We start from the raw sequence: 72,089 nt of genomic DNA, 5'->3' as shown, positions 1-72,089 counted from the left end.
CATTCCCCTTTGTCTAATCCAATGAACTTCTATTCTTCCCTATCCTGCCCCCTTATTGTGTGTTAGCATTCACATATCAGAGAGAACATTTGGCCTTTGGTTTTGTGGAACTGGCTTATTTCACTTAACATGATAATCTCTAGTTCTATTCATTTACTGGTAAATTCCATAATTTCATTTTCCTTTATGGCTAAGTAATATGCCATTGTGTGTATATACCACATTTTTTTATTCATTCATCTCTTGAAGGGCACCTAGGTTGGTTCCACAGTTAGCTATTGTGAGTTGAGCTGTGGCTATGTCACTATAGTATGCTGATTTTAAATCCTTTGGGTATATTCTGAGGAGTGGGATAACTGCATCAAATGGTGGTTCCATTCCAAGTTTCCTGAGGAATCTCCATACTGGGGAGAGTCTATATCATAGTCTCATGCCTGTGTGAGGACTCTTCCAACTTACCAGAAAATGCTACTTTGTGGAAATATATCTCAGGCAAGAGATATATCTCTTGTTTACATCATCCTATGTCATATATATATTCCACAGGAAACCTCAGGGCAAGAGAGGTGGATGAAGATGATGGTGGTGAGGATATGGGGCAATGCTTACTAGACCAAGGCAAAACTTGGACTTTCCTTCATCATCCTGGCTATACTGCCATCTTACTATCTCATCTCAATTTCTTTTTTTTAAGGTATATTAGTGATAGTGTCTCTTTTTATGTTTGCTTGTGTGAAGTTTTATTCAAATTTTTACTTAACAATTAATAATTGGATGTATTTATGGAGTAATATGATGTTTCTTTACAAATATAGAGTGTGAAATAATAAAATGATGCTAATTAACCTATTCATCGCTTCACATATTTATCATTTATTTGTAATGACAACGTTTAAAATTCTCTTTTAGCTATTTTGAAGTATATAGTACATAATTATTAACTATAGTCACCATGCTTTGTTATTGAAAAGACATATTTCCTCCTATCCAACTGAAACGTTCAATGTTTGACCAAGGTTTCTCATCCTCTCCCCAAGCCACAGTCTCTGTTCCCTACCATGCCACTCTACTTTTATATAATTTTGACATTTTTGATTACACATATAAGATCATATAGTATCTGTGCCTGGCTTCATATGATCACTTAATATGATCCCCTCTTGGTTTATCTATATTGTTGCAAAAAATATTTACTCTCTTTTAGGACCAAATAATATTCCACAATGTGTACATAAACATTTTTCTTTTATTAGTGCATTGTAGCTGTACATAATAGTCAGATTAATTTTGGTATCATCATACATCAAATTTACCCCATTTCAGTCCTAGGTGCCCTCTCTTTCCCTCTCCTCTTCCTTCTCCCTTTCTCCTTCTATTCTACTGATTTACCTCCCATTCATTTATTTAGTTATTTTAATTGGTGCTTTATGGATACATAATGGTGGAATCCACTGTGGTATATTTATACATGCATATAGAGTAATTTTGTCAAATTCATTCTGCATTTCCTCCCTTTTAGCACTCCTCATTCCTCCTCCTCAATCTCCTTCTTCTATTTCACAGATTTTTCCTCTATTTTTATGGTATCTGACTCCCCCACCCCTACTTTGCTCTGGCTTCAGCAAGTAAGAGAAGATATTCGACCCTTGATTTTCTGAATCTAGTTTATTTCACTTGGCATGATGTTCTCCAGTTCTATTTACTAGCAAATGCCATAATTTCATTCTTCTTAATGGTTGAATAAAATTCCATTGTGCATATATATAACATTTTATTAATTTATCCATCTATTGATGGGCCCCTGGGCTGGTTTCATATCTTGGCTATTGTGAGTTGTGTTGCTATAAATACTGATGTGACTATATCACTATAGTATGGGATTTTATTTCTTTTGGATAAATACCAAGGAGTTGGATAGCTGGGTTATACATTGATTCCATTCCTATATTTTTGAGGAGTCTCCATACTCCTTTCCAGAGTGGTTGTACTAATTGCACCAACAATGTATTTGTGTATCTTTCTCCCACATCCTCCCCAGTATTTATTATTATTGAATTCTTGATAATTATCATTCTGACTGGAGTGAGATGAAATCTCATTATAGTTTTGATTTGTATTTCCATATATTTATTAGCCATTTGTGTTTTATCTTTTGAGAAATGTCTATTTAGTTCTTTTGTCCATTTCTTGGATGGGTTTTCTCGTTTTTTGGTATTAAACTTTTTGAGTTCTTTACATATTCTGGATATTAATCTCCTGACAGAGTAATAGCTGGAAAAGATTTTCTCCCACTTTATAGGCTCATTCTTCATGTTCTTCATTTTTTCCTTTGCTGTGCAGAAAGTTTTTAATATGTTTTTTTCTTGTCTATTGATTATTCATTTTCTTTCCTTCTGTTGAGATCCTGTTAAGGAAGTCAGTGTGTGTACCAATATGTTAGTGTCTTCACCAATATATTAGTACATATTAGAATTATCTTCTAGCAGTTGCAAAGTTTCTGATCTAATTCTTGAGTCTTTGATCCACTTTAGTTTGACTTTTTGCAGCATGAGAGATAGGGATTTATTTCCTTACTATATATGAATATCCAATTTTCCCAGCACCATTTTTCAAAGAGGCTATCTTTTATCCAACATATGTTTTTGGCATATTTGTCAATTATCAGGTAACTGTAAGTGTGTGGGTTTGTCTATGTTACTTCTATTCTGTTCCATTGGTCTTACTGTCTTTTTTGATGACAATATCATGATGATTTTTTTAAACTATAGCTCTGTAATATAATTTTGGAGCAGGTTTGGGATGCCTCCAGCATCACTCTTCTTAAGATTGCTTTGGCTATTCTGGGTCTCTTAGGCTTCCAAATTAAATTTTAGGACTTTTTCCCCATAGTTCTGTGAAGAAAATGACTGGTATTTTCGTAGGGATTCCACTGAATGTGTATAATGCTTTAGGTAATATGGACATTTTGACAATATTAATTCTGCCTACCCAAGAACCTTGGAGGTTTTTCCATATGTAAGATCCTCTTCAATTTCTTTCTTCAGTCTTCTATTTCATTGTTGACGTCTTCTTTTATTTCCTTGGTTGGATTAATTCCCATGTGTTTTATTATTTTGAGGTTATTGTGAGTCTGATAGTTTTACTGATTTCTTTCTTAGCAGAACCACTAATAGAGTATAGAAAAGCTATTGATTTATGAATGTTGATCTTATATCCTGATACTTTGCTAAATTGATGTATTAACTAAAGTTTGTGGGTCTTCTAGATATAGGATCATGTCATCAGAAAATAGAGATAATTTGAATTCTTCTTTTCCTGTTTGTATTCCTTTAATTTCCCTTTCTTGCCTGATTGCCCTGGCTAGAGTTTTAAGAACTATATTGAATATAAGAGGTGAGAATGAGAGTGAATATCCTTGTCTTATTACTGATTTTAGAGAAAATGCTTTCAGTTTTTCTCCATTCAGTATGATGTTAGTTTTGGCGTTGTCATAGGTAGACTTTATAATGTCGAGGTAAGTTCCTTCTATCCCTAGTTTCTCCCGTGTTTTTAGTATGTACAAGTGTTTGCTTTGTTCAAAGGTCTTTTTTTTGCATCTATTGAGATGATCATGATTCTTGTCCTTGATTCTATTTATGTGGTGAGTTACATTTATTGATTTGCCTATGTTGAACTAACTTTGCATTTCTGGGACGAAATCCACTTGATTATGGTGTACTATGTTCTTAGTGTGATTTTTGAATGCAGTTTACTAATATTTTATTGAGGATTAAAAAAAATTGATTCACTCTTTGATGGGCACTGTGGTTGTTTCCATATCTTGGCTATTGTGAATACTGCAGCAATGAATACGAGAGTTCAGATGTCTTCTTGGCATCTGAGTATATCTTTATGGTTTGGATATGAGGTGTCCCCCATGTGTGAGATAATGCAAAAAGGTTCAGAGGAGAAGTGATTGGATTGTGAGAGTCTTATGCCAATCAGTGAATTGATCCCTTGATAGGGATTAACTGAGTGGTAACTGAAGGCAGGTAGGGTGTGGCTGGAGGAGATAGGCATTGGGGGCATGGTTTTCAGTATATATTTTGTATCTGTCAAATGGAGTCTCTCTGCTTTCTGATCATCTTGTGATCTGCTTTCAGATCATGCCTCTGCCAAAATACTCTTCTTTTTTCTTCTTTCTTTTTCTTTCTTTCTTTCTTTCTTTCTTTCTTTCTTTCTTTCTTTCTTTCTTTCTTTCTTTCTTTCTTTTTTTGTTTCTTCCTTTCGTACTGGAGATTGAATTCAGGGGCACTCAATCACTGAGCCACATCCCCAGCCCTATTTTGTATTTTATTTATAGTCAGGGTTTCACTTAGTTGCTAAGCATCTTGCTTTTGCTGAGGCTGGCTTTGAACTCACAACCCTTCTGCCTCAGTTTCCAGAGCCACTGGGATTACAGGTGTGTACCACTGCACCTGGATGCCACACTATTCTGCCATGATGTTCTGCCTTACCTGGATCCCCAAGGAATGGAAACAACTGACTATGAACTGGGATGTCTAAAACCATGAGTCCCCAAATAAACTTTTCCTCCTCTACAACTGTTGTGGTGGAGTCTTTTAGTCACAGCAGGAAAAAAAAAAAAGCTGAGAAAACAATATTGAATGCCTTTGGATATTGTTAGAGTTTGGATGTGATTTATCCCCCATGGCTTAATGTGTTAGAAGCTCCATACTTACTGTGGAGGTGTTGAGGTCTTGGAAACTTTAAGAGGTGAGGCCTGGCACCATGATGGTATCTGCCATAGCGACCCTCATCAGAAGCTGAACTGGAAGGGCTGCCTGAATTTGGAATTTCATTGTTCAAAATTTTGAGCTAAATCAACTTCTTTTCTTTATAAACTACCCAGATTTTGGCATTTTCTTTTTGTAGCAAAAGAAAATTAAGACAGATATATACAGAAGTGAAATCGCTGGATTGTATGGTGATTTTAGTTTTGGTTTTTATTTATTTATTTGTTACTGGGAATTGAACCTAGGGGTGCTTAACCACTGAGCAACATCCCATTCATTTATATGTGAAATTTAGAGACAGGGTCTTGCTAAATTGCTTAGGGTCTCACTAAGTTGCCAAGGCTGGCTTTGAATTTAGGATCCTTCTGTCTCAGCCTCCCAAGCTGCTGGGATTATAGGCATGCATCATCATAATGGGCTCATTTTTAGTTTTTTGAAGATCTTCTGTACTGTTTTTCAAGCTAGTCATAATAATTTATAATACCATCAATAGTGTATAAGTGTACTTTTTTCTACATCCTCACCAATACTTGTTATCATTAATTTTGGTGATAACCAATCTAACAATGTGGGAAGTGATATCTTTTTGTTGTTTAAATTTACATTTCTCTGATGATTAGAGATATCAGACATTTTGTTCTTTTCATGTATCTTCTTTTGAGAAATGTCTGTTCAGGTCTTTTGCCAACTTTTAAATAGGGCTATTAGTTTTCTTGGCACTGGGTATTTTAAATTTCTTATATATTTGTATATTAGCCCTTTATCATGGGTATGAGCAAATTCAATCTATGGGTTGTCTGTTCACAATGTTAATTGGTTTCTTTGTTGTGCAGAATTTTTTAGTTTGATACAATCCCCCCTCCTTTTTTTCTATTTTAGCTTTCATTGCCTGTTTTGAAGTCTTATGCAAAAATTCACCAGCTGGACAAATGTCCTGGAGCTGTTTCACCAAGTTTTCTTCCAGTATTTTTAAAGCTTCAGGTCTCACGTTGAAGTCTGTAATTATTTTGAGTTGATCCTGATATAAGTGATGAGAGAAGGGTCTATTTTCATTCTTTTGTATGTGAATATCCAGTTTTCCCAACACCATTTATAAAGAGACTGTTTTTTTCATGTTGTGTGTTATTGGCATCATTTTCAAAATTCAAATGAATGCAAATGTGGGATTTTTTTCTGGAAACTCTATCCTCATTCTTTGTGTCTATTTTTATGCCAGTATCATGCTATTCAGATTACTATAGTTTGGTAATATATTTCAAAATCAAATAGTATGATGCTTTCAACTTTTTTTGTTGTTCTTTGTTCTTTTTGCTAAAGATGGCTTTGGCTAAATAGGGTCTTTTTATTTCATATGAATTTTAGAATTGTTTTTTCTGTTTCTGTGAAGAATAAAATTGGAAACTTGATAGTAATTACATTGTATCTGTAGATTGCTTGGATACTATGGACATTTTAGGGATATTAATTCTTCTAATCCATAATCATGGGATACCTTTTCATTTATTTGTACCATCTTTAGTTTCTTTCATCAGTATTTTATAGTTTTCACTATACAGATCTTTCACCTTTTTGGTTAAATTTACTCCTAAATATTTTAATATTCTGGATGCTATTATCAGTGGAATTTTTTCTTAATTACTTTTTCAGATAGTTTATTGTTAGTTTACATAAAATAATTTATATAAGTTGATTTTTTTTATCATATAACTTTGTCAATTTTTTTTTTACCAATTCAACCCTCATTTTTTGGTAGAATTTTTTTAATGTTAAGATCATATGATCAAACAGAGATAATTTCATCCTTTTCCCTATTTTGATGACTTCTTTCTTTCTTGTGTTTCCTTGTACTTTCAGTACTATGTTGAACAAAACTGTGGAGAAGATTTCATCTTGTTCTGCATTTAAAGGAAAGGCTTTCAATTTCTCACAATTGAGTATGATATTAAATTGTGGTCTTCTTATATATGCCCTCTATTGCATTGAGGAACATTCCTTCTATACTTTTTTTTTTGTCATAAAAGGATGTTAAATTCTGTCAAATTCTTTTTTTTTTTTTGCAACTAATGAGATGATCATATGGTTTTTGGCATTCATTCTGTAAATCAATTTATTGATTTTCATATGTTGAAACATCTTTGCATACCAGGGATACATACTACTTGATTATAGTGAATGATCCTTTGCACTGTTTAATTTTGGTTGGTTTTTATTTTGTTGAGGACTTTTTGCATCTATGTTTATTAGGGTTATTGGCTTCCATTGTCTGGCTTTAGTATCAGGGTTTGTAATATAATAATACTGGCTTTCCATTTGAAAGTATTCCTTCTTTTCAAAAATTTGGAAGAGTTTAAGAAGGATTTGTCTTAGTTTTTCTCTAAATGTTTGGTAAAATTCATCTGTGAAGGCATCTGGTTTGGACTTTTCTTTGATGAGAGAATTTTAATTACTAATCTAATCTCCATATTCATTATTGATCTGTCCAGATTTCCTATTTCTCCATGATTCAGTCTTATAGGTTTATATGTTTCTAGAAATTTACTCATTTCTAAGTTGTACCTTTTACTAGCATATAGTTGTTTGTAGAGGTTTTATATGATTTTTTGTTGTCCTTTATAGTTTTTATATCTGCTCTGATCTTTACTTCTTTCCTTTTTCTAACTTTAGGCTTAGTTTGGTCTTCTTCAAGTCCTTTAGAATGTAAAGTTAGATTGATTTTTTTCTTCTTTTCTGACACAATCATTTCTATGATAAATCGCCCCCTTGGGATTACTTTTGCTCCATCCTGCAAGTTTTGGTATGTTGTGTTTTCACTTTCTTTTGTCTCAAGATATTTTTAAATTTATATATTTTTTACCCAAATAGTTGTTTATGAGCATATTGTTTAATTTTAACATAGTTGTTAAATTTCCATGATTCATTTTTTTATTCCTCTCTAGTTTCATTTCACTGTGGTTGGAAAAAATATTTTGTATGATTTTGATTGTTTCATGGCCTAAGATATGGTTTGTTCTGGAGAATACTCTATTTATATTTGAGAAGAATGTGTATTCTGTTGCTTTGGGGTAGAATGTCTATAAAAACTGCTAGTTTCATTTAATCTTAAGTGTGGTTAAAATCTAGTATTTCCTCATTCATTTTCTGTCTAGATTATCTGTCCATTAGTGAAGTGGGGTATTGAAATCCCTTCCTAATATTGCATTGCTGACTATGTCTCCCTTCATATTTCTAGTTTGCTTTATATATTTAGGTACTCATCCCAATTTCTAATATGCTTCCTTTCGTTAGAGAAATGACCCCTTAGAGAGACTTGCCTATTGTAATAGAAGTTATCAGAGTGTGCGCTACAAAGGGATGCAAAATACCTAAAGAAAGGTTGACTCTTCTTCCTGCTGCATCCATAGCAGATATTTGTTTTCATGTGGCTTCACAATCTGCCTTAATAATCTTGTTGTATCAATCATTAAAAATCTATGATAGGGGCTGCGATCGTGGCTCAGCAGTAAAGCGTTCGCCTTGCAAATGTGAGGCCCTGGGTTTGATACTCAGCACCACATATACATAAATAAATAAAATAAAGATAGTAAAAAAATCGATGAGACAGCACACATTAGAACACAGTGTGGGCTTTGATAGAAAGTGGTGCTGAGTTGAAATCCCTTATCTAGTACTCCCAGGTTGTGTGACTTTATCTGGGGCTTAAGCATCCCTGTGTGTAAAAGGAGGATAATACCTACCTCATGAAGATGGGGGAGAATGAATAAAATAAGCACATCTGATTCACATATATAGATGGTGTTTAATAATGTGTTCTCTCTTTCCCTAGTTTTAGTGATGTGACAAAAGAAGTTTTGACAATTAAATCCCAAATAGATAGTGAAACATTTACTCAAAAATAATTATTTTTGTTTAATGGTTTTTTTAAGTACCTCCAAATTTTGTAAGGCAGAGTTCTATATAATCAGTCACTTTCAAAACAACTTCTCAACAATGAGAATCTCCATGAGAAAGCACATATCCAAGACTGCATATTCAGACTTCATCCATGGCAGCCATTGTTTTACCCCTCAGGTTCAGGAGTATACTTCTCAGTGGCTTATGGATGAGACTACCAAGGCGCACCTGAACATGAACTCAGAGCCATTTGGGTAGAGAATTTCAAGACACTGGATACCAGGGGCATGTCTGGAAGAATTAGGCTTTGGGGGAGCACATTTGGGGAAAAGCACATTTGGACAAAGGCCAGAGAGGATCTGAAGCATGGGGCCCGTGGCAGGTGTTTGTTTTGTCTGGATGATGCCGAAATGTTTGACCTAAAAATTCTCATGTCCTGACACTCACAAGGAAACAGGTGGGGCAATCGAAGTATTTACTTTAATTTTTTTTTCCAAAAAAAAAAAAAAAATCCAACCAACCCCACCTCCTCACCCCCCCAAAAAAAGAGAGGAAAAAAAATGATTTCAGAAGATTTCCATCTCATCAATATTAAAAGAAAAGGAATGAGATCCTTCACAAAAGAGATTTTTTTCAACTTTGTTCATTAGGAATGTTGGTCTATATATTTTTTCCCCCAGCAAACTACATTCAAAAACAAATCTAAAACTTAATACAACTTGATAAAATGGATTTTATTCAAGGTTTTCAAGGTTAGTTCATCATATGTACATCAATAAATGTAATTTATCATTTAAATAGAATTAAGGACAAAAATCATATGATCATCTCAATGAATATGGAATAGGCCTTTGATAAAATACAGTACCCATTCATGTTCAAAAACACTGTAGAAAATGGGGATCAAAGAAACTTATCTTAACATTATAAATACTATATATTACAAACCCAAAGCCAGCATCATACTATATGAAGAAAAATAGAAAATATCTCTTCTAAAATCAGAAACAAGACAAAGATATTCACACTCAGCACTTCTTTTCAATGATTCTCAAAATTCTATCAGAGCAACAAACAAAACAAACATACTTAATAGCATAAAATAAACAACCCAATCAGTAAATGGGAAAAAGAACTAAATAGATATCTCTCAAAAGAAGAAATAAGTGACCAAGAAATATATGAAAAAATGTTCAGTATCTATAGCAGTCAAGGAAATGTGAATCAAACCTACATTAAGATTTCATCTTACTTCAGTCAAAATGGCAATTATCAAGACTACAAATAATAATAAATGCTGGTGAGAATATGATGAGAAAGCTATATTGATACATTGTTGGTAAGACTTAAAATCAGTAAAACCACTCTGCAATGTGGAGATTCCTTAAAAGACTAGGAATGGAACCAATAAATGGCCCAGCTATCCCACTCCTTGGTATTTATTCAAAAGAATTAAAATCAGCATACTGTAGTGATACAGCCAATTCAATGTTTATATCAGCAAGATTCTCAAGAGCCAAATTATGAAATTATCCCTGATATCCCTCAATAGATGAACAGAAGAAAAATGTAAAATATATACTAAGTGGTGTTTTACTTGGCCATAAAGAATGGAATTATGGCATTTTGTGGTAAATGCATAGAACTAGAGTACATCATGCTAAGTGAAATGAGCAACACACAGAAAGTAAAATATTAAGTGTTTTCTCTCTCTGAGAAAAAAAAAAAAAGAAATCCTTCCCAAAAGAGAAACAACTCTTTCTTACAGAAGAATTTTAATTACCATATGTAGATATTCCTCTCTCCAGGAAGTGGAGTTTAAATCTCCTCCTACCTTGAACATGGACTAGATATGCACCCAATAATAGAGAATGGAAGGGGGGAAAATGTCTTGACAGTGGAGAAAGCTGGTAAGCATCACCTTAAACAAAGAATCAAGGTTAACCTCATCAGTGATGTCACGGTGCTATCATGTCCTCCTGATAACATTTGTGTCAATGGGGAGGGAACTGCTTCTTTAACCCACAACCCCAGTCCAACCACGAGAAAATGCTAGACAAGCCTAAAAGAAGAAGTGTCTATGAAATACCAGATCTGCTTTCTTGAACTCTGTCAAGGTCATAAGAACCAAAAAGACATAGAAGCTGTCACACTTTAGAGACTAAGAGAACAACAACAACAAAAAACTAATGCAGTATGGCACCCTAGAGTCAATCTTGGCATAGAAAAAGGACACTAATGTGGAAACTTGTGAAATACGAAGAAACTAAGTTTAGTTAATGGTATTGTAATGATGTCAGTTTGTTAGTTTTGACAAATTAACTAGGGTAATGGAAGATGTTAACAATGTTGAAGTCTGGATGAGCAGACTATTTTCTGGGAACTCTGTTCTCTCTGCAGCTTTTTAAAAATTGTAAATCAAATATTTATTCAAAATAAAAATTTATTTAAAAGAGTGTTCATTCACCTCTAAGAATTATAGTATACAGTATCCATCATTCTGCTTCATCCCAGCCCACATTCACCTGGTGGAATAACGGTGTTATGGTTTGGATCTAGAATGTCCTTCAAAGACTCATGTGTTAAGAACTTGGTTCCCAACAGAGCAATGTCCAGAGGTGGGGCTTTTGGGAGTGATTGGATCTTGAGGACTCTGATCTCATCCATGGACTACTCTGTTGACAGATTAGGTAATTTGATGGCATTATTGGGAGATGGTGGAAAATGTAAGGGGGGGGCATAGTTGAAGGAAGTAGGTCACCAGGGGCATAACACAGAGGGTGTATTTTGTCCATCTTCCTTCCTTGTTCTCTGTGCTTCCTGGCTGCCATGAGGTACACAGCATTCTTCTGCCAGGCCCTTCTTCCGTGATATTCTACCTCAACTTCTGACCCAGAAACATTGGAGCCAGCTGACCATGAACTGAAGCCTGAACCCAAATAAATCTTTCCTCTTTTAAGATTTTTTTTCCTCAGGCATTTTGTTACTGAAACTGAACACTGGCAAACACCAATGGGATGGCGATGTCCAAGTCTGGAATGCTGATTTGGGGCTCTTTTCCATGAGATCCCTAAGATGCCAATTCTTACAGTCAAAAGCAATTTGATCCTAGAGGGCACATAAGTGACAATTCCTCTGAATATTAAGGTATGAATTTCAAAGAAAATAAGACTTAGAGGAAGAGACAGGGAAATTACTTATGGCATGTTTATAACCTGAAAGAGCATGAAATAAAAAAAACAAATGACATATAGAAAATGCCTACAATATATTTAAGGAAGTATTCTTAAACAGATCTTGGAGACTATCATACTCTGGGGTAGAACATTCATCTGTAAAACCTCCCTTTAGCCAGCACGTAGGAGGCACTTCATAAAACTGGCCCCAAATGAAATAAAATGTAAAGTGTTATCACCTGAATTTACTCTTGCAGAGAGAGCCTTGGACGTTTTCATTAAATTTGTTATGTCAACTATTTGATTTATGATGGAAAAGTAGCACAAGACATAGATCTGGCCATATGCCATGTTTCGTTCATTCAGAGGTCCAAGGAAAAGAAGAAAAATGTTGATTTTGGTACACCAGAACCTGTAGCTCCTGAAATGGTATACAAAAACATAACTGCAAGTACTTTCTACAGTTATGATTTTGCTCCAGGCAAAAACAATGAGTTCTTTCCTAATTAACTTATGTATCCTTCAGTTAGCCCCCATATATTTTTGGGAAGCAAGATGAAGGAAAGAGAACTGTACCATTGCTGTTCCAAATGAAAAGTAAAAATCAGGAAATATACTCGCACCTCTTTCAAAAGCCACAGTTCTCTGTCTCATTAGGATTCTTATTGTTGAGAAATTGTTTTGAAAGTGATTAATTACATGAAACTCTAGGTTATATAAAATCTGAGAGTAATTTAGAAATACCATTTATTTAGGATAAAGGTATAAAATAGAGTTAAATTTGGAAAGAAAAGGACCAGAATTTGGGATAGGGTTGGTCTTTTCTAGATGCCGTATTCCACATTCTGTTGCAAATTTGATTTTAGAATCTGGACCTCCAAATTATTGAAGGGTATATTTGTTAAGGTGGGAGATTAGGACATATTTTATTTAATAGTTTGCTTGCTCAATTTATAATTTAGACATATGGTGTGTGGGCTTCTATTTGTAATCTTGCCCAAGGCTCTGAAAATATTCAAGGCAGGCCTGTTTCTGTGCATAGTTAAATGGAGAACATGTTGGGCTGTTGGCCATTATCTGTCCCTCACCTGAAATGCAATATCCTCAAGATGACAGCTGTCCCTCTGCCTCTGGGGCACATAACTTCCTTAACCTCCTGAGAGTCCTGAGTAGAGGGTATCTCTGCTGCCACAGTGGAGAACTTACCTTTGGTTTTGTCTACTGAGGTTTCCCTTTGTCCCCCTTAAATCCCCTTCCCACTCCTCTCCATCTATGCATTATCCAGAATTCTACTTCTCCCATGGACCTCTCCTCATGGTTACTTGCAGTTGTGGGTTCCCATAGGTGGTTTGCCTCCTTGTAGGGACTCTTGAGTGCAATTCTGATATAATGCTGAGGGTAAACAGTGGCTCCTGAATTAAGGTCTGCATAACCCAAACTCCAGATGCTCTTTCAGTACATGCAACCTAGTATTTTTACCCTCAAATGGATAAGTAGAAATATCCTATTTTAAAATCCACTTAAATATTAGGATACTAGAGCAAGGCTGAGAGATGTGCTTAATAGGTATAAATAGATGGTTGTTCACTAATCCTTCTCTGTTCACTAATTCTATTGATTCATTAATAAAGCCATACTTCTATGCTTTTTCTTCTTCTTTTTTTTTTTGGTCCTGGAGATTGAACTTAGGGGCTCTTAACCATTGAGCCACATCCCCTGCCCTTTTTAATATTTTATTTAGAGATAGAGTCTCATTAAGTTCCTTAGGGCCTCACTAAGTTGCTGAGGCTGGTTTTGAATTCACGATCCTCTTGCCTCAGCCTCCGGAGCCACTGGGATCATGGGTGTATCCCACCATGCCTGGATTGTACTTTTTTTTCTCTAGGTTTATCTGAATGTTTTCTGTTTGTCATCTCAATCACTTGTATGCATCAAAAGCTCTTTCGGGCAAGAAAGAGTTCAAGTAACCCCATAAGGTACCCAAATCCTGTGTTCACATCCTAATCAGAGAGATTCATGGTCTCTGGAGGACCATTTTTTTCCTTTCCAGTAATGCATGAGACCCCAGATCTCCTCTTTCCCATAGTTTCTCTCAGTTTTTTGTTTTTATTTTTCAAAATCTATTAAAGAACTGGTTTTTCATTTTTCAGGCCTGAGTCAAAGTCCACAGGAAATGATGTTCATGTTAGAAAAGATTCTTTCTTTTTTCTAGTTCCTCCCAACACTGTCTTGTTTTCCTTCAGTGAAGTAATAAAGGTTTTATTGTTTCTACTAATTCTTTTTCACAAGTTTGCTTCTATAAAGATAATGTATTTCTTTTTTTAAAAAACCAGTTTTATTGGGATATAATTGATAAAAAGAATGTGTACAATTTAATGAGTTTGAACATATACACACCTGTGATACTCACCAAGATCAAGGGTAATAAACACATCAAACATTCCTCTTGGTTGGGATACACAGAGGTGTCCATGTGTATGTGTGTGAACTCTCAATATGAGATCTTCAGTCTGAACAAATTTTGAAGTTCTCAATATCGTATCAATAACTTTAGATAGTATGTTGTACAGTAGATAGCTAGAACTTATTTACCTATCATAACTGAGACATTACACCCATTGGAAAATGTGATTGTTCAATATATATATACTGTGCTTACTAATGTTTGCTTTTGAAAATAAGGTCATTTATTTTGTTGTCACAGTGGTGACTACAAGAGAACATACCCATAGGTTAGTAAAATGTATCAAAGTTTTTAAAACAGTGACCAGAAATGGGTTCATTGTAAAACTTTCCTAACAGATATTTTTGATTTCATATAATTCAATATTTATTTATATTCTCTCTTGTACTTTCTTTTACTTGACTCATTCATGGCTTCATTTATTTATTCAACAAATATATATTAAGCATCTACTATGTCAAGTTGTATTCTAGATGCTAAGGTTTAGCAGTGACTGCACAGACAATAATTATTGTCTTTTGTGAAGTTTCCATTTTAATGAATCCATACCATGAAACTAAACAGGTCAAATATGTTCTGTGTTAGATGGTGACTAGTGTAATGAAGAAAGATAAAACAGGAAACATGGCCAGGACATGCTGGAGGTAGGGTGGAAAGTTCCACTTCATATAAGATGATCAGGGAAGGCCTTACAGCAGAGGAGGTATTTGAGCAAAGATAGGTGGAGATGAAGATGCAAGGCCCTTGGAGCTAAGAAAAGGCCTAGGGCACAGTCAATGCAGAATCCTTCATGAAGCAGGCCTGGTGCATTTGTGGAGCAGGGAGGAAGCTAGAGAAGACCAGAGTGAATGAGAAGGGTCAGAGAACGATGAGGTTGCGGTGTTGGGGGGCAGCTTGTGTGGAGTCTTTGATGTTTAGCACCATCTCTGTTCCCTACCTAACAGATCCTAGAAGTAGTCCTCCACCACCTAGGAAAACCAAAAAATGTCCCCTGGGGAAAAATCACCCCCATTCGAATAACACTGCCCTAGTGCAGTAACTGTGAACTATGGTCCCTTCTAGATCCCAAATGTGCTCTTGCATCTACTCTAAGCAGTCCTTTCCTCGTGTATGTGCACATGCTTGTAAGCCCTTCTCCTACACCAGACTCACTAGCTTTGAGACCACTTCTGTTTTCCTTTCTTTCTCTTTTCGTGTCTTTCTTTTCCTTTTCTCTTGTTACTTTGTCAGTGAACCACAGAATGGTGGTAACTTTGGGAAATAAGTGTGAGAATTGAAGTGTACATAAAGTGTTTTTCAAGAAAAAAAAGAAGAAAATCAGAAGTTTTGATTATAAAGAGTCACCATGAGAAATTAATGCTATCCATTTTTAAAGCTCTTAAAAATATACAAAGCAGGGGCCGGGGCTGTAGCTCAGTGGCAGAGTGCTTGCCTTGCACAAGTGAGGCCCTGAGTTCGAACCTTAGCACCACATACAAATAAACAAAACAAATAAAATAAAGGCATTCTGTACAACTACAAAAAATTAAAAAAAAAATAGATACAAAACAGAATGTGCAGTGTCACTCATTCCTACCTAATAGTTCTGATTCAAACTTTTCCCTAAGGAGCAACATCAAGTTGAATAAAATCCCATTTGGGTAATGTGTAATTAGTATTCTTGTAAGACTATGGTCTAACCTGGGAACTGAGCTGTTGTTGAAGAAATAATTTTGGTATAATATAGTTGAAGTTTAATAAATGAGAAGTGGCTTTTAAGAAGGTGACATCATCTGCTTTTTTTATTGTCTTACAGCAGAAAAGTGGTGCACAGAAGCAGGCAGTGAGTACTGTTATTGAGGGTGCTCCAATGTGGCTTTAAAACAATTTTGTTTCTAGCTCATGAGATGGATAATTGAGATTAACAGTGCAAAGAATGATTCCTGGCACCACTCAGTAACATCCATCACACTCTTTGATAAGTGCTTCTTTGCTAGGTATTGTGAGGAGTTGAGTAACATTCTATCTACAGAATGGGCAAGGAAAATGGGAAAGTGTACAGAAAATGCTAATATGCACAGCTACATCTATGTTTCCATCATCCTGAGAGCTAAATAATTGTTGCTGGTGGGAACAGAATGAATAACGGGAGCCAAGTGGGGTCAGTCAATAACCACCCAGAATAAATTGCTAATCAGAAGCAGAGCTAGCGCCGGCTGATAAATAACAAGGTTACTTGATCTGAAGAAAGAACCTGCTTTCCCTCATGTTGGTAATTACATCAATACAGAAAAAGAGCTTGGTTTTCACTGAGTTACAGCTAGATGATGTTGTAAATCAATTACATGTTCTGAGGCACCCTCTCCTAGAGTCGCCTGGCTGGAGTATAAATAGCAACAGATCTCAGTTTGCATTGCCTGAGTAGCTTGATGACTGTCTTTGTGGCTACAGTGTGTTTGTCAAGGAAGCTTGGGTTCAAGTTCAGGTAGAGCAGTATTTTCAGAATTTATTATGCACATCAATTACCTGGGGATCTTGTTAAAATGCAAATTTTTATTCAATAAATGTAGGGAGGGGTTTGAGTTTCTGAGTTTCTAATAAGTTCCCAGGTGTTGCTGATGCTACTGATCCATAGAATATACTTGATTAGAAGAAATACTTGGTGCATGGCGAGCCTGAGGGATTGAGACCTGAAAGAAGTGGAATTAGAAGTAAGAAGTGTGTGGATTTAGGAGTGATGTGAGCAAAATGACTAACTGGAGCTGTCTGATGCTCACCCTCCACACAAAAAAAGGACCCACACAAATATGAATAACTATGTTTTGACCATAGTGATGAGAGGCAAGCAAAATGTTGTAGAGCACAGAAACACAGGATGACCATAGAGGGGAGGGAAGGAAACACCTTTTTCCATACCCCACCTCCTGAGTTGGGATCTTCTGAAATCAGAAAAGGTTTCTCTCTGCAGGAAAAACAGAGACCCATTGGCCCACAGGCCTACCTGCAGTCCTCACAGGCTCAGAGCACAGCTTGGGAGGCTGCCTGAAGTCACAGGGCACCACTATTCCAGAAAAGGAAACCAAAATGTGACCTACTTCTTGTGGCCCGTGTTGCTATTGCACTGTACCATCTTGAAACAGGAGCTACTCTAAAGTGTGTCTGGCCCATGAGCCCAGTAGCTACTATATCCCTTCATTTCTGAGGCTCTGCTGTCATTGAATCATGCTCACACACATGGTAGTGTGCCACCTTTCTGCCAAGCTACTCCTTGGGAATAAGCCATAAGTCAGCACTCCATCTTCTCACTCTGGTTCCTGCTGTGCCTCAGTTTCTTGGAGCCTGTGCTCAGGAAAGTAATCACATCCTTGGGTGCCTGGAACAGACTGATGCCCTGCTCCCAGGTACAGGAACTTTAGTCCAGGGGAGAAACTGTAGATCCTGTGGCTAAGTGCTGCTGCACACTACTCCTAGGAACTAGGAGCACTGGCGCAACAGAACTGTGTTTGACCAGGTAGAGCAGTTGTACCTCCCAGTGCATAAACCAACTCAGTGCCCCATACTCCCAGGAATTGCAGTTTTGGATTAGGGGAGGCAGACAGGACCTTAATTTCTGAGCCCACATGATATACTGCTCTCTGGATATCAGAAATGCTTGCCCAGGCACCTGAACTGATATGACAATCCTTAAGTTTAAGAAAACCATGCCTTGTCTGCCCTCTGGAATGTTTACAGAGCACTTCCTTCCTGAATATAGACCACTCCTTTGGAATCTAAGATACTGAGGTACTCTTCTTTCCTGAGGGGTTGGACCACGGTTGCAGTGTTCTCTGTGCTCCAGAGCCCAAGTCATACCGCCATGCTATCTGGCTTCACAGAACCTGGATCCTATGGCCCTCCAGAGTCCAGAGATACCACTATGTGGTATCCCTTCTCCTGATGCCAGAGCTGCCACTGTGCCCTATTGGCTCTGGAACCCTAATCACAGCTGTGCCCTGCTCTCTGGGGCCCAAGTCTCAAAACTCACCCTTTCTCCTAGGTGGGGGTGGCATGCCCTGGTTCCCAGGATGGGAGTCACAGCTATATACTTGCCTTCTAGGTCGAACAACTAGAGTGACCTCACAGTTACAGTGCTACTGTAGCTGCTTCAAGGTCATATCAACTGGCACCAAGAGGGGACCCTCAGCTAAGTCTTTGTACTGGAGATAACGAGGACAGGAGGATCCCTGAAGATCTTGCCACTAAAAAACCTAACAACCTAAACTGCCACCACAACTGCCACAAAATACTGCAGCTAAGTCACAGAGACTCTCACAATCCCCACAGTGATCACAGCATAGAAGATGCATAGAGATTACTCCACTGAGCCCATCCACACCATAACCACTGCACCCTGTCCAAATGACACTTTAGGTCATATCTACAGGTAAAAATCTTTCCCTGTAAAAGTCACTCTGTAAATTTGGAAGAGCCAATTGTTTTACCAGATATGCAGACATTAACACAGGGACTAAATAAATATGAAAAAGCAAGGGAATATGACATCACCAAAGGAACAGAATGATTCTCCTATAACTGATACCAGAGAAGTGAAAAATTGTGAACTGCCTGAACAGGAATTCAAAATAATGATCTTAAAGTAACTAAAGGAAACTCAGTAAGATAAAAGATAATACAGACAGACAGTCCATTGAAATCAAGAAAACAAGACATGACCTACATGAGAAATTCCAACAGACATAGATATGAAAAAAAGAACTAAATGGAAATATTGAATATGAAGAATTTGATGAATGAAATAAAAATATAACAGAAGAGCTTCAGTAGCAGACTAGATCAAGCAGAAAAAAATCCACTCAATTTGAAGATGTTCTTTTGAAGTAACTCAGTCTAAGAGAAAAAAGAAAAAAAAAGAAAGTGAAGAAAGCTTACAAGACTATGGGACACCAGTAAGTGAACACATTTTTGCATTATGGGATTCCAGAGGGGAAAAATGGAAAGATTATATAATGAAATACTAACTGAAAAGTCTTGGGAAAGAAATGGACACCCAGGACTGTGAAGTTCAAATGTTCCTCAAAAGGCTCCATTCTCAGAAGTCCTCACCAAAGTAAATTATAATTAAAATGCCAAAAGTCAAATACAAAGAGAGAAGTTTAAAAGCACAAGAGAAAAGTTTCAAGTCATGTATAAGGGAATCCTTGTCTGACCATCAGCATATTTCTTAGCAGATACTAAAAGGTAAGGAGAGAAAGAATGATAAATTCAAAGTGCTATGGGTAAAAAACCAAAAACACAGAGACAAAAATCATTAAATCAGAAAGCCTATCCTTCAGGAATGAAACAGAAAGAGTTTTTCCCATATAAAGAAAAGTGGAGGGAATTCATTACCACCAGACCTACCTAACAAGAAGTACTTGAGAGAGTTCTCTAACCAGAACAAAAAGGTGATGATTACTTAAAACATATGAAAGTATAAAATTAACCAGTACAAGTAAGTTTATAGTCAAATTCACAATACTCCTCTGCTGTAATGGTCATAGGTAAATCTATTGAAAAATAAATCCAATATTGTTAAAGAATGCACAGTATAAAAAGATGTGATGTGTAATAAAAATTCCATTACAGAAATGGGGGAAACATAAAATCTAGAGTATAAGCAACTAAAGTTGTTATCAGCTGAATATAGTCTACTGTGATTATAAAATGTTTTATGTAAGCCCTATGGTATCACAAAGCCAAAATCTACAACAAATAAACAACAAAGGGAAAGGAATCAAATTTTAGTACTATAGAAACTCATCAAATGACAAAGGTATGCAATCAAAGAAGAAGAAAGGAACAAAGAATCTATCAAGAAATATGCAGAAGGCAAGTAACAAAATAGCAGAAGTAAGCCCTCACCTATCAAAAATAAGCTTGAGGGCAAATAAATTAAACCCTCTAATCAAAAGACATACAGTCCACAAATGGATTAAAAAAAAACAAGCTCCATCTTCACACTTCCTACAAGAGACTCATTTTAGCATTATAAACACAATAGGATGAAGTTTAATGGATGGAAGAAGTGCAAATAGTAACCAAGAAAGAGAAAGAGTATTTATTGTATTAGACAAAAAATACATCAAGTCAAAAGCTGTTACCAGAGACAAAGAAGGCAATTATTTAATGATAAACTGGTCTAGAGGACATAACAATTACAAATATGTATCTAATATACAGTATATAAATATATAAGGTCAAATATATTGATGGTCATGAAGGAAGAAATAGATAACAACCTGATAATAACAGAGGACATCAACACTCCATCTTCACCAATGGATACATCAACCAGGCAGGAAGTTAATAAGGAAATACTGCACTTGAACTGTACCTTAAACCAAATGGACCTAATAGACCTTTATAAGTTTTCTATTCAAAGTAGAAGAATATACATTTTTCTGTAGCATATATGAAATCTTCTCTAGGATGGACCATATGTTAGGACACAAAACAATCTTTTTTTTTTAGAGAGAGAGAGAGAAAGAGAGAGAGAGAGAGAGAGAGAGAATTTTAATATTTATTTTTTAGTTTTTGGCGGACACAACATCTTTGTTTGTGTGTGGTGCTGAGAATCGAACCCAGGCCGCACGCATGCCAAGCGAGTGTGCTACCACTTGAGCCACATCCCCAGCCCAAAAAAAGAGAAAGCTCTAATAAATAAAATTATGAATGAAAATAAAGGCATGGCACTAGATGCCTCATAACTAAAAAGGATCATAAGGGAATGTTATGAATAATTATATGGCAATAATTGGTAATATGCAGGAAGTGGATAAATTTATAGAAAATATAACCTACCAAGATTGAATCAGGAAGAAATAGAAAGCTTGAATAGATAAATAGTAAATATGGAGAATCAGATCCAACATGGCGGCAGGCTCGGAGAGATCAAGTCTCTGACCTCTTCAGCTGTGCAGGCATAGGGAGTCATAAACTGTCTAAATACTGTTTGCTCAGGATCACTAGGCAATGCTGAGCTCACATAGATCTGGGGCGAACAGTCTGCGTCTCTCAGAACACACACTGAGCCCAGATCCGCTGAATTCAAGCTCCCGTTCACCTGCTTCTCGCAGACAAACTACAGTGACTCAGCACTAAATGATCCTGCTGAAACAACTGGTTGGCCCTTCTGATCCTACGGAGGTTAATGCCAACCTAGCCTTCATAGGCTGTGGCCACAGGATTGAAACGGGGCTTGGGAGAGACAGTCAGGACCCACCCGTTGCATTGGTCACCCGGCAAAGGGAACAAACTGTCACCATTTGCATGGGATACCACCATGGCAGAGAACTGATGTCACCAGAATGCAGCAGAGGAGATAACTTCATTGAAACCAGTGGTGACAGGTGTGTAATCCCCTAGCCTTCCCTCTCCACACAGTGGGGAATCCTTAAGGGCCCCTCCCAGCTCTCCCATCAGGAGATAGAGATTATAAAAAAAAATCAAACAATAATTCTAGAAATGAAGTAAACTATAAACCAAATAAAAACTCAAATGAAAGTATCACTAACAGAGTGGAGCAAGTAGAAGCCAGAACGTCAGATAATGAAGACAAAAATATATCATCTTGAAAAGAGTCTAGCCAACTCAGAAAGGCTAGTAAAAAATCACGAGAAAAACATCCAAGAGATATGGGATAACAAAAAAAAACCAATCTTAAGAGTCATCTGGATAGAGGAAAGTATAGAGATTCAAACCAAGGGAATGAATAACCTGCTGAATGAAATAATTACAGAAAACTTTTCAGAAATAAAAAAGGAAATGGATATACAAATTGTAGATGCATACAGGACACCGAGCATACAAAATCACAGTAGACCAACGCCAAGACACATTGTTATGAGGATATCCAATATACAGAACAAAGAGAAAATATTAAAAGCTACAAGAGAAAGGAGACAGATTACATTCAGGAGTAAACCAATAAGGTTCACAACGGATTTTTCATCACAGATGCTAAAAGCGAGAAGATCCTGAAACAATGTATTTCAAACACTGAAATACAATGGATGCCAACCAAGAATTCTGTATCCAGCAAAATTAAGCTTCAGGTACGACAACGAAATAAAAATCTTTCATGATAAACAAAAGTTAAAAGAATTTGCAGCCAGAAAACCAGCATTGCAGAGCATCTTGAGCAAGACACTACACGAGGAAGAAATGAAAAACAATAACCAAAACCATCAGTGGAAAGTGCCTCAGTAAAGACAGAGGGCAGGGGAAAAGATAATCATGGAGAAACAAACTAAATTAAAAAAAAAGATAAATAATCAAACATGGCTTGAAGTACAAACCATATATCAATAGTAACTCTAAACGTTAATGGCTTAAACTCTCCAATAAAGCGACATATGCTGGTAACATAGATTAAAAAAACAAATCCAACAATATGCTGCCTCCAGGAGACACATCTGATTGGAGCAGACATACACAGGCTGAAGGTGAAAGTTTGGGAAAAAATATACCATGCACACGGTCCTCATAAGCAAGCAGGGGTGGCCATCCTCATATTGAATAAAATTGACTTCAAGACTAAATTAATCAAAAGGGATAAGGAAGGACATTATATACTGTTAAAAGGAACCATTCACCAACAAGACATAACAATTATCAATATTTATGCACCAAATAATGGTGCTGTGACATTCATAAAACAAATTCTCCTCAAGTTCAAGAATCAAATAGACCACAACACAATAATTATGGGTGACTTCAACACACCTCTCTCACCATTGGACAGATTCTCCAAACAAAACTTGAATAAAGAAACTATATAACTCAATATCACAATCAATAACCTAGACTTAACTGACATATATAGAATATATCAACCATCATCAAGTGGATATACTTTTTTCTCAGCAGCACATGGATCCTTCTCAAAAATAGACCATATATTATGCCATAGGGCAACCCTCAGTAAATATAAAGGGGTGGAGATAATACCATGCATTTTATCTGATCATAATGGAATGAAACTGGAAATCAATGATAAAAGAAGGAAGGAAAAATCCTACATCACATGGAAAATGAACAATATGTTACTGAATGATCAATGGGTTACAGAAGACATAAAGGAGGAAATCAAAAAATTCTTAGAGATAAATGAAAATACAGACACTACATATCGGAATCTATGGGACACAATGAAAGCAGTTTTAAGAGGGAACTTTATCGCGTGGAGGTCATTTCTCAAAAAAAGAAAAAACCAACAAATAAATGAGCTCACACTTCATCTCAAAGCCCTAGAAAAGGAAGAGCAAAACAACAGCAAATGTAGCAGAAGGCAGGAAATAATTAAAATCAGAGTAGAAATCAATGAAATTGAAACAAAAGAAACTATTGAAAAAATTAACAAAACTAAAAGTTGGTTCTTCAAAAAAATAAATAAGATCGACAGACCTTTAGCCATGCTAACGAAAAGAAGAAGAGAGAGAACTCAAATTATTAACATATGGGATGAAAAAGGCAATATCCCAACAGATGCTACAGAAATACAGAAGACAATTAGAAATTATTTTGAAAACCTATATTCCAATAAAATAGAAGATAGTGAAAACATCGATAAATTTCTTAAGTCATATGATTTGCCCAGACTGAGTCACGAGGATACACACAATTTGAACAGACCAATATCAATGGATGAAATAGAAGAAGCAATCAAAAGACTACCAACCAAGAAAAGCCCAGGACTGGATGGGTATACAGCAGAGTTTTACAAAACCTTTAAAGAAGAATAATACCAATACTTTTCAAGTTATTTCAGGAAATAGAAAAAGAGGGAGCTCTTCCAAATTCATTTTATGAGACCAACATCACCATGATTCCGAAACCAGACAAAGACACCTCAAAGAAAGAAAACTACAGACCAATATCTCTAATGAACCTAGATGCAAAAATCCTCAATAAAATTCTGGCCAATCAGATACAAAAACACATCAAAAAAATTGTGCACCATGATCAGTAGGATTCATCCCTGGGATGCAAGGATGGTTCAATATATGTAAATCAATAAATGTTATTCACCACATCAATAGACTCAAAGATAAGAACCATATGATCATCTCGAAAGACACAGAAAAAGCATTCGACAAATTACAGCATCCCTTTATGTTCAAAACATTAGAAAAACTAGGGATAACAGGAACTTACCTCCACATTGTAAAAGCTATCTATGCTAAGCCTCAGGCTAGCATCATTCTGAATGGAGAAAAATTGAAGGCATTCCCTCTAAAATCTGGAACAAGACAGGGATGCCCTCTCTAACCACTTCTATTCAATATAGTTCTCAAAACACTGGCCAGTGCAATTAGACAGACAAAAGAAATTAAAGGCATAAAAATAGGAAAAGAAGAACTTAAATTATCACAATGTTTCGGGTGACATGATTCTATACCTAGAAGACCCAAAAGGGTCTACAAAACAACAACTAGAACTAATAAATGAATTCAGCAAAAGTGGCAGGATATAAAATCAATATGCATAAATCAAAGGCATTGCTGTATATCAGTGACAAAACTTCTGAAAAGGAAATGAGGAAAAACACTCCATTCACAATATCCTCAAAAAAAATAAAATAAAATGAAATACTTGGGAATCAACCTAACAAAACAAAAGAGGTGAAAGATTTATACAATGAAAACTACAGAACCCTAAAAAGAGAAGTAGAAGAAGATCTTAGAAGATGGAAAAATATACCCTGTTCATGGATAGGCAGAACTAACATCATCAAAATGGCGATATTACCAAAAGTTCTCTATAGTTTTAATGCAATGCCAATCAAAATCCCAATGGCATTTCTTGTAGAAATAGATAAAGCAATCATGAAATTCATATGGAAAAATAAAAGACCCAGAATAGCAAAAGCAATTCTAAGCAGGAAGTGTGAATCAGGCGGTATACGATACCAGATTTCAAACTATATTACAGAGCAATAGTAACAAAAACAGCATGGTACTGGTACCAAAACAGGCGGGTGGACCAATGGTACAGAATAGAGGACACAGAAACCAATCCACAAAACTACAACTATCTTATATTTGATAAAGGGGCTAAAAGCATGCAATGGAGGAAGGATAGCATCTTCAACAAATGGTGTTGGGAAAACTGGAAATCCATATGCAACAAAATAAAACTGAATCCCTTTCTCTTGCCATGCACAAAGGTTAACTCAAAATGCATCAAGGAGCTTGATATCAAATCAGAGACTCTGTGTCTGATAGAAGAAAAAGTTGGCTCCGATCTACATATTGTGGGGTCGGGCTCCAAATTCCTTAATAGGACACCCATAGCACAAGAGTTAATAACAAGAATCAACAAATGGGACTTACTTAAACTAAAAAGTTTTTTCTCAGCAAGAGAAACAATAAGAGAGGTAAACAGGGAGCCTACATCATGGGAACAAATCTTTACTCCTCACACTTTAGATAGAGCCCTAATATCCAGAGTATACAAAGAACTCAAAAAATTAGACAATAAGATAACAAATAACCCAATCAACAAATGGGCCAAGGACCTGAACAGACACTTCTCAGAGGAGGACATACAATCAATCAACAAGTACATGACAAAATGCTCACCATCTCTAGCAGTCAGAGAAATGCAAATCAAAACCACCCTAAGATACCATCTCACTCCAGTAAGATTGGCAGCCATTCTGAAGTCAAACAACAACAAGTGCTGGCGAGGATGTGGGGAAAAGGGTACTCTTGTACATTGCTGGTGGGACTGCAAATTGGTGCAGCCAATTTGGAAAGCAGTATGGAGATTCCTGGGAAAGCTGGGAATGGAACCACCTATTTGACCCAGGTATTGCCCTTCTCGGACTATTCTGTGAAGATCTTAAAAGAGTATACTACAGGGATACTGCCACATCGATGTTAATAGCAGCACAATTCACAATAGCTAGACTGTGGAACCAACCCAGATGCCCTTCAATAGATGAATGGATAAAAAAATGTGGCATTTATACACCATGAAGTATTAGGCAGCACTAAAAAATGACAAAATCATGGAATTTGCAGGGAAATGGATGGCACTAGAGCAGATTATGCTAAGTGAAGCTAGCCAATCCCTAATAAACAAATGCCAAATGTCTTCTTTGATATAATGAGAGCAACTAAGAACAGAGCAGGGAGGAAGAGCAGGAAGAAAAAAATAACATTAAACAGAGACATAAGGTGGGAGGGAAAGGGAGAGAAAAGGGAAATTTCATGGAAATGGAAGGAGACCCTCATTGTTATACAAAATTATATATAAGAGGTTGTGAGGGGAATGGGAAAATAAACAAGGAGAGAAATGAATTACAATAGATGGGGTAGAGAGAGAAGATGGGAGGGGAGGGGCAGGGGGATAGTTGAGGATAGGAAAGGTAGCAGAATACAACAGTTACTAATAGGGCATTATGTAAAAATGTGGATGTGTAACCGATGTGATTCTGCAATCTGTATTTGGGGTAAAAATGGGAGTTCATAACCCACTTGAATCTAATGTATGAAATATGATATGTCAAGAGCTTTGTAATGTTTTGAACAACCAATTAAAAATAGCAAATATGGAGATCAAAGAAGTTATTAAAACTTCCTAATATCCCAACAAAGAAAAGTCCCAGACCATCAGATGGCTTCATGGCTAATTCTACTAAACATTCAAAGAAGAATTATCACCAATTCTTCTTAAACACTTAAAAAATAGAGCATATGGAATACTTTCAAAAGAGTTCACAGGGTCTGTATCACCTTAAGTACCTAAGCCAGCCAAGGATAACACAAAAAAAGAAAACTACAGGCCAATATCTTTAAAGGCACTGATGTAAAAATTTTCAAATAAAATACCAGCAATACAATTCAACAACATATTAGCAAGATTATATATTATGAACAACTGAGATTTATCTCTGGCATGCAAGGCTGGTTTAATATATGCAAATCAATCAATGTGATGCATCATAGTATCAAAATGACAGATATGAACATGTGATCTGCTGAAAACACACACACACACACACACACACATGCTTGACAAAATTCTGCATTCTTTATTCACAAAAGTCTTTTTTCTTCTCTTAACAATTTTAATTGGTGCATTCTAGTTTGCATAATCTCCTGGGCATGGTGGCACATGCATGTAATCCCAATGGCTCAGAAAGCTGGAGAGGAAGATGAAGAGTTCAAAGCCAGCCTCAGCAAAGGCGAGGAGCTATTCAACTTAGTGAGGCCCTGTCTCTAAATAAAATACAAAATAGGGCTGAGAATATGACTCAGTGCCCCTGAGTTAAATCCCCTGTATCCCTGCAAAATAAATAAATAAATAAATAAATAAATAAATAAATAAATATTGCATGATCTCACTTATATGTAGAATCTGGAAAAATAACAGTTTTAAATTATATATAGAGAGAATAAAACAGTGGTCATGGCGAGGCGGTGGGAGATGTGTTCCAATGATGCTAAGTGACAGGGAGCACGAGCAAGTCCAGAGGTCAAATGCACAACATGAGGGTTATAGGTGATAAAATTGTATTTTATTAAGGAGTTTTATTAAGTGTTACCTGTTCTTGTCACAAAATGTAACCATATGAGATGATAAATATGTTAACTTGCCTCTCTATAGTAACCATTTTACTATCTATATGTAAACCTCAATTATACAGTAAAGTTGACTTAAAAAAACAAGGTGTGGATTTCACTTTTGTCTCCAGTCTGCTCGATTTTAAAACAAATGTTTATTTTCTCTTCTGCAGGGTTGCCTGTTTATTCCCTTCTACCCACACCCTTACACCCACCAGGCCAAGAGAATTCTGATCCAATTGCTCTGGGACTGGGCCCTGGTATTGATATTCTAAACTGTTCCCCAGATGATCGTGACACACAGATACTTGAGATAGATACACTGATATATCATCTTTTAAAAAAGACGTACAATTATCTTTGAAATAGCTCTAATTCAACACACAGAGTACTATATACAATTAAATTCTTAATGGTGATTTTTAAATAATAAACAACATCTAATGCATTGCCTGACTTCAGATATTCCCTAAGAAGCAGGGTAGTTGAATGTAGTATCAAGTATTACACAGGCTCCTGGGCACCTGAAATAGCTTCTTAATTGAACCCTTTCTGCAGAGACTTGCTTTACTCTGCGGTCGGTTCTGTAGGTTTTAGAGCTGGTGGCCCTGGTATCACTGGGTGCTCCTTTAAGATGCAGAATCTAGTTCTGTGACCCAGACCTGCCAAGCCAGAATCTGCATTTCCACAGGGCTCTGCTTTCACCTTTGAAGACCAAAGTTTTCAATCGCATCTTTCCATATCACTCTGAATATCGCTGCTGTAGTATTTCTTGCCTCCAGACCTTCAGCTCAGGGCTCATATGACTCTGCAGAGGACAATTCAGGGATTCTACCCAGGGCACTCTCCCTCTCTGTGTCCCTTCTGCACTTTGCAGAGGTAGGGTAACATCCTTCATCTTATGAAGTCACACACTGTTGGGTGGAAATTATTATCTTTGGAAGTCCAGTCCTGGTTTGATTAAATGGCTTTAGACTCTGTACTGACACCTGAATGGCAGGATGGGTTGTTGGGGAAGGAGTAATCCTGAAATTCTCCTTAGGTTGACTCGGTCTGTCTGACTGGTGGTGGTTCCCGTGGAGATCTTGAGTTCTCCTGGTGAGGCTCCTGCTCAGAGACAGCCTCCACATTACCACACGGGGGCCACGTGGACTTCTGCTGCACCTTTCTAGAACATCCTCTTGACAGCCCAGACTTCATAAACGTCCTTATGAATGAATGGAAGTGTCTGTATTCAAAGTGAACATGCCACAGGCAGCCCAGACCATTTTTCCCCCTTCAACTTCCTGTCATTTGTGGTGTTCTCTCTGTAAACCGCAGGGTTCGGCAGTAACTAGCGGCTGTTTACAGAGCTCTGGCTGCAATTAAGTCAAATTGGATCTGCTCTCATAGCAGGGTGAGGAAATATACTGACATCTATTATGTCCAAGCTGGAAGGGTGTGGGGTGGGGTGGGGAATAAAGTCTTTCTTGCCAGATTTGATACACGTTCAAGCTGGGGAACACATGAAGGAAGAAACTCTTTTGTTGATGAAAGCAGATTGCTAGTGAGAATCAGAGCTGCCCGAGTGTCTGGCGTGGAGGTGAGGAAGAGAGGAGCACGAGGCCAGACCTCTGTGGCTGGGAGGAGAAGGACATGTAGAAATGGAAGGGACTTGCTGGAGTGATGCGGCCGGATGGGAGGCAGAGTTAGTGGGCAGTATCAGCACTCTCTGTGTGAATGTTCCAGAAATATCCCATCCTAAGAGGTGACAGTCCCCCATCTTCCTCCCTGGTCACTATCACAGAATCCTGGTCTTGCTTCTTTTTGTAGAATAGATCATGTTCTGACATCATCATTTTTCTTTATTTAGTTGTTTGCTTACCCTTCTCCACTGTAATTCAAGTTTCTTGGGAACAGAGTTTGACTTCTCTTGCTCATTGCTAGACTCTTAGTGCTTGGTGCTATGACTAGAAAATGTGAAGAGATGCATGACTTTGCTGTGAGCTGCCATAACAAATTGTCCTAAAGCATCAGAAATTCACTGTCTCATGGTTCGGGAGGCCGCAAGTCCCCAAATCAAGAAGTCACCCGCCATGTTTTCTTCTGGAAGTTTCAAGGTGCACTCTGGCCCATGCCTCTCTTTCCATCTCTGGTAGTTCCTGGAGACTCTGGGGGTTCATTCCTTGGCTATTAGTTGTATCACTCCAACCTCTGCCTCCATTGGCATGTGGCCACATTCCCCACATGTCATCTCCTGTATGTCATCTCCTTTTCTTATAATGACATCCGTCATTGGACTTAGAATCCCCCTATTCCACTATGACCTCATCTTAACTAATTACATCTGGGGAAACCCTATTTTTAAATGAGGTCAAATTCTGAGGTGGCAGGAGGACATGGAATTTGTGAGGATGTTATGCGACCCAGTATAGATGCTCAACAAACACTGAAGAATAAATGAGTCACCAGAGGTTTCTTTTGGAAGTGGCTACCTTTGATTCTAAATCATCTAGGGGAAGCCCAACCTTGTTGGTTGAGGATAAAGCCCCATTGTTCTCAAGAATGTTCAGTAGGAAGACACTGGTGAGTAGATATTGTTCTTTACCATGGGAATCTGGGTGGATTTCTATATAGAGGCAGCTATTATTGTTAGCCACCCTACCCGTGAGCCACTGGGGTGCTGACCCTGGACCCAGCAGTGGGCTTCTTTATAAGCCGAGAGGGATGGGGGGGGGTTACCAGTAGAGAAAGATAACCAATAAAAGAAGAGCATTTGAGAAATATTTGGCTAAAATTTGTTTTGCACAAACAACCAAATCATCATCAAGGAAAAAAATGGGAATTTAGTTGAATTTATTAATACTTATATTATGGCTTAAGATGATTTTAATTTGAATTTTATATGAGCTGAGGGTACTGAAATGTTCTTAGTGCTCTCCAATGCTTTGAATATAGGTCTTACCAAATCTCAGTATTTCCGAATCAGGTGGGAGGCAGGGGAGTTAGCTGCTCTTTCTAAATTTCTGGCAGTTTCTGTTTAGTTGAAAGTGTAAGTTGATTACTCAAGTCTAAACATTGGTATGTACAAGATAAAGCTGAGTCAGGTACAGGACAATGGAGAGTCAAGGGACTCTGTCTGATGATTCGGGAGTCACCTTTCTTGAAGTCAGAGTTGCATCTCTGAGTGTTGTTGACCAGAAAGGCCAACCAACAACTTGGAACAACTAGAAAGCTGCGCTCAAGTGAAGATGCTCAAAGACCTTGGGCTCTCTGAAGTCAACATAGAGTAAAGTCAGATCACCCTTCTACCCGCAGCAACTTGGTGACCTGAGAAGATGGAGGTGCAAGCTAGTCACCTCCCTGAGGAGGGTCCTGGTCTGTGGGTCCTTGGGTGGGTAGTGTTTGGAAGCCTGTTTACGGTTTTTTTCCTATAGGGTTAGCACCTTGAATCTCTCCTTGCCTGTCTAGTCTGTATAACTTGGTCTCAGCTATTCTTGAGGATGTCAATGCTTAGGGAAAAGTAGTTTAGAAAGCAGCAACAACATCCCTGACAAATGGTTGTGAGTTGGCAAGAAATGGCTCATGAAAAGACACAAGTGACTGAGAATAAAAAAGGCTGGCTAAAGTGGTGGGGTCAGTTAGGATGATGTATAAAAATCCCCAGAGACATTCAGAGGTAATGAGGGAAGAAAATTCCCCAAGATTGAACTGGTCTCTTTGAAGTTCTGCAGAATAGGTTCTCAGAGGTTATCAAAAGCAGCAGTAACTTATGATCACTTCAGCAATGGGATATTTGGATTGTACACTTGAATTCATATTCTTCCAAAGTTGCTGGCTTTTAACTTTTGATATATTCTGATTCAAAGTGTCTGCTCTTGGTACCATTTTTTTTTTCTCTCTCACCATTTTTTCTCTCACCATTATTCACCGACCATGGCTGATTTACTTCCCCAGTTGATGTGTGTGTTACTTATAAAGTGCCGCATCAACAATCACTAAACCAGCAAAGTGCGGTTGAGCTGTGGAGGCCTGACAACCAGATGAAACAGCGCTGTGTGTGGGACTCATGTGGGACTGGGGCTTGGCCAAGTCCTGAAAGGCAGGCAATGATGTTTACTCACAGAAGTGCTGGCTGTGGTAAGGTATTGCGTGAAGAGTAATTAGCTCATGATCTTTAAAGAGTTTCTTAATTCAGAATAGACGGGTTTGTTTTTATGTAAGTAACAGACAACTGTCCTATTTTTCAGTGTTCTCTGGAAATGAATGCTTCAAAGTGTGTGTCCCCTTAGAAAATAACCGGAAGTTGCCACACTTTTGCATTGTGTGATTATCATCCTAATGAGAAAAGTGGAAACAGGGAAAAAGTAGTGTGACCAGTGGTCCCCTCCCTTAATGTGAGGAGGTTGCAAGTCGACTGAGGTCCTTGCACGTGCAGAGGCCTCTGTGGGCACCTCATAAATCCCAAGAACTTCCTCTGCTTCTAAGTCAGTGATGTCTTTGGCCCCTTAGCAGAACTTTGTGTTGAGCTTGAACTTTCTGTGGGCTCTGATAACAGCTGGGGATTCCTCTCTCCTTGTTTTCCTGCCACCCACAGCTTCCCAAGAAGCAGGATGAAAGAGAACATTGCCGCTTTGCCTTCCTTTTTTGTTTTTGATTTTTCTCCTTTTCCTTTGTTTAAAATAAGCAAACACACAAAATATAGCTCATGCCCTTCTGGACCTAGTTTTCTTACCTGGTGTTTCCCCCATTTCATTGCCCTATGCCATTTTCCTGCTGACTTTCTTCTTCTTTCTGAATTCTCTTCGATCCCCTTGTATTGGCTAGGATTTGGGTTTGAGTGTTTCAAAGTGGAACAAATAGCAGTGGCTCAAATGAATTAAAAGTTTTTTTTCTCCCTCATAAAAGAATGTGCTGCTAGGTAATCAGAGAGATGGAGCTTTTGGGTCCATGAGGGGATCCAGGGATCCATGTCCTTTCAGCTTGTCCTGCTATCCTCTAAGGTTGTTGCTTTTGTGCCTTTGGTCAATGCTAATGTACCATGACCCCTACATTGGAAGACTCTCCCAAGGGAAGGAAGGAGGAAGAAGTGGAGATAAAACACAATCTGGTGGGTCTTGGGAATGGCACTCATCACTTTCACTCATGTCCATTTGGATCAACTAGGAGCAAGAGAAGTTGTAGAAAGAAGTTTCTAGTTAGTGGTCAAGTGCTCAGCTGAAACTCAAGGGGCTCTTATCAAAGGGAGAATATGGAGAATGGTAGAGGATTGGGGTTGATGAGACTGTTAAATTGCTAGTAAGGAAGAAGAAGACAAAAGTGATAAAATTCCAGGAGTAAGTCCCATTATGTCAGTTGCTTAATACATGCCCTATAAATATAGAGACCCCAGAACTGCCACCCAGCAGATTTTGTGGGGAGCATAAGAAACTAAACTTCATGGCATCATTGACAAATAAGCTCTACCTACCTACAGAGCTCTTCATAACTAGCTGTCTGATGTTGTCACCTGATGAAACTTGCCTGAACTTGGATTTCCACTTCTCTTAGGTGGAATGATAATGATAACTACTTTGTAGGGATGAACTGATTCGTCTGATGCTCAGTGAGAGTTATGTTTTCAATAAATGTTGGCTAGTGTTATTTCCCACAGGATGGAAAAAGTTTGGAATCTGTACTGAATGTCCCTAAATGGGAAATCTGAAAAATTGAAATGGTGCCTGTTATCATGCCCATGTTGGGTTGTGGATGGTGTGGAAACAGGACCTGTATAATGGAAGCTGGGGGAGCTTCTCGTGGAGCTAGAAGGAAGGAACTCTTTTGGGAGAATGAGTGTTTCTGGGAGGAGATTTTAGGGACAAAGCCTTAAAAGCAAGTAGCCTACATGGGAGGTGGTTGCAGGAAACACTGGTAGGAAAGTGGGGTAGTGAGAGAAGCCAGCTAATGTCATCAACAAGGAACACATTACTGCTATGGGCACAGGGTCTAATACTACAGGGGAACTCAGGAAGACAGTGCAAACATGTCTCATGTTATCCCACCAGGGTAGCAAGCAATTCCCAATTTCTACCAGTCACTGGGTGAGGGCTGCTCCAGGAAATATACACATGCTGGCTCTTCTGCATCATCCACCTTCCAGCTATGGGCTAGAGAAAGCACTCCAAGAAAGAGCCCTAGGTTCATGCACTTGGAAACCACTGAGCTGGTTAGTGTTGAAGGCATGTGGATGAGGCACTAACAGGGTAGCCTCTGCTACATGGAGTGAACTTCCCCAGGTCACAGATCTTCTGCCAGTGGTCTGGGGGCAGTACCTATAAAGATGGTAGAAGATGCCACTGTGTTTAATTTTCCAGTTACCCTAGGAACCCAGGATAATTTGAGGATAATTCATTCATGTGCAGTCAAGTGCTATGATTCAGTGCCCAAACCCTTCCATATTTCCCCTAATGGAGGCTATATGGCACACCATATCATACCTTTAAATGAAGAAATTGTCTCAGTTTATCTTGTAAGCGAAAGATAAGATTCTTACTCTAACTTATCACAATCAGGATCACAATAGAGTACAGTACCAGGCACTGTGCTATGCACACGTTAATGGTGGTCTCATTTAATCATCATGACTTTCCAATGATAAATTTTATTATTCTCATTGTACAGATGAAGTAGTTGAGGCTTAAAGGTTAGGACTACATAGAAGTGGGTTGTTTCTTCAGTTTCACAAGGTGCTGAATGCTGATGCCATGAATCTTCTTAGGGGTTTAGCTGAATTTGTGTAATTTTTCCTTAGCTCCCTAGAAGGGTGTCACACCCCACCTGCAGACCTCCATCTCACTTTGCTTCCCCTCTAATTTTGCATTATCACCTTGCTATTTTCTTTCTATTTATTTCTTTGTGCCTCTCAAATACCTTTGACCTGGCAAAAGAAAGAAAATTGCTGGAGTTTAGCTTGTTAAAGTACTAGTTTCTGCAGTGGGAATGAAGATAGAAAGAAATACATGGAATGGATACTCAGTAAAGAAGCATCAATCTCACTGTGTGGCTGTCATCAGGCACTGTCTATAATTTATGTTGGGGGTGCTTGTTGCAGAAGACCAACCTATCAATTTACTTTAAATATTTTTCCTTTTTTAAAATTGATTCTTTTTATATATACATAACAGGATTCATTTTGACATAATTATAAAAGGATGGAATCTAATTTATTCTAATTTATTTATTGTACCAGGGATTGAACAAAGGAGTGCTTAGTCACGGAGCCATATCCTCAGCCCTTTAAAAAATCTTTTTAAAAATTTTGAGACAGGTTCTTACTAAGTTGCTTAGTGCCTTGCTAAATTGCAGAGTCTTGCTTTGAATTTCCAATCCTCCTACCTCAGACTCTCAAACTGCTGGGATTTTAGGTGTGTGCCACCATGACTGGCTGTTTTAATTTACTTTTAAAAATAAATGTAATGTTTCTGAGAAGTCTTCTTTTCATTGAGTAAAATCAGAGAGTAAAAATCAATACTGGCATTCTGGTCAATCTGCCTTCACCCTGTCAAGACTGAGCCCACCTAGAATACAGCTAATTAGATGTGGATATTTTTAAAACTCTTTATCCCTTTCGTAGGTCACCATTCTGAGTGCCAGTGGAGAGAGCAAGTCACGCCAATCTGTTAGCTCAAAATTTATCTCCTTTTATACAGGCTGGTAAATAGCCTTGAGATGGTAGTGAATGTAGTTAAAAAGGAGCAAAAGAAACAATGGAGTCAGATATTTAGATGGACAAAGTTCCACATCTCTTCAATCCCTGGAGCAATCTGATCCTTCAGAAGAGTCTGCCATCCAGGATGCATGATTTCTAACCTAAAGATCCAGTTGAATTTGTGCCAGGCAGTTCTGATGACTGACTGTATTGGTAAAGATCTTCTACTATTCTGGGAAATGTTTTTTTAATCACTGGTTGATCATTTATATTTCTCCCCTGTAACTTCACACGGCAGACTGAAGTGAAGATTTTTTTTTTAACGTGTGAAAATGTATTAGCGCCTGTTATTATGTTGAAGTCTCCCTGATATGAGGTCAACAATATGGAATAAATATACGCAGTAAGTCTTCACTGCTATGAACTTCTGTATCCCCTCTTTCTTTTCTTTCAATTGTTTCTTGTGAGGCTTCAAATAAAAAAATCTGTGTTAGAATATATATATATATATATATATATATATATATATATATATCTTCATATGAACATTGAAGTATTTTTGGTAGTAATATATGTCATAATAAAACATTGACGTTTTTCAAAATTATGTCAATTTATTTATGAAACATTTACCGAGCCCTAGCTTTGTACTGAGTCTTTGCTAAAGTACATAAAAAGAAATAAGAAATAGACTCTGCCCTTAAAAAACTCATAGCATTACCACTAAGATTGAGGTTACCGTATTGCATGACTTCTTGGGTGTAATAAAGAAAAAAGGGACAATTTAAAATTAATTCAACTTATCCAGATATAAATGATAACCCCTTCAAGAGCAGAAATAGTGCATAAGATCTTTTACTATCACATGTAATTGATTTGCATGAGAAAGATATTAGATACAGAATATGTTTTTATCGTAGACATCAATATCCAAACTCTGTTCTGTTCCAGGCCTACATTACAGAATTTGATTGGATTTTCATTGCAACCAAGAAAAATTCAGAAGCCTAAGTTCCTGCTGTATGTTTTTGCCACCAACACACTATCTAGCACCTCTATCATCTTTGCTCTTTCCTTTCATGTTCTTCTTTAGCAGTGAGAAAGGAGTCCTACAGTTATTTCAGTTCAAGGTTAATTCCTGTTTTCTCCAAGTCTCATCCTTTCCCACTACTCCAAAATGTCTATCTCAGTGCTTGTCCTTCCTCCTACATCTTTAGAGATTTTCTCCCCAATGGGGTAAATTCCATCAAGATGTCAATGTGCTATAAACTCTTCACCAAAAACATCTCTTGACCTTGTGCTCTGCTATAACTGTCCTGCATTTTGCCATCTCTTCACAACTGATCTTCTAGATGAGTTATTAACGCCAATTTGTTCCTGGTCTTCTCCTATTTCATTGTGACTTTCTATAAACTCAGCCCCATCTGTTCACTGAGACTTCCACTAAGTCAATGATGACCTCCTTGTTGCAAAGCTAATGAATATTTTTCATTTTGATTTTGTTTCATTTCTCTTCCTCATTGACACTGTTGGTCAAATCTTCTCTCTTTAATTAACTTAAAAGTCTAGGAGTGTAATGCACACTCAAGACAAAACATCCCATGGATGCTGGAGGTATGTTATGTGAACTTTACAGTCCCTTTCTGTCTGGGACTCTCCAGTCTTACTTTCTTCAGAATCTCTCTTTGATAACCTCTTGTGTATCCTTCCAGAAATATTCAGATTCAATATTAAGAAAACACAATGGGATCACACCATAAGCATTGTTATTAAACCTGCTTTTTTTCATAGAGCTTATTTTGAACATCTTCACATATCCTCATACACAGATTCCATTTTTGATAACTGCTGAGTATCATTATAAACTCCTCTTTCTGAAAAGATCCTGCACTCCGCACCACAGGGATTCCATTCTTTTCTCTGGAGCCGTCTTCTTAGTCTCCTCCGTAAGGCCAGTTCCTGTTCTGAATCTCAGCTCTTTTTACTCCCTCTTTCTCTGTGGTAGATGTCATCTACTCCTATGGTCCTTGCCATACATTCTTAATGTTAATCTTTGCCTTCCGTCCAAATCTCTCTGCTGAATGCCACACTTAACCATCTACTGTGCATTTCATCTAGAATACAGAGAAAAAATGGAGAATTCCACATCTTAGAAACCCAATTTCTTATCCTTCTCTGTTCTCATCCCCCAAATCTGCTTTTTTTTCTGTTTTTCTAATGCAAAGAATGTTATTCCCATCTAAAGAATTGCTAATGTCAGACACCTGGAGTCATTCTTAAATTCTTTTTCTTCTCAGTCTTTACGTGTAATTATAAATTCTTATTTTCAATTACTAAACATTTTTTGAACATACCTGTCATTAGTCCCTTAATATAAGCAATCATGATTTCTCATTTCAATTATCACAATAAACCTCCAAAGTCTCTGTAATCCATTCTCCCCACTACGGAGTAAGATTTCTAAGACACGGGACATGACAAAGCCTAAATTTTTTCTTGTGGCTAAAAAGAAACCTTCAAGGTTTTCTGGTCTCTAAAACTCATTGCTTTGTGTTTAAATTTACTTAAATTAGAATGGACTTCATTTAGAGATCTAAATGAACCAGATTGTTTCTCATCTTTGGCCTTTGCCTTTGATGTTTCTTTCTCCTGTGACCCTTCTCCCCATCCGCATTCCCTTTCTGCAAACTGACCAACTCCTAATCATCTTCTGGTTTCACCTTGGAATTTATTTCCTTCTGCAAAGTTTTCCTCACTCTTCCTTAGATCTTCTTCTCTGTCCATTTACCTGTCCACACTGAACACCTCTCTCCAGTGTCTCCTGACATGCTCATTGCTGTTCTGATGAAATTACCTTCTAAGTTCTTTTTTCTCTTGTCTTCATCTCCCTCCATGCTCTAAGGCTGCTGAAGTTAACAATCATGGTTATTTTAAGTTCTCTCTGTCCCTAAAACCTAGGCGGAGTAGATTTATTCAATGTTCATAGGGTAAATTAATTCTACAATATGATGTTTATGACAATTGGCAATCCTTTATGATTTTTTTTTCCTTTGGGAAGGCAGATGTGCCTATGCTGTATCCTCCCTTTCTTCAACCCCTACTTATTTCATCTTTTCATTTCTTCAGGAGTCTCAAGGAGGGACTATACTCCTAGATATTTGCTAGAACTAGGAAATGCCTAGCAATAGTCCCCTAGTTGAATTCAGTCTGTTCTGTAATGGTATCCTCCTGGGGCACAGACAGCCTGAGATCATGTCTGCCTCTGGCATTGGCAACTTCTGTCTGTGCAACTTATCATAGTTGTAAGGCTGCAGGCTCAACCTGACTTTCTGTGGGGCTCTTCATCATAGCAATCAGATAACTATGGCATTGGCCTAGTAAAGGCATGGGTCCTGTAATTCTGAAGAATTAACTACATGCCATAAGAGAACTGGGAGGTTGGCAAGAATGTAAAACTTCAGGAAAAATTAAAAAAAATGCTCTGCACTTTACCCTAGGTACAAATAAATTAATGAAAGAAAAAAAAATGTGTGGCCAGAAGGTTGATGGGTCTCGAGGGCTCATCTTTCAGGATGCCATCATGAGGTCCTACGTATAATGGATTTAATCCCTAAGGATATCCTGTGGCCAGATGAGTGCGGGTTTTAGATCCTTGCTGCTCTGGGTTACAGGTGTGGAGGTGTAATAGATCCAGGAAATATTGGAACATAACATTTTTGGATGTGGGGAGTGACAGGGAGAGGTTGGGGATAGGGTTTAAGCTTGCATAACTAGATAGATCGTTGCACCATGAAAAGGGTGGGAAATAGAATGAGAAGTAGGTTTGAAGTCTTTGTCCTTCCTGGGTCTAGTACCAGCTCTGAGAACTCAGCACCTTTCTTATTCACCCCTGGTCTCAGAGTCCCTGGTGCCTCTCTGTGCCTAGGGTGAAGGATGCAAGAGGGAGTGTGGGTAACACGAGAAAAGGAGAGGAGGCCTCCCCTTTCAGAGGTGGGTGGAGGCACAGGAGCTCACTGAAGAAACAGAAGGATCTTTCAGAGAAGCAGAAGGGACTCCAGGAAACATACAGGAGAGCATCAAGTAAGAGGGAGTGGTCAAAAAAAATAACACTGTTGATTTTTCTTCAGAGCTGGTAAATTCTGGCCTTCCTTAAATACATTCTCTCAGAAGACAGTGACCACCATTGCTCAATTGTTTGTTGTCTGCTATGATATTTTTCATTTAGAAAGGAGCCAGAGTAAGATTCAAGACTGGCCTTGAGGAAGCCTAAAACACAAGGGCTCAAGGATGGGATCCTATTTAGAATAAGTTATGCTCCATGTACAAGTAATATGTCAAAATATACTCTACTGCATTGTATACCAAAAAATAAAATAAAATAAAAAGTAATTTAATCTGGGTGTGGTGGCACACACCTGTAATCCTAGTAGCTGAGGAGGCTGAGGCAGTCAGCCTCCCTAAAGCAAGGAACTAAGCAACTCAGTGAGACCTTGTCTCTAAGTAAAATACAAAATAGGGCTGGGGATGGGGCTCAGTGGCCGAGTGTCCCTCAGTTCAGTACTGGTACCAAAACAATCATCATCATTATCATCATCACCATTATCATCATCATCATCATTATCATCATCATCATCACTATCATCATCACAAAGATACTGACTATTTTGGGAAACCAGTCCTACCTGTATATGGGAGGCTCAAACAGCTCACTCCAACTGCTATCCCTGTAGAGGCAATTCCATTGGCCTCCTACCTTGAGCCCGGCTGCTTCCCTAAGCTTGACTCTGTGTTTGAGATTGTTTTCCTGAATTGTCACAGAGCTTCCTTATTGACCATAAGAACAGGCAGATGCCACTTCAAGGTGGTCCTTGACCCACACATTTCAATTAGGTCACAAAAGTCAGCAGTAAATTTCCAATTTATAAAACTCCCTGAGTAATGTAGGGGGTAGATGTCCTCAACTTATCTCTTGATGAAGAGGTTCGGGGTTGAGGTGAAGTTCAGGGAGGGAATAGAAGGTTGGTGATGTCTGCTTTGTGCATCAGTCTGCAATATTTTTTTAAAAGCCATTTTTTTTGTTTAGTTCACAACTGTTTTGATGAGACTATGTTCTAATAGTCTCTACAAATTAACAATCAAGTCAGAATACCCTACTCTGGCAAAAACAATCCCAAGTACATGTCATATTGCCTTACAGATTGCAGAGGGCTTAGGAGGTGAGATTAGGACAAGACAGCAGCAGCAGCAGCAGCAGCAGCAAATTTTTCAATGTGGAACACTCATTCTAGCTACTTGAGATCATGCTAATTTTAAGGGCAATAGAGGGCATTACCGAATATCAGGAATTGTGTCAGGTGCTTCCTGCACACATATTATTGTGTAGGTATAAATATCTCCATTTTACCCAGGAGAGAACTAACAATCAGAGATAAACTTGTCCAAGTCCACAACACGTAGGTTACAAATATTCATCACTCATGAAGTCCCCAGTGTAGGCAGATTGCTACAGAAAAAGGTGAGGTGTGCAATTGATTTGGGGAACACAATGCCTTTTTCGTAGTGCTATTTTTGTTTTAGTGCCAATAACCAGAATATTTTTCCAGCGGGATACTAGTATTTTTGTCTTTTTTCTTCACTTGTTTGAATGAGTCACAGACTTTAAATATATTAAAAAGGGTAATTGAATAAACTGTTCTTGTTAAAGCATTCTGGGCTGAAGGAGATTTGACTGTTCCAGCTTATGTGAAAGATGAAGAGTTATGTTTTAACGAAAGGTACCTGTTCTTTTTGATAGAACAAAAACAGTCACAAACACAGGCTAGTTTCAAAGTGGACTGCTGAGCCCGTGAATAATGGTGATTAGCTTGGAGTAATGACTCTTCCATTTCCTGGGATGAGAGTCCTGCAATATCTCAGTGGGCAAAGAGAGAAGAAATAGGCTCAGTTGGTCCTGCTTCACATGAAACTCAGTGATGCTTTCAGATTCCAGTGCCTTAACTTAGAAGGCCGAAGTGAACACTGCAGTATGCATTGCTGACCGAGAGAGAACATACAAGAAACACCAGGAAGCTGTGTGTAACTAAAGTTTGTTATAGCTTAGATATGAGGTGTCCCCCAAAAGCTCATGTGTGAAACAACGAAAGAAACTTCAGAGTAAAATGATTAATTATGAGCACTGTAACCTAATCAGGGAATAAATTTCCTGGTATGGATTAACTAGATGGTACCCAAGGGTGTGCCTGGGGGAGATAGGTAACTGGAGGCAGGTTTTTGTGGTTTGTATTTTGTCCCTGATAAGCAGAGATCTCTCTCTCTCCTTCCTATTGCCATGTCCTGAGATGTCATACCCTTTTGCCATGATGTTCTACCTCACCTCAGGTCCAGAGGTATGCAGTTGGCCAACTGTCAACTGAACTTCTGAAATAAACTTTTCTTCCTCTAGCATGTTCTTGTCAGGTCTTTCAGTCACAATGACTAAAATGCTGACTAAAACAAGCTGCTTGCCATATGTTACTTCATCCTTCTGAGTGAAATGAATGTGTTGAACTGAAATTCCATCAATGTCTCTTTCTTTGTATCTTTTTCTGCATCTTCCAAATATCTATGCTTTAAGGGCCAGGGTCTATATCTCTCCATCTCCGTTCACTTGATGAGCTATTTTATAGATTCAGCAAGTGCCAAGTTGAAACTGGTGACTTCCCAATGTAAATCTTTGACTCAAATTCATATATAAACTTCAAATTCGTATCTAATGGCTGCCATGACATTTCTTCTTTATTTCTAATAGACCTCTTAAACTTAATATGTCCCAAATAGACTGACTCCTAATTGCAAACCTTCCACATCCTGTCAGCTCTTTCTTTCTGTAATTTAATAAAAATATATTTCCACTTTCTTAGGCTAAAGAACTTTTGAGTCATCCTTGGCTCTCCTCTTTCTCTTACACTCCACATCTAAACTATCAACAAATCCTATTGACTTTATTTCCAAATGTACCTGGATTTCAACCACTTGTATCCATGTATCTATCATTTTAGCTCAAGACACTGTCTTCTCTTACTTCCCTTGCTTCCACCATCTCTTTTCCACACAATAAAAAGGATCCTTTCACATGAGATTCAAGTGACATTGTGTTTTTCTTATTACTTAGGATATATGTCAAAATTCTTACAGTGCTCTGCAAACTCCCTGTGACATATTCTTTACCTGCTATCTCTGCTTTGACTATATCTCTTACCTCTCTCTCTCTCTCTCTCTCTCTCTCTCTCTCTTTCTTTCTCTCTCTCTCTCTCTCTCTGCTTCACTTTACTCCAACCATACTGATCTGCTAGTCACCAAACATGCCTGCATACTCTTATGAAAAGATTTTGGGTCTCTGGTCTAATTCCTTAGTCCTTGATCCACTTTAAATTGAGTTTTGTGCATGGTGAGAGATAGGGGTTTATTTTCATTTTGCTGAATATGGATTTCCAGTTCTCCCGGCACCATTTGATGAAGAGGCTATCTTTTCTCCAATGTATATTTTTGGTACCTTTGTCTAGTATGAGATAAATGTATTTATGTGGGTTTGTCTGTGTGTCTTCTGTATCATTGGTCTACATGTCTATTTTGGTGCTGATACCATGCTGTTTTTGTTACTATAGCTTTGTGGTATAGTTTAAGATCTGGTATTGTGATTCCTCCAGCTTCACTCTTCTTACTAAGGATTGCTTTGTCTATTCTGGATCTCTTATTTTTCCAAATGATTTATGATTTCTTTTTCTATTTCTATAAGGAATGATGGTGGGATTTTTTTTTTAAAGAGAGAGAATTTTTTTTAATATTTATTTTTTAGTTTTTGGTGGACACAACATCTTTGTTTGTTGAGGATTGAACCCAGGTTGCACGCATGCCAGGCAAGCACACTACTGCTTAAGCCACATCCCCAGCCCAATGGTGGGATTTTAATTGGAATCACATTGAATCTGTATAGGACTTTGGGTAGTATAGCCTTTTTTGCAGTATTAATTTTGCCTATCCAGGAGCATGGGAGATCTTTCCATCTTCTAAAGTCTTCTTTAATTTCTTTCTTTACTGTTATGTAGTTTTCACTGTAGAGGTGCTTAACCTCTTTTGTTGATTCCCAAGTAATTACTTTATTTGTTTATTTTGAGGCTATTTTTAATGGGGTAGTTTTCCTAATTTATATTCCAGAGGATTCATCTCTGATATATAGAAATGCATTTGATTTTTTTGATGGGTATTGATTTTATATCCTGCTACTTTGCTGAATTCATTAATTAATTTTAGAAGTTTTCTGGTTTTTGAATCCTCTAAGTATAGAATCATGTTGTCAGAAAATAATGATATCTCGAGTTCTTCTTTTCCTATTTGTATCCTTTTAGTTTTTTTCATCTGTCTTCATCTCATTGGGTTAGTCCCTGACTTCCTTAACAAGACTCCTAAAATGCAAGAAATAAAATCAAGAACTAATAAATGGGATGGACTCAAACTAAAAATCTTCTCAGCAAAAGAAACAATTAATGAAGTGAAGAGAGAGCCTACCTACATTTGGGGAGGAAATCTTTACCACATGCACATCAGATAGAGCACTAATTTTCAGGATATATAAAGAACTCAAAAAACTTAACACCAAAGAAACAACACCCCAATCAATAAATGGGATAAAGAGCTGAACAGACACTTCTCACAAGAAGATATACATTTGATCAACAAATATATGAAAAAAACGTTCAACATCTCTAGCAATTAAAGAAATGTAAATAAAAACCACTCTAAGATTTCATCTCACGCCTGTGAGAATGGAAGTTATCAAGAACACAGACAATAATCAATGTCGGAGAGGATGTGGGGGAAAAGGTCCACTCACACATTGCTGGGGGGACTGCAAATTGGTGCAACCAATCTGGAAAGCAGTATAAAGATTCCTTAGAAAACTTCGAATGAAACCACCATTTGACCCAGCTATCCTACTCCTCTGTCTATACCCAAAGGATTTAAAATCAGCCTACTATAGTAATGCAGCCACATCAATGTATATAGCAGCTCAATTAACAATAGCTAAACTGTGGAAGCAAATTAGATGTCCTTCAATAGATGAATGGATGAAGAAACTGTGGTATGTATACACAATGGAATATTACTCAGCATTAAAAGAGAATAAAATTATGGCATTTATAGGTAAATGGATGGAATTGGAGAATATCATGCTAAGAAAGGTAAGCCAATCCCCCCAAACGAAAGGCTGAATGTTCTTTCTGATAAGTGGATGCTGATTCATAACGGGGGAGCATGGGAAAAATGGAGGAACTTTGATTGGGCAAAGGGAAAGAAGGGGTGGGAGGGGGCATGGGGGCAAGGAAGATGGTGGATGAGATGGATATCATTACCCTAGGTACATGTATTATTACACATATGGTGTACAACTGGAGAAATTAAAAGTTGTGTGTACAATAAATCAGAATGCATTCGGCTTCAAATATACCTAATTAACATAAATTAATTAATTAAAAAAGTAAAATTGTCAAAAAAAATGATTTTGGGGCTGAGTGTGGTGGCAATGCCTGTAATCCCAGCAGCTCAGGAGGCTGAGGCAGGATGATCCCAAGTTGAAAGCCAGTGTAAGCAAAATCAAGGCGCGAAGCAACTCAGTGAGATCCTGCCTCATACAAAATAGGGCTGTGACTATGGCTCAGTGGTCAAGTGCCCCTGAGTTCAATCCCTGGTTCTCCAGCACTGCCCCCTCTAAAAAAAAATAATTTTGAGATCCTACCTCTAGAATTTCGATTCAGCAGTTCTTGGGTGTGGCTGGTTAATTTGCATTTCTAAAATGTTCCAGTGATTTTACTGAGAACATCAGGGATCACAGTTAAGAACACTTGGTGATATGCTGATCAACCAGATATCTGGGTGTTTGGGCAGAAACCTTGATTTACAATGTGCATCAATTTCTCTGATGTGAATCTAAAGCAACAAATATGACATCCACACAACTCCTGAAAATGTAATCATCAGCTCTCAGGAGCACATCATGGTAATCATTGATCTGGCATAGCTCTCCAGGTCTTGCTTGGGGCAGAGGGTTAAGGAAGGGAGTAGTTACTTATTATACACCTACTATGTGCTAGTCCGCTGTTCTGGTCTGTGACATGAAATGTTTCATATGGTCCTAATAACAAATCAAGATGATTATGACTTACATAAGTGAAATTACTTCTCTGATTATACAACTGAGATTTAAAATCAGGACTGCTGGAAATCAAAGTTCTTGCTCTCTCAAAACAAAGTGTACTTTGGGCCTCTTTGTGTGGCATTGTATAGTGACGCCATCAATGCAGGGTTGGGAGATGAAAGACATGAAAAAATGGAGGTAACCTATGGCATAAATCTGCTCTATATTAGAGGTGACTAAATTCTGTCCAAATGGGATTCTGGAAGTGAACCTTGATGAGTAATCCTATGCACCAAGTAGACAAATCATGCGGGGGCTGCAGGCCTCAGAGCTGATCACAGCCTGTGTGCCAAATGTAGCCAGAGAACATGTTCCTTCCCCCGTTACTGCCTGATAATCCAGGAACTAGTTAGTGCAGATCAAAGGAGACTGCAAAGCTCATATATTGAGAATTCTGGTGCCAGGTGTTGAAATAACTTTTCTTTGAGGGCAAGTAAATTTCCTCAATTGATGGAACAGGAGTTGCTCCAGGCAAAGGCCTCACTTGTTCCTCTGCTTAATTGCCTCACTACCCTCATTCTGGATGGAGCTTCAATCACTATACTTTCTTAGCTTGGAACCTCTGGGACAGGTTTCCACTGGCAAGCTTTGCAAGCAATGGGGGTGATTATCCAGGCATCAAAATTGCTTTCCTCAGGCCTTTTTAAAGCCAAGCTCAGGTTCTGCTTCTCTGAATTGCCTGGAATGCTGCCCCTCTGCCTTGCCATCCTGTGCTGGTAGAGATGGTTTTCAGGTTGTGCAGTTGAGCTACCTGACCTGAATAAAAATATACTGAGTCCTAAATTTTACAGAACTTATGCTGACCCTGATGCAAAGCAAAGTCCAGGGTGATGAAGATCAATTTGCACATTTTTTTGTTACTTTGTTCTTTATGGTTTTTTGTTAGGCAATTTGATGGAAAGCTTTTGAATTTTTGCTCCAGAGGCAATTCAGTGGGGCTGAAAATGGCCGATGAAAAGTAAGAGAGTTGGAAAAGCCTCCCTCTCTCGTCTACAGACCAGGAAGCAAGGAACATTCTGTTTCTTTTATGATCATTCATTCACTCATTCTAATGTCCTTAGAGCAAATATACTGGGAAAATTAGATGAGGAAGACTAGTCTGGCAACAAGGGAAGGCTTATTAGAAGATTTTGGAAGGAGTTTTGGCAATACAGTCTGTGGATCTGTCAGGTGGAAGGAAGTGGGCAGTTATATGTTCAGACTATCTAGAGAAATAAGAGGTGGTCCAGGAGTTGTGTCCTCAATAGGGGCCAGGTGAATTTCTTCCACAAAGCAGGGCCTCCAGCTGGACATTTCTTTTTTCCCTTCTGTGAGTGTAAAGATGGGAAAAACTTACCTCACAGTAACTAGTTGTGGGCAGGTGGACCCTGAGTGCATCCGGCTGTCAGTCATTTCTGGCAGTCAGGAAAAAAAAAAAAGGTAAGTGAGAAAGGGACTGAATCAGCAAGCAACAGTCCCTGGGGCCTTTCAGGCTTTGGGAAGAAAGTGGATTTAACTTGACTCTGTTTCTAGGACTTTATTAAAAGAAGAAAGCATAATGGGGATTTTGTAGGGCAAGAGTAGGAGAAGGCCAAGTCTGTGCTCTCATGCATTCAAAAGAGAAAGAAGGAAAGGACCAAATATGGAATAGGACTTCATTTCCAAGCGTGAACCTTCATCACTTTCATCAGTAGCCATCTGGCATGCAGAGCTGCGTGGCATTTCTCTAAAATGACTGGCAACTTCCAACAGTTTCCTTGGCGCAGGCACAGAGAAGACTGGGTCTTTAGCAGTGTGCCTGAAACAGTGGAAGCTCAACACAGGCAGGTAATGGTACTTATGTAATCACCACCTCATTCAGTCCGGGTACAATGAAGCCCTGGTCTCTGTGTGGTACCTCCAGATGCACATTCAGAACTTCTTTGTTTTGCCTTCTCATGATGGTTCTTGAAAGAGATGCCAGTAATGGAAAAGAATAACAATATACATATGCACGTAAAAATCCTTTCCTCCTCTGGAGTTTCCACGGCCCCGTGTTCACATATCTTTACAGAACTTCTTACATGGCACTGTAATTGTCTGTTTATATGTCTGTTGCTTCCAGTAAATTTTAGCACTTAGAGGTGAGAAAATACATCCATTTAATGTGTACCCTCCTCACTGAACACAGATGCTCAAGCGAGATTTGGATGCACAAATTGTTCAGCTTTATGCTTTTTACCTTAGTATAATTGGTTCACAACAGGTAAACCAATCACCCATTTTCTGAATACAAATTATTCTTAACTTTTTCAGAAACAGAGGATTTTTTTTTTCTTTAAGAAGTATGGACCTCTTTCAAGGTGGGAGGAGAGGAACCAAGCCAACCCCCAAGTGGGTCTGACCAATAACCCCAGGGTGCTTTTCATAAGCACAAATGTTTTTGTTCTAGTATCCCAGCCAATGTTTAGAACTGGCAATTTATTTGACTAACTTAGTCCAAGAATTTATTCAGGCTTTTAAGACCAAATTGCATCTCTTAGCATTTGGGGAAAGAAAAGAAAAAAAAAGAAAAAAGAAAGAGAGAGAGAGAGAAAAGAAAAGAAAAACAAATGCACACAAATACACATACACATGAACAAAGTCACACACACAGACACAAAGATTTATGAAGCAGATAAGAGACAGAAGATGGAAGTGAAAATAACCAACACACTTTCCGGCACCATTATGAAAACACAAATAACCAGGAAGGAAGTAGACCTCAAACACATCAGCAAGCTTCCCTTTATTCTGCAGCAACGTCTATAAGTCAGGCACTGGAGGGGTTCATTTTCTGGGTATGAAAATGGCCACAGTTACAGAAGAAGTCTGAGTTCTATAGTTTACAACAAGGATGGTTTAATTATTGGAGACTGAAGCGGGATGTGTTGGTTTGGACAGTCAGGAAAGAAGTTGTAAAAAGCCTGAAACTCATTATCACTGGGAAAAGCTCAGAACTCCATGTTCACTGCTTATCCTCTTTCTCTGGGATTCATTGTTTCCCAGAGGTTCACTATTTGCTTTTCTCCGCCCAGGACTCATGGGTAATGAGAAATGGTGAAAGTCTAGGACCCAGTGTTTCAGTATCTGCCTGCCCCCTTCAGGACCCATTGGGGTTGGGAAGGGATGAATATTTGCTTTGTTTCCCCCTTGGGGCCCATTGTTACTGGGAAAGGATTTGCTAGGAGAGGATTAATGATTGCCTTCCTCTGGGTCAGCTTGGGGGGGGTGTCATTTCCCTGTCCTGGGGGTTGTCATTTTCCATATCCTTCAGAAGATACAACATGTAGAGCCAAAATTTGGATAGAATTAAGTTCTTCGAAGAAGGAGGCCCAAAGATTGGCAAACCTCTGAAAATTTGGGGCAAAAGCAAATTCTGATTGAGCAAATCGCTTCTGTGCATTCAATTTTTATGTTCAAATAAAATTCTAAACATTTGTTGTATGTTACAGTTGATTTATAAAGCTGCTGCTCTGTGCACATATCTGTGGGTGAAATGCACACAATCTGCCAGCTAATATACAGTGGTGCCGTGCTAAACAAAATGGGTACCTAAACCTCAGGTAATGGCTAGATTGTATGCTTGGTGCAGCAAAAGTCCTGAGCAAGTAAAGAACTTGGGCTATGTCTTGAAGATAATTATCATAGTTTTTGATTTGAAATCTGATTTTCTTAAAAATTTTCCACGATAAAGCTTTGACATGAAGTATCTTCTCTAATAGTTTTGCCTGAAAGAATATAGGCCCTGATGATATTTGCTTATGTTGACATTTGGATATCCTCACCCAGGCTCTATCTTACAGAAATGTCACTATTAGAATGCACATGTAAAAACAAAGAAACTTTGGAATATCCATATGGAGCATGCATTTTTCATTCTATTGTCCCGAGAACAAGAAGGACAGTTGGCTTGCTAAACTGTCTAGATCTACTCTGGACTTAAATATTTCTCAAGCTTGGAAACCAGATAGGCTCTTTTTTTTAAAAAAAAAAAAAAAAAAAAGGATAATTCTTCAAGATTCCCTTGGGGACCCTGTGAGCCATGTTTGATTGACATTGACTTCAGAAAATGGAGTTTTAACTTGTAAAACTTGTATTTTAAAAGGGACTATAAAAGATCTATGCTTCCTGTGATAATCAGCCATTTAACAATTTTTTTTACAGAGTTATGAAGAAAACGGAGAACAAAATGTATACCTGTCAATGAGTCCTGCAGAATTCTACCCTCCAAAAGCTTAGGTGTTTTGAATCTCAATTATGTAAGCGATGGAAAATAACTCATGTTTCTCACTGGAAGGCCCAAAGTTTAAAGAACAGTGAGTAACCTTTTGAATTGTGCATAGATAATTATTTCAAAACCTTGCTTTAGAAACATTTTACAATGTGTTGTATAGGCATTTACCTTAAAACTTGAGTTTTCAAAATGCAAGTTATTGAAGTCCAAGTAAAATATAAAGTCATGGATTAACATGAATTGACAGATATATTAACATGAATTGATAGATGAAGTTTTTAGAATATGTTTGTAAATGGAAGCCCAAAGCTAAATAAGAGCTCTGCAGAAGTTCAAGTGCTTGTGGGAGAAGCTGGCCTTTGTTCTTTCCCTCTCATTGTGGTTGTGATACAGTTGCCAGCAACATTGTTTAGGGCAAAGAGCATAGGGATGAGGAGTCCTCAGAGTGTGTGGCCTGAAGGGATAACAAGAGAACATTTGCCTTTGTTCAACCAACTTATTTTTGCCTCCAATAACAAAATGCACTTGTATAATTAAAAGTGTTTCTTATTCAAAACTCTAAAGGAAAAACCATTTTTATGTAAATATGAAATTCTCATGCTTTTGACAGATTTTCTCCCCTTGCGATAATGAATACTTTTAACATTTTATGATAACTTATTATTTCTTAAGTTGGAACTATGATGTTATTAAAAATATTGATTTTAATGTATATATATTTTTTGGGGGGGGAGGGGTGGTACTGGGGATTGAAGTCAGGAACACTCAGGCACTGAGCCACATCCTCAGCCCAATTTTGTATTTTATTTAGAGACAGGGTCTCAATGAGTTGCTTAGCACCTTGCTTTTGCTCAGGCTGGCTTTGAACTCATGATCCTCCTGCCTCAGCCTCCCAAGCTGCTGTAATTTGAATATATTTTTAAAATTAAGAGTTCTCTACCCACATTGGAAATGTTGATTGAATGGAAAAGATTCATCATTTAACTTATCCATACCATTAGTTGGATCCCGGTTGTTCAGACTATGATGTAATTATGACAGAATGGCCATTCACCTGGCGACAGCCCCTCTTTATTTAAAGAATATCTGTAGTAAAAGTTTTTTTTTTTAATTTTCTATACCCTGAATATCATCTCAGTTTTAAATTGGTGGACTTTGAGTAAGACAAAATCCCCTCCATAGTGTGGGTGAGCCTCATTCAATCAAATGATGGCTTAAAAAGAACAAAGCATGATTTCCTCTGAACAATCCTCTGTCAGATTGCCTCTGACTTCATCTGCCACATCTGCTCCTACTGGTTCCATAGCAGACTGCCTTTGCACTTGAACTTCAGCTCTTTCCTGAGTCTCCAGCCTGCTGCTCTCCCCCATCAGATTATGCATTCATCAAGCCTTCACAATCACACAACTCAGTTCCTTAAGCTCAATCTTTTTCTCTCTTTACGAGCATCCCATTGACTCTGTTTTTCTGAGGAAAACAGAAAAATATTAGTTGGGACTAATGCACTAACTTATAAGACCTATAATTTTACAAATTTGTGATTATTATGTTATTTTATTCTATAACATCATTGAGAAAATTTTGTCTTTTATCTGATGATTTTCAGGATCATTTCCAAAGGGTTATAACCCATTGGATATTTTATCTGTGCAATGGATTGTCTGCATTAGAGTCACCTGGGGTGGCGGGCTTGCTAAAATTCAAATTTACTACCTCAGATAAATTAAACCAGAGTCTGTGAGGGTTAGGACTTGGTGTTCTGTGTCTTTGACAAGTTCTTATTCTATTTCTTGTGCACTTAAAAGTTTGAGAACTTCTGGTTTCTAGGATATGCATTTTTGTTTAGCCTAGATAGTGAAATTACTGGGGAAGGAGCTATTATTTAATACCAAAAGTAGTAATTGAAGAAGGAAAGACTCAGCAGCCATTTAAAAAATTAAAAAGATTAGATCTACATGCTTTTTTCTACATGCAGGAATAATATACATTTAGGTGATAAATTCTATATAAATTATACATTTCCTCTTACATATATGGATTTAAAGTGGGTCATACATTTATTTTAAATAAGGGATGTAGTTGTAATTGGGTAGAATTACATGACAAATTCAAATTTGATATGTCACAAAAATTGTCCAAAGTGACGTTATTTTATTTAAAGGGAACTAGGGAAAAGACTAAGGGAATGCACAAAAATATAAAAGAGAGTAAAACTGAGACTCCAAAAGAAGGAACAGGTAGTTGTGTGGAACATCAGAAAAAGACTGACTGTGACCTAGGACCTAGTTTAAATCACACCCCAGATATTAATGGAACACATCTATTATCCAGCTTCTGGATGTAGCCCATCCTTCATTCTATAAAGGAAGGTAAGAGAAGGAGGAGAGGGAAGGCCCTTTCTCTATTGTATGGACACCAATTATGCAGTGTACAACATCAGGGATATGGTTTTCATCAACACTATATTGAAAAGATTTTGACCCACCTGGTAGTAGGAATAAGTAGGTTTGCAAAAGCAATTAGTATATGGAATAGATTATATAGAAGGTCATATTAGCATCTGATTTACTGAAACTTTGTATTTCCTATAACTCTAAGATATAAGAATAGTAATTCTCATAATAGGTTAAGTAACACTGATAACAGATGAAGAATAACTTTTTTTAAAACATGGTATTGATTTCCTATTTGTTTTTTCTAATCTGACATGGAAAATGGTCTTTAACCCCTAAAAAAGTCATAAAGATCAAATGGTCAGGCAAATGAATGTTGATGAAAGAACCTAATTCTTTGTGTTCACTTTGACTTTCTGAGAACTCTTCATGTGGGCTGATTAATTCTTCAGACAAAACTCCCTGGTTAAGTTCAAAGTGATGACAAGTAATAAAGTTCAGCTTTAAAAAGCTCAGAAGCCCCATTTTATTCTCTTATATCCTTAAATTATTGGAAATAAGGATACCACACAAAATCTGTACAAGTATAGACTATGTTAAGATATTCTTAAATTAAAAGGATTAGAGCTACATGCTTTTTCTCATAGGAATACAGTAAAATTATTTAAGAAATTATGTTAGTTCAGTACAGAGGTTAACAAACCACTGCCTGTAGACAAAATCATCCCACAGCCTGTTTTTCATATGGCACATGAGCTAAGAATTATTTTTATATTCTTAAAAGGTTATAAAAAAGATAATAAAGAAGAATATGGAACAGAAACTGTATGTGGCCCATAAAGTCTAAAATATTTGCTCTCTTTCCCTATTCAGGAAAAGTTTGCAGACCTCAATCTAGTCTAAATAAGACAGGGCTTTAAACTGTTCTGTCGTGATCCCTGGCAAGCTGCAAGTGTGCTCTGAGCCTGCTTCCCTATCTGTGACTTTGGAATGATTAAACCTGATTAGCCTTACAAGTTCAGTAGTCCCCTTCTCATCTATGGTTTTACTTTCTATTGTGTTGGTTACCTGCACAGAAATATTAAATGGAAAATTCCAGAAATAAATAATTCATGTCTTAAATAATTTTATTATGGTATATCTTTATGTTTTATTAATATCTATTATTATTCATTGCTTCCTGTGCCTTACTTACATATTGAACCTTATCATATGCATGAATGTTTAGGAAAAAACATAGTGTCTATAGATTTGGTATTTGGTGAGTTTTTGGGAAACCTCAGAACTCTTGAAACATATCTCCTAGGGATAAGGGGTGGGGGTACTGTAAAGGAAAATGTAGAGGGGAGGATTGGGACACTTTGGACATTGACCCTTAACCAGACTCTGGTCTAATTCTGACCTATGGCTTATTTTTATTGGGTAAAGTCTTTCTTCATAAATTGGGTCAATTATCATCATAGGTAAAGTATCTGTGTGTGATAGTGTAGGAAGGAGACAAGAATATTGAACATACTTGACAAAATCCCTTCAAGCACCCTGACATTGGAGGTGGGAAGCTTTGTGGGTGTTGGGAAATTACTAAGGCAGACACCATGTGAAATACCAGAGTCTGGATCAGGGCAACAGTGGCCCATTAACTTCCTACTGAGAATGAGAAAAAGGAGACCCAGACAAATGGAACTGAGGCTTCCCCTTGGCAGGGGGTGGGAATGAGAGGGAACTCACTAAATGATTAACAAATGGAAATAATAAAAATGACTATATGGTCAACACCGTAAAATTGGATAGCCAACCACAGAATCTCATTTAATCTTTGCAACCAAATTGTAAGGTTAGCATTATTATCTCCATTTTATAGGTGAAGAAACCGAAACCAAGAAAAAGTCATAGAGAAGTTAAGGAACGTGTAAAAGGGCCAACTAGATAGGAGTAACCTGAAAGAGAAGAAGTAATGACAAGGACAGAAATAAAAGAGATAACTCTCCAATGCCCTGAACCCTTATTCTTGATCATTAGACATGTGGTTTTTACAGCACTGGTTAACACCTTTCCCCCTAGTGATGCCTGATACCAGGTGATTTAAGCTAAGTGCCCTGATGGTGGTGAGGGAGGAGGCAGAGAAGAGACAGAGATTTAGAGGTTCATTCTGTTCATTTGTTATTTTAACCATCTACTCATGTAAGAATTAATGATATAAAAAATAAACATATTTGCTAAGTAAACTCTTTACTAGGCAGCCATTTGTTAGGCTTGTTTGAGTAGCAGCTTGTTATGGTTTATATATGAGATGTCCCTCAAAAGCTCATGTGTGAAAAAAATGCAAGATAGTTTAGAAGCAAAATGATTGGGTTATGAGAATCTTAACCTAATCAGTGAATTAATCCCCTTATAGGGATTAACAGAGTCCTAACTGTAGGTAGGTGGGGTGTGGCTAGAGGAGGTGGGTAATAGGAGTGAGCCTTCGTCCTTGTTGAGTAGAGCTCTCTCTCTCTGCTTCCTGGTTTCATGTTCTGAGCTGCTTTCCTCCTCCACTCTCTTTCACCATGATGTTCTGCCTTCTCTTGGGCCCAGAGCAATGGAATCTATGGACGGAGACCTCTGAAACAGAAAGTGCCAGGGTTTTTGTGGCTAGAGTTGACTTAAACACAACTATGTGCTTGACTGTAACAAAACTTCTTCTGAAGCCTTTTACATTTTAGAATTTTGTGAGTTTTTAAAAATTCAATTCTCCACCGAACACGATGTTCAAGTAGTTCAAGTGAAGGCTTGCTGTGCATAGACTCTAAGTTAGAGAAATACCTAGTAACTCTTCAATAATATCTTAGATTTTTGTATCATATTTATCAAACATATGTCATATGTATTTCATTATTGGAAATGAAGGGAATTTCAGGGCACATTTAGTCCTCTTCCTTTTTATTCAAAAAAAAGAAACCAAGATGCAGAAAGGACATATGATTTGTCACTGGTTATGCAGTCCCTATTGGTAGTGCAGATGGATGGCAGGTGTGATACAGACTCAGATATAGCCTTCCTACGTCTGAATACCCTGCCTGTCTGCCAGAGAGCCAAATATGAGCCACTGATGGAGCTGACTACTTACTTGGTGGCAAGGTGTCTACATTGGGCCCATTCTGGAAGGGCCAGTAGTTCATCCTCATAAGGATAGATACCTTTCCTTTTTTACTGTTTGCCTTTTGTGTTTGTAGGATTCATTCAGCTCTACTACCTAGGAGCTCACCGAATCTCAGTGGACACCACTATCCACTCTGACCTGACCCACAGATGCAGATCTGACTTCATAGCAAAGAAGGAGTGAGTTATGACCATAGGCCCCACTGATGTTAGAACATACTTCACTGCTTACCATCTTGAAGGAGTTGTCTTCAAAATACCATGGAAGGTATGACCAAAGTCCTAGCTCTGAGGCAACTCTCTGAGATGATGGAGAACTTTCCTTCAAGATGCAATACATACATTGAATTGCATGACACCACGTCCCCAACAGGAAGAATGTAGAAGAGATAGAAGGAAAAAGTTCTCTGTTTATCACCAGTCTTAGTGACCCACTGGAGATTTTCTGCTTCCAGTTTTCTGGAACTCCTGGGTCCCCCAAAGGATATCCTTCTACCAGGGAACATAGGTGCTATTAATGCCCAAGCTACTCCTCCTACGGAAGCACTTTGGAAAAGATTTTTAAGGATCAGCACGCAAAAAGAAAAGTTGCCATCCTGGCAGGGGGAACTGATCCTGACCAGCATGGGGAATAGGGTTGCATTTACACAGTGGGGGCTGTTATAGCTTGGATCTGGAATGTTTCTCCCAACGCTCATGGGTTAGGCAGTGCAGCAATGTTCACAGTAAAACAATTGGGTTATGAGAACTGTAACCTCCTTAGTGGATTAATCTATTTAATGGATTAATCATTTGAATGGGCTAAGGAATGGTAACCGTAGGCAGGTAGGGAATGGCTGGAAAAAATCGATCATTGAGGCCATGACCTTGGGGACTATATCTTGTTCATGGCTTCCCCTCCCCGCTTCTTCCTCATTCCCATGAGCTGAACAGCTTTCCTTTGCTATGCCCTGCACCATGATAGTCTGCCTTACCTCAGCTCCCATCAATTGAGTTGCAGACTGTGAACTGAGAACTCTGAAACCATAACCTAAAGTAAGCTTTTCTTCCTCTAAGTTGTTTTTGTCAGGTAATTTGTTTATAGTGATGAAAAATTGACTAACAGGGGTAGAGAGGAATGTGTGTGGAACCTTCTCATATGCTTTGGAATCTGCCGGTATTCTCTTGTCTGTTAGAACTGCTGATGATTATGGGCAAGAACTCGAGCCCAGAAGGGTATAATTGTCAAAGGTTCAGAACTTTCAAGAATGAAGGTTTAGATACATCACCAAGTGAGCCATCATGACCTGCATGGGTGATAGTGGAGGGTGAGAAAATTTAGACTAGGTAATGGAGGTGGGAAAAGAGAACCACCTGTTGGCTTGAGGCCAACTAACCCTCTTCAGTCAATTGCCACAAACCCTGGAGGAGCTGGTCCTAAGACTAGGCACAGAATAAATGTGCAGTACAAGAGGAAGTGATAGCCATGAAAATGAGTTCTCAGATCTTGGGGTTCAGGAGCACTATCAATTGATGGTACACCTTTGCCCTTCTGGATCTATCCCATATCCCTGCTGTAACCACACTTCTCATCCCCTCTTAGTCCACAACACAGAAAGTGGAGGACTTATGCAAGCCTTTCCATGCATGATAAGGGACTCTGCTGATGGGTGACTTCACCTTGAGTTCTTCCCATTGACCTAGTTAAGACTTTCTTGGAAGTGTATTGCCATCTACCCAACCCCCTTTCTTTCCCCTTTGCTTTCACTGGTAATGTTAGTCTGCTTTTCATCACTGTAATATAAACACCTGACAAGAACAACTCACAGAGGGAAATTTTATTTGGGGCTCATGATTTCAGAGGTTTCGTCCATGGTTCACCAGTTCCATTGTTCTGCACCTGAGGTGAGGCAGAATCATGGCGGAAGGGCACAGTGGTAGAAAACTGCTCCGTGCATAGCCGCTAGGAAATGAAGAGAAAGGAGCTAAAATATAAACCCCAAAGGTCAACCCTCAGTGACCTATATTATGGTTTAGATGTGAGCTGTCCCCCAAAAGCTCATGTATGAGACAATGCAAGAAAGTTTAGTGCTAAGTGATTGGATTATCAGATCCTTAACCTAATGGATGCATTTATATGCTTGAATGAATTAACTGGGCTGTAAGTGTAGGCAGGTAGGTTATGACTGGAGGAGATACGCCATTGGAGGTATGATTTGGGGTTTATATTTTGTCCCTGGTGAGCAGAGCTTTCTCTGCTTTTTTGTTGCTCTGTCCATGTCCTGAGTTGCTTTCCTCCTCCATGCCCTTCTGTCATTTTTCCATGATGTCTTTTTTATGATAATCTGTTGTATTTTTATTTATGTAGTTCTATTACTATTTATGTAAGTTTGAATTTTAGTGCACTAGTTTTGTTTCGGAAGGAAATTGTATAGTTACAAGTGATTTACAGATACTTGTTTTTATTTCCACATGTCTTCTCAGTGTATTGTATTTGTACATAATGATGAAAGTTGTTGCTACATATTCATACATGCACACAATATAACAATATAATTTGGCCAGTATTAGTCCTCAGCACCTCAGGCCCAACAGCAATGAAGTTGACCATGTGTGGACTGACAACTCTGAAATCTTGAGTGCCACATAAACTTTTCCTCCTCCGAAATTGTTCTTGTCATGTTTTTTGCTCATACCAGTAAAAAAGCTGAATAATATATCTACTTCTTTCAGTCACCCCCCACCTTCCCACAGTTACCATGCAGTCCATTTATATTATTAATCCATCAAAGGGATTAATCCTCTGACTAACTTACAATTCTCATAATCCTATCATTTATTTCTGAACATTCCTGTAATTAACACAGGAGCTTTTAAGGGATGCCTCATCTCCAAATTGTAACACTGGTCTCAGACCTGCATCACAGTTGGAATGACTTGCAGAACATCTGCAGCTCAATCAAAGCCCCTACTTTGGTTCTCTTTTCTTTTTCCTTTGCAAGTATCTTTCCCCGTAAATCTCCTGTTTATCTAATCCTGCCTTAATTTTGGCTTCCCAGTGGGCCTGCTATCTGCTCTTTCTATAGCTCCACTCTTTACAGTTCTTCATGAATCTTCTGTCACTAATAGTGGGTGTGAAATATCTCTGGCCTTCATCTTCCTCCCAACTCAAATTGTCTTCCCCATGAACATCTCCTGGAGGCTCTTTAATTCCTATTTTCTTCCATCACCAGCTCATATTTTTCTGTCCAAAACCTTGAGTTAAAGTCTATACTCTACATGCTACCATAGGCCTTTTCACTTGAAAGTCTACTCTAGAATTCTGTTTCAAAGTGAATCAACATCAATGAGAAACATCTTCAAAGTGTGGCTGTTCCTGATCTGCAGATGGGTACAGATTGGCCTTGGTTAATCTCCCTAGTGTCCCTCATTAGTTGAGCACTCTATATATAGGTATTCCTAATCCTTACAACACTTCCATAAAGTGTGTAATGTTATTGTCTTCTTTTTATAGGTGAGGACAAAAGAGATAGACTATTTAAATAATATACCATGAACCTAAAGCTAGTAAATCCTATAGAATCAGGATTTGAATCAAGGCAACATGAGTAGAGAGAAAGCAGATAATAAATAGAAGAGGAGACTGGATCGAGGATGTTCTTTCATTTTAGTTGAGGAGGCTTGAGTTTTTCCTTCCTTCCTTCACCTAATTCTGGAACTACTTTTATCCATTCATGCATTTATATTTTTATCCAACAAAGTGTGTGTGCTGGACAACATAATTTCCTATTTATTTATCTGCCTATTTGTTTGTTTGATCATAGAAAACAATCCACTGAGCTGCAGAATTCTCTGTGGCCCTTAACTTTTCTTACCTTCTCTACTCTCAGTTCTTGCATCTGAAGCATGACAGCTCCTGGACATTCTCAATTTGTAGCTGTATGAGCTCCATCTGATAACCTCTCATGATGAAAACATCTGCTTGCTTTTCATTCCCCATTCTGTGTTTTTAAACAAAAATAAAGCATATACATAATATTAAAGCTGGGGCAGATAAATAATGTTATCACATATGTTTCTAGACACCAAGCTTGAGCCCTCTGGCAGTGATGCCCATTTGCAGGGCAGGGATGGTGTTGAAACATTTCAGGAAAGTCCTTTTGTGTCACCAGCCTGGGGCCCTCCTGACACCAAACACTTCAGAGCAGAGTTAGATGGAGCCTCAAGGATTTGTGCAGGTGGAGTGGAACAAAAGGACAGAAACAGCTGATCAGCTTTATATGTCTAGGCGGCTAAATCAGGATTAACCTTTTTGGCTTTTGTGCTGATGAGATTTAGAGAGCCCTGCACGTTGCCCAGCTCAGAAGCAGACATTTTGCTAAGTAAGATTTATACTGTTTCATATTTATTAGCCTAGATTTACACCATTAGTTAAAAAATAATAATGCCTCTGAGTGGACATCTCTGTTAATTTCTTATTCTGTTTGAATTCATTGGATTGATTTGAAGACAAAAATCTTCATCAATTTATGTTTAAAGCTATGCATTAACTAGGAAAAATAAAGCAATACAGATTCTCCAAATTTGTTTTCCAGTTTATCTATGGATGATGCCATCTTTCTTCCCACAAGATAGTTAAGTACTGTTGCAACTTGTTTGTCCACTGTCTAGTGTGCAACAAGTGTGCACAAATAGATCTCAGGAATGAGGTCCTATAATTCTAAATTACTAATAATAAAGACAATATCAGGCTAATATTGGAAGTTTTACTATAAGCCAAACACTTTAATTTCCAAGCAATTGATTTAATTTTCCAAGCATCCTATATTAAAGTGAATAGTAGACAATGCAAACATGTTAGGTAACTTGACTTCAGGGAGCAGCAGAGTCAGCTTTGGATTCACATCACACATTTTGACTCCAAATTCAGTTCTTTGTTATTCTTATGTGTTTCTATATTTACTCTGAAGCTTCCATTTTAAAAAGTGCAAAGACCATGAGCTCTAGCAGCAGAAACCCCATAATCAATAGATGTGTCTGCTACTACAGTTGTGTGACCCTTGGAAGTTATTTGGTCTCATTAAGCTTCTATCTCCTTATCTGTAAACAAAGGTAATTTTTTTGTATCTTTAATGCATAAAAGTTTTTATCTCCTACTTAAAACCATATTGAATTTCCCATGTAGCCATTCCTTCTGTAATCAGCTCACAAGACAATGATTTTTAACACACTGTCATTTGAGTGACCAGATGACATAGTATCAGTAAAACAGTTAGCATGCTGCCTTCTAGGTGATTCTCTCTCATTTGATGGCATGGACTCTTAGCCTTTTTTCTTATTTGTTTGCTCTTTTGTTTTAGACAGTGGATGTTCTTGGTTTATAAGATTACATTTTGCAACCTATAGAAAATCATCTTTTATCTCACATTTAAAAATAACACTTTTTTTTTAAATGCCTCTTTGGATTTTGTTCTCCTACATCTTCTCTTGGAGTTCTATTATACACAAGCAAGTTCTCATATGAAAGGAGGAAAAATGTTGATATTGGGCTGGTTGGATCTGATCAATATCCTCTAGCTGTAGGGGCAGTGGGACTTGGTTAATGGCCTTGTGTTATGTAACCAGCCTGGGGCACTTAAACCTTATACACTTATTTAAGGATTCTTTTTTGTTCCAATTTCCCAGCAGACAAAGCAGAAGTAAGCTTTGGGATGAGATTTTAACTGTAATTTGAAAGAACTGAGTCCACTTTTGATAAGGTTCTTTGACCTGTGCTGGGGGGTTGTGGCATCATAGAGAACTCCTTCATCATGAGAGACTTAGGACTCTTGGCTGACCTGCACTTTGGAGGGGCCCTATATAGACCCATAAAATTTCTATCTGTAGGAAAAAATGTACAGCCAGTTTTCAGGCCATTTACAAATACTACGTGTGTTTCTAATGTGTCAATTTTGTGCATTTTAGTAGTTTCAAAAATAGTCCTGTCCATACTAAGGAAGGAATATGCCCTTCCTGTCATGACTGCTAACATTATTTTGTATTTTCTTAACATTTATTTAATGATTCTAGCTACCCCTTGTCCTAGGTAAATTAAATCTTTACTTTTCTACAAAATTATTTATTACTTTTTGCTTATATCATCTCCCTTGTAGACATCCAAGTAATGCATGTTTTTTGTTTCAAGAAAACTTGTGAATATATAACAATTGTCTGGCCTTGTAACATTACCATTGATCTTAGGAACAAATCACGCTTACAATGTCCTTTGCTCTCTGAATCAAGTCATATAATTTCCATCACTGTCAATGCTGCCCAACTGGAAGTGGAGAAAGAGAGTACAACCATGTGCTGATTTGATATCATAAACATTTGGTTCTGCTCACATGTCATGAATATCATCATGTTAAATATATTATATACAAAGGCTTAGGCCCCATAGCCTGAGGATTTCTCTCTGTCCCCTTTATTCACCTTTGTGTTCTTACATGAAGGTTGGCATTTGTGCACAAATTGCTGTGAAAATACCCATTAACACCTAGGGAAATGAGAAATGGCTTGGGCAGATGTAGGCAGCTGATGCTGATTTGGTTGAACAGCCTCTTTAAGTCAATGTCTACAGTCTGGAGCTCATTAAAAATCAGATTGTTCCATCACTCAGAACTTATCAGCTCTGTGAGTATATATTTTTGTCTGAGTATATTTGAACCTTGGGAAAGATGTAAAAGGATACATAGTCAAATTTTAAGGTTCCTTATTGCAGGTAGCTGGGAAATTTTGCATATATGGTTTTATGTTGTTTGATTTGTTACACCAGAAACAAAGTACTTTATTGAAATACATATTTTAAAATGAAACAATGATTATGGGGTATAAGTGTGACATTTCAATATATGTATACGATGTGTAATGATCCAATCAGGGGATTTGGCATATTCATTGCCTCAGAAATTCATCATTTCTTTCTGTTGGAAGCATTGAAAATCCTTTCTATTTGATATTTTTAAATATTCAAAGATTGTCAACCATAGTTACCTTACTGTGCTATGAAGAAAATGAGATCTTCCTATCCAACTGCACCTCTGTACCCATTAACTATTTTCTCTCCATCCTTCCCTTTTCCATCCCCTTCCCAGGTTCTGATAACCACTATTCTATTCTCCACTTTTATGAGATAACATTTGAGCTTCCACAAATCAATTAGACAAATACATCTGTCTTTCTGTTCCTGACTTATTTTTGTTTAGCATAATGTTCTCCAGTTCTATCCAATTGGTGCAAATGACAGAATTTCTCTCTTTTTTTTGGTGGATAAATAATATTCTAGCATTTGGTGCATGATATTTTCTTTTATTTAAACTTCTACCATTGGACACCTAGGTTGATTCCATATCTTGGCTACTGTAAATTGTACTACAAGAAGCATGCAAATGCAGTTGTCTCTTCTACATACTGATTTGAATTTCTTTGGATATGTTCCCAACAGTGAGATTGCTAGGTCTGATGATTGTTCTCTTCTAATTTTTAGAGAAACCTCCATACTGTTTCCATAATATGTGTACTAATTTACACTTCCACCAAAATCATATGAAAGCTCACCTTTCTATTGTTAGATAAAGTGTATTTCTTAAAAAACATCAATAAAATGAAACAAAATACAAAGTGCAATGCTGTAAGGAAAAAAGTTATAAAGTAAATCAGTGGTCTAAAGATTTAATGCATCTACATTCTTGTTTAACTGCTTATTCCAATTCAGTAGGTCTGGGTGGAGGATCTGTTGCTGCATTTCTAACAAGCTCCCCTGTGATGCTAGTGCCACTGAGTAATCTGTGGACCAGATTTTCAATCACAAGGAATTAAACCTAAAAGTAGATAATAGGGCTTGGAGTTCATCGTTAAAAACAAGTAGTGTTGCCATTATTCTTTTAATTCTGTATCAATTTCTCTTTTAAAAATTCTAGTAATTTTTCAAATTTAGATTAAATTTAAAATACTTTATCAAACCAGGCTAGAGCTAGGGGTTTGTAAATAATTGGTTTCTGCAGCACAGCTCTAGCAAAATATTTCATATAAATGTTTCATTCTAAGTTAATCAGCATGCATTCACTATAAAAGCATTTGCTTTAAAAGAATTAGATGCAGACCCTGTCCTCTGAGAATATATGCTCTTGATACAAATAAGACTTAGAAATCACTCTTGCCTATAGAAAGTAGTGTTGTTTGTAGGTAAATGGGAGCCACGACAGCTGGAAATCATATGACATAAGAACAAGGGGCACACAAAGAAGGCTGGGATTGCCTAGGAGGGCAGCTGAACCTGTACTAAATGTATAGACCCAGCAGGGTTAGATGGTGTGAGAAAACAGGTTGCCTTTTAGATGAAGTCGTTGTTTCTACAAGGTGACTCCTGGGTACTTGAGAGAGGCCTAGTTTTTTCTAGCTTCAGGTTTCATGCAGCTGAAGTGGGATTAACTGCTGATTAGCCAGGAATTGCTGACTAGGCTCAATTCTGTTCAGCAAAATCTCATTCTCCTCATCACATCCTCCTATTCAATTACTCAGACTAAAACAAGTATTTGGGTTGTGTCTGCCAGATGGTCAGCTTTCTTTTCTCTAGAAGAGCTGTTCATTAAAGCAGATTAAGGAGAAAAATACTTGGTAGGAAATGTATAAATAAATGAATTACTTATTATATCTTTGTGCTATTATTTGAAGATTCCATAGGGGAAATAGAAAAGCCCAGAAATACTGTTCAGCCTGAATCCCTGCTGCCTTCAAAGCAGATTAGGCAGACAGTGTGCCAGACTGCCTGCATCTTTTGATACCACATTGCAAGCCTGGCTTATGGTGTATTAAGTTCTTGATTTATTTGCAGTACAGACTTGTTAGCAATATTCTATCCATTGTCATTATTCAAATGGTTAGTTTTTAAAAGTATTATCATTCTCATTTGATTTGTGAAGGTACATTTTGTTTGCACAAGACTTCATTTCATTTAGAGGACCCAATCTTTTTTTCCAATGGAAGACAAAATGTAATTTGTATGAAATCCAACAAGAAGAAGGAATTCAATTTAGTTTTTCAGAATTGTGTTTATGCTATTAGGTTAAGGCCACTTATATTACTATATGCAATTAAAATACAACTAGTTGTCCAACATAGAAAGGATGGATTTTTCTCATTTCCAATTAACTTAGGTGAAATGGTAACAGTTTCATTCAATAACCCAGCTAGGTCTGTAAGCAGTGACAGTGAGTATGTCAATATATGAGCATTTTCAAATAATTTATCACCTTATAAAATCAGTGAATTTGGAGTTACTTGAATTTTCCTTGAATGGCAAATTTTGATTCACTATATTTACTGATTCTATTTTCAGACTTACTTTGCCTTTTAAAATTATGTACAGGTGCAGGGTTTTGGACCATGGAGGAATGAAACTAGAGCTAGAGGTATAGATCCCAAGGGCAGAACTGCCCAACACTAAGGGATCATCTCTGGGGAGACAAAGACTTGGATTTAAATTCCATTCTATCACCCACTGTATTTTGATTGAATTGTTTAACTCAAATTTCTCACCTATAAAACGATGATCAAAACAATGTCACAATCTTAGAACAATAACTAGGTGTGAGATATGGTTTCAGACACTTTATATGGATTCCTACTTATTACTATCAATAGGAGCAACTTCATAGAACAGTTGTGGGGTGAGAGTGGGGGAAGATATCACACTTATCCAGTACCTCACAAATGTAAGTGGCTGCCAATTATGATGGTTGTTTTGTTGCTTTTATCATCAACATCATCACCATCTAAGAGTAGGTATGTTTGAAGGTGGGTGAATCCTTGCTCCTCAGTGAACAAGTCCTTCATACTGGAGCCTTCTCCAGAAGGCTCAGGCATATTCACTAGAGGGGACACTTGAACTATTTTGTATTTTAAACAGGTGATAGATGAGCCATCTGCCTTCTAATCCCTGCTACTGTAGAGGTTGAGGCAAGAAGATCATAAATTTGAAGCCAGCTTCAGCAGCTCTTTCTCAAAACAAATAAAAGGGGTCAGGAATTGTAGCCCACTAGTATAGTGCCTTGGGTTCAACTCCCAGTATTGAACACACACACGTGCACGTACACACACACACACGCACACACACACACACAAAGGTGGGAAGAAAAATACATGTCACCTGTCTATGCTGTTAGCATATATTTGACCTTTTGAAGAAGTGAACCAAGGTTGCCAATTTCATTGACATATTAATTCTATCTTTTTTATTGTTTCTTTTTTAGTTACACATGGCAGTAAAATCCATTATGACATAATTATAAAAGCATGGAATATATCTTGTTCTAATTCAGTCTCCAGTGCCTCATCTTCCCCTCCCCTCCCCCACCCCTGCTCACTTCCTCTACTGATCTTTTTGCCCTCATTCTACTTTATCTCATCTTAGTAAACATTTTATCTTTTTTTTTCTTTTTAGATATACACAACAGTACAGTGCATTTTGACATATTTGTAGATGATATGGAGTTGCACTGGTTGTGTTATCTTTGTTTTGCTATACTGCATCTTTAGGTATTTGAAATGTCAACCACTGGTGAATTTTTTTGTCTTCACCTTGTAGAAGAAGCAAGAACTCATCACTCTTGAAAATATATGTATTCCATTTTAGTTCTCTTACATGCAGGTAAAGAAGGTCCTCTGGATAAGGTAAATCTAATTTAGGAAAGAGAAAAGAGTGTGAGGAAGGACTTGGAGCTTTCTCCTACTGTGAGGAAACCTGGAAATTACTCCATTAAAGACTGATTTTCCTCCTGCTGATCTAACAGCCTCAGAGGATTAAAGAACTTTACACACACACACATACACACACACACACACACACACACAATCCAGCACTACAACCACTATCACTTAATTAGCTTTTTAAAATGGGATTTTAATGGTAGAATATATTCAATATTTTCTTAAATGAAAAACCCAGTATCTCTAGAAAGGGAATATCATCAAAACAGAGAATCTTTAACATGCAGTTTCAAAATTGCTTTCTGAATAATAGAAAACAAATAAGAGATAGAAATGTTAAAAAAATCTCCTTCTTTTCACCACTTGTTTCAAAAATTTTTAGTTTTTTTCTTTTTAAATTATAATCACCCAACAGTCCTTTCAAATGTCATTTTTCAATTAGTTCTGTTGTGTCATTTATTTTCACTTTATGTTTCTATTTTAAAAGTTCTATTAATAGGATCTATAGATACTTTTCAATATACAGCTGTGGGGATCTAAGTATTTTTATCTGTATTAAAACAAAAATAAGTGAGCCTGTACTTTTTTGACAAGGGATCCCTATGTCTAATTGACTTGCTGCCCATTAAAATAATGGGTTTCCTTACATACATCCAGAGGAACTCTGCTCTTTCCTCTCTCCATTCCTGCCATCAACCTGCTCATCCATTTTTGATGTGACCATCACTTTTATGTGGAAGACTTACAAATCTACTTTTATGAACATGACTTGTCTTCTGAGCCGCAATTTCACGTCTCTCCTGCCAGATAACTTGATGTTCACATCAATGTGATACATCTAAAACTAAGCTCATTTTTTCTCTTACAATCATGTCATAGTCTAGATTTCCATGTTTCTTTTCAATGTGTTCCCAATCACACTCTAACTTACAACTTCAGTCGTTAAGTCCTATGTCTTTCTCTCCCTCCCACCTCTTACATACCTCACAATCACCTCACAAATGCTTCTGTCCTAAACCTTCTCCTCTTCTCGTTTGTCATTTCCCACCATCATCATCCTAGACTTTGACCCTACTCTTCTCATGCCTAGATTGCTTGAATGATCTTCCAAATGAGTGATCAGCCTTCACTCATTTCTCTTTTCTCATCTCCCATTGTGCTAATGTACATGGTAAGAATGTGACACTATACCTTGCAACTCTTGTATTCCCAGAAGTTTCCACAGTGCCACATTCAAATCTTGTTTCTTTCAAAAGAACAACAGTTCATTTCTGATATTCACCATATGTTTCTGTTTACTAATCTGAAACTGAACATTGTTGCAGACTTCATTTAAAAATTGTATTTTAGAGTAATTAGTTTTTTTTGCAATTAGATGACTCGGAAGATAGAATTCTGAGTTTTTTCCCCTAACTTCTAAATTTTTCAACTGTAAACCTCAATGATAAGCAGGTCTGTGTGTGCAGCACAATGTGGGACAATGTATTATTTGGCTACAAATACAAATTTTTACTTGAAAAACATTTAAATTGATCAAGAACATCTTTTGAATTATTTTTTTCTATTTATTTAAATAATTCTAATATAGAGTTGCAGATCCAACTGTAAAGAAAAATACAAACTTTTATAGTATTTATTTTAGGCAAATATTTAAACTCAAGGAAAAAAAATCATTTTGCCAGATGGTCTTTTCAAAAGTCCAGAGCAGGAATGCCTGAAGTTAGTCATAGTAGGATGCAAATAATTTACTAAGAGAAAGAATCATAGTCTAACCTTTGTCTTCTCGGTGAGAACTTGGGAAATTATTACATGTATCTTTTAAAATATTTGCCTAAAATATGTCACCTATGCTTTGGATATAAAGTAATAGATTTTATATGCCAAACATAGATGGACTTAACTTTAAAAGGCCTTTTTATTTATTAGCAAAGAACAATAACAAAAAACCCACCATCACCACTCCTAAATCAATAAATGAGAAACATCATAACTTGTTACACTAAATTTAGGTCCCAGGCTTTCCATTGCTGCTTAGACTGGTAAAGGAAAGTCAATACTATCTTACTTTCTAGTGACTCCAGCCCCAAAAGTTATATACACATCTCATCATTGTGAAAGGAACTTTGTGAAGGTTACTGGTTATATATCTTCAAAGATTACTCATTATTTATTTTTTGCACCCAGTGGAAATTTTAATTTGCATTTTATCTGCAAGATGTGTAACTCTCCTGAGAATGTGGCTTACTCAAAGAAGGTAAATTTCCAGGTCATCATGGATAGCACATGTGGCCTGTTTTATCATTTAATTGAGAAGAAAAGATCCTCAAGATCTTTTTTGAATTTACTTTCAAAAGCAGAAGAATCAAGTGGAATAATAATTTTCTATCCAAGCCATGGATGCTTGGATTGTAGCTCAATCTCACAGCAGGAACAATTTTCACTCAAGTTACCAACAACTTTCCAAATTGCTAAATCCTATGGACATTTTAGTCACCTTATGTGACTTCACAGTGGTTAGATATTTCCTCTCTTTGAAAATGTTATCTTTTGGTTTCATGTTCCCTTTCTTTTCAATATTTCCTTTGGCTCTGACTGCTCTTTCCAATTCTTTAATGATGTCTCCTTCTCTTACCAACCTATAATTTTTGGCTCAGTCCTGGGCCCTTTCCTGGTCTTACCCTAGGCTCTTTCTCTAGTCATTTTTATCTATTTCCTGGTTTCAGTACTAGGGATTTATAGACAAAATTTGAGTTGGGACAAAATATCATCTAGACAGTGGTTTTGTTTAATTAAACGTTTTGGGATAAGGAATCTACTCTGAGCCAGTTTTAAAGTGTAAGCAATTTGGATATTGGAAATTGACTCTCTGGTTCAAGTCCAATTGAAGAGCAAGTTTGAGTGAATCTGCTCTCTCCAGAACTGCAGAGGCATTCCAGGGCATGTTGTTGGGAAGCAAATGATATGATTTCCCCTTTTAATTGGTTAATTATGCTAATTATTTAAAAAGCTGCAGGGAGGATGCAACTACTCTTCAGCAGGATGACTTAAATTTTACTCTAAGAGTGGGTTTTGAGTTGCTAAACAGAGGCAAGAAATGGGCTATTATAGCTATTTCTAAACCTATGATAGTATCCATACAAAAGAGGAAAGAAAAATTCATTGGTTGGTGCTAGAACTGGATTTAAACTTGGAGAGAGATGTCTTTCAACTAAAGACTTAAGAAATAAGATTTAAATCAATGTAAAATGAGGTATTCATAGTTGATCTATTTTTTAGTGCTTATACCTGAACACTGAAAATAGAATCCTCCCAAATTGATAAGTTGTACAACATTCCTCCACTTGCTTCCCCGCTCACCCATGCTCTTTCCATTCTTCAATGCAACTGACTTGTGAAACTTTTTTTTAGTGAATGAGTCAAAGCAAAAATATTAATTTATTAGAAATAGAAGCTGTTATTTAGATGAAACTTGTGCTGGTATGATGTTTCTGCCTATGCTGACATATAAAAATGCAGATAAAGAATTTTTTTCATGCTAGTAATTACAAAAGAGAGTGGCATTTCAGCCTGGGACATATGAACAGTGGCCACCTGTTTTTTTATTGTGGAGATTCTCCTTGCCACAATGACCTCTGAATGCATTCCTCTTCAAAGTCGTTCCTTGTGGTTTGAAATCATGAACTTTCCAAGTTATCCTTGCAAACTTCCATCAGTGTGGTTTTTCTATTGCATTTCCTTGAAATGGCTGACTATATTAGCTTTAGTATTTGTTAAGGAACCTTTTAGTATTTATTCAGGACTACCCTGAATACCTAATTGCTATTTTTAACATTGTTTCAAGAGGAAAACTTAGCTTAACTTTCAAGATCCAGTGAACAAATAAAATTTTAGGAGACAAAACCTTTTGAAACTCTGGATTGCTATACACACACACACACACACAAACACACACACACACACAAAGTTGCTCTGTATTCAATTCCTACTGAACACCTATGATGGGCAAAGCATATCAGGAAGAAACAAAATAACTAGCCTGCGGGAACACACACTCTGTCAAGGAACTTATAATTTAGTGAAACCCTTAATAAGATCAAACAATATACATTTGAGTGCTAAATAGATGGTGTCAAGTATACATGTTATTAAAGGTCAAAACCTGTGAAATTATTCAACTGAAAGAATACACTTTACTCTGTCCAGATTTTTCTGTGCTTAAACCATTTGTCATGTTCTCTCATGTATCAGTGAGGAGGTGTACCTAGGAAATGTTTAACCATGATTTTCCCAGACTGATACTGTGCCAAGTGAGCTGCAAGTCTAAAATGTTTATGCTATTACAATTTTATATATTTACATATTGCATGTAACCAGTGTTTATTGATTGGTAGTACTAGAAAAGGGTACTTTATGAACACGTTTTTTTTAGTGATAGATTTTATTAAAAATGTCATTTGGATCTGTATTGATGACTTGCATTGGATAGAAGTGCACACAGTTATTAAGCACTAGTGGTCAGAGGTTTACTCCAGAGAATTTTCTCCAGGCTAACTACATTCTTCTTTTCTTCTTTTTCCTCTTTAAGGGGATATATAGCTTGCCTTTCTATACCAGGGCCATGTGACAACAGGTTCATTCTTATGGACTCTGGCAGGGCTGCCTAGAGGAAAACCTCAAAATGGGTGAAAGAGATTGCCTCAATGGTTCCTCTTTGGAGTGCTCTTCAGAACTTTCAGAACATTTCTTGCTGGCATTTTCCACTGTGAATGTACAGGGGCAGGATCTATGTATGTAGGTCCTGCTTGGCTCTGCTGTCTTCCCCATAACTCTTTTGCAGTCACCATTCATTCTCTTTGCCTTTTTCTGTCCTAAGAAAGTCCTGATTTGGCTCAGTCAACTATTACCCTTTTTTCCATGCCCACTTTCTTTGGCAGAGACTGTCCCATTTCCAGTCTCATAGAGAAAACCCTGGTTGGTTTAACCAGTCATGGCAATCCCAGTTTGCTTCCCAGTGGTGAACAGCATCAGCTTGTGATATGTTTTGGACTAAGGCTATGTGAATGAAAGCATTCTGTACGCTTGCGGGAAAATCCCCCTTATTCTCACAGAAAGACACCAGAAAAACATGACTTATTTATTCTCTAGGAATATTATCATACTTGGAGGTGATCTTTTAAAACTGGAGTGGGAATAGTCTGAGCATAAAGCCAATATGTGGACATGAGCAGAGCTGAGAGAACTTCAGAAAGATAAAGGTAGAGCAGGGGTCATCAATGTTTTCTCTGGGAGGATCCGTATAACAAATATCTTAGGTTTTGTGGGCCATATGAACAGTGTTACAGCTACTCATCTTTTCTGTGGTAGTACCAAAGTGGCCACAGACAATAAATGAACGACCTTGGATTGTTCCGAGAAAACTTTATTTATAACCAAAGGCAGCAGGCCAGGCTGACCTATGGGATGTGGTTTGCTGAGCCCTGAACTGGAACTGGGCTTGGAAAGGTGTCTTGAGCACCTCTATATTTTTATTCCTTTACATGCAAGAATAACATTTTCTAATTGATCAAGACAGTTGCATCCGTGGCTTTTCTTATCATCTGAAGTCAAAACATCCTCAAAGTCTTAATCTTGGACATTAGAATAAAATTTGTCTCCTCTGCTCCTAAGTATTGCCTGCATTGCAAAAGAAGTCTTCTGAAAACAATGTCATCATCCTTGCTCTTTATTTCTGTTTCTCGTGTCTCAAATCTTAGGATTGATGAGAGGCAAGCAGAACCTTAGGTGACAGGAAGTCAATTATTCTAGAG

At 37.5% G+C, this 72,089-nt stretch overlaps 1 long non-coding RNA gene across 1 annotated transcript; it reads left to right on the top strand.

Annotated features, from left to right (window-relative positions):
- The first annotated feature begins 44,941 nt into the window (after positions 1 to 44,941).
- Positions 44,942 to 55,919, top strand: LOC144365019 (uncharacterized). Its single transcript, XR_013423281.1, has 3 exons — positions 44,942 to 47,598; positions 49,957 to 50,108; positions 55,632 to 55,919. It is a non-coding gene; the product is annotated as an uncharacterized LOC144365019 (long non-coding RNA).
- The last annotated feature ends 16,170 nt before the right edge of the window (positions 55,920 to 72,089 follow it).

The sequence above is a fragment of the Ictidomys tridecemlineatus genome, chromosome 1 (assembly GCF_052094955.1).
Source record: "Ictidomys tridecemlineatus isolate mIctTri1 chromosome 1, mIctTri1.hap1, whole genome shotgun sequence".
NCBI lineage: Eukaryota > Metazoa > Chordata > Mammalia > Rodentia > Sciuridae > Ictidomys > Ictidomys tridecemlineatus.
The sequence above is the reverse complement of the archived record's forward strand: the minus strand, read 5'-3'. Positions and strand labels throughout refer to the sequence as shown.